The sequence below is a fragment of the Myotis myotis genome, unplaced genomic scaffold, assembly GCF_014108235.1.
Source record: "Myotis myotis isolate mMyoMyo1 unplaced genomic scaffold, mMyoMyo1.p scaffold_m19_p_3, whole genome shotgun sequence".
NCBI lineage: Eukaryota > Metazoa > Chordata > Mammalia > Chiroptera > Vespertilionidae > Myotis > Myotis myotis.
Window position 1 is genome coordinate 139,143,707 of NW_023416335.1, and position 72,089 is coordinate 139,215,795.

The 72,089-nt window shown below is 40.6% G+C and overlaps 2 protein-coding genes across 2 annotated transcripts; both read left to right on the forward strand.

The window, feature by feature from the left end:
- Positions 1-5,731: 5,731 nt before the first annotated feature.
- Positions 5,732-16,696, forward strand: LOC118650603 (F-box only protein 31-like). The gene is made up of 3 exons (XM_036298968.1): positions 5,732-6,405; positions 6,991-6,997; positions 15,728-16,696. The coding sequence occupies exons 1-3, from the start codon at positions 5,732-5,734 to the stop codon at positions 16,694-16,696; spliced, it is 1,650 nt and encodes a 549-aa protein (XP_036154861.1).
- LOC118651777 (syncytin-1-like) lies at positions 6,736-15,374 on the forward strand. The gene is made up of 2 exons (XM_036301314.1): positions 6,736-7,006; positions 13,002-15,374. The coding sequence occupies exon 2, from the start codon at positions 13,196-13,198 to the stop codon at positions 14,957-14,959; it is 1,764 nt and encodes a 587-aa protein (XP_036157207.1). The 5' UTR covers positions 6,736-7,006; positions 13,002-13,195; the 3' UTR covers positions 14,960-15,374.
- Positions 16,697-72,089: the final 55,393 nt, after the last annotated feature.

A 72,089-nucleotide genomic window follows, 5' to 3' on the forward strand; every position in this document is an offset into this window, starting at 1 on the left:
CTAGATCTCTGAAGTATGCCATTGGTAATTTAATGGGAAGTGCGTTGAATTTATAGATTGCTTTGGGTAGTATGGACATTTTAATGATGTTGATTCTACCAATCCATGAACACGGTATGTTCTTCCATCTGTTTATGTCTTCCTCTATCTCTTTTTTCAATGTCCTGTAGTTTTCTGAGTAGAGGTCTTTTACCTCTTTAGTTAAGTTTATTCCTAGGTAGCTTAATTTTTTTGGTGGGATGGTAAACGGGATTGTTTTTATAATCTCTCTTTCTGAAAGTTCACTATTGGTGTATAGAAATGCCTCAGATTTCTTGGGGTTAATTTTGTATCCTGCTACATTGCCAAATTCATGTATTTAGTCTAGTAGTTTTTTGATGGAATCTCTAGGGTTTTGTATGTATAATATCATGTCGTCTGCAAATAAGGACAGTTTTACTTCCTCTTTTCCAATTTGGATGCCTTTTATTTCTTCTTCTTGCCGAATTGCAATGGCTAACACTTCCAGTACTATGTTGAACAGAAGTGGTGAGAGTGGGCATCCCTGTCTTGTTTCTGTTCTTAGGGGAAATGGTGTTAGTTTTTGTCCATTGAGTATGATGTTGGCTGTGGGCCTGTCATATATGGCTTTTATTATGTTGAGGTATGATCCTTCTACTCCCACCTTGCTGAGAGCTTTTATCAAAAATGGGTGTTGAATTTTGTCAAATGCTTTTTCTGCATCAATTGATATGACCATGTGGTTTTTTTCTTTCAATTTGTTTATGTGATGTATCACATTTATTGATTTGCGGATATTGTACCATCCTTGCATCCCTGGGATAAATCCTATTTGGTCATGGTGTATGATCTTTCTGATGTACTGCTGGATCCGATTTGCTAAGATTTTGTTGAGGATTTTGGCATCTATGTTCATGAGGGATATTGGCCTGTAATTCTCTTTCATTGTGTTGTCTTTACCTGGTTTTGGTATTAGGGTGATGCTGGCTTCATAGAATGAGCTTGGAAGTGTTCCTTCCTCTTGAATTTTTTGTAGTAGTCTGAGGAGGATAGGTTTTAGTTCTTCCTTGAATGTTTGGTAAAACTCCCCTGTGAAGCCGTCTGGTCCTGGGCTTTTGTTTGCTGGAAGCTTTTTGATGACTGCTTCAATTTCTTCCATAGTTATTGGCCTGTTGAGATTTTTAGATTCTTCCTGATTGAGTTTTGGAATGTTGTATTTTTCTAGGAATTTGTCCATTTCCTCCAGGTTGTCTAGTTTGTTGGAGTAGAGCTGTCCATAGTATTTTTTAACAATCATTTGTATTTCTGTGGGGTCTGTTGTTATTTCGCCTCTATCGTTTCTGATTTTATTTATTTGGGTCCTCTCTCTTTGCTTCTTGGTGAGTCTGGCTAGAGGCTTGTCAATCTTGTTTATCCTTTCAAAGAACCAGCTCTTGGTTTCATTGATTTTCTGTATTGTTTTTTTTGGTCTCTATGTCATTTATTTCTGCTCTAATCTTTATTATCTCCTTCCTTCTGCTCACTCTGGGGTTTTCTTGTTGCTCTCTTTCTAATTCTTTGTGTTGTAGAGTTAGATGATTTCCTACCATTTCTTCTTGTTTTTTGAGATAGGCCTGTAGAGCTATAAACTTCCCTCTCAGGACTGCTTTCATTGTGTCCCGCAGGTTTTGGATTGTTGTGTTTTCATTGTCATTAGTTTCCAGGATGTTTCGAATTTCTTCTTTGATTTCATTGGTAACCCAATCAATATTTAATAGCATGCTATTCAGCTTCTAGGTGTTTGAGTATTTTGGGTTGTTTTTATTGTAGTTTATTTCTAATATTATGCCATCGTGGTCTGCGAAGACGCTTTTTATGATTTCAATCTTCTTGAATTTGGGGATACTTTGCTTGTGGCCCAATATATGGTCTATTTTTGAATATGTCTTATGAGCATTTGAGTAGAATGTATATTCCCTGGCTTTGGGGTGAAGTGTTCTGAAGATGTCTATTAAGTCCATCTGATCTAGTGAGTCATTTAGGATTGCTGTATCTTTGCTGATTGTTTGTCTAGAGGGCTTATCCAGTCTTGTCAGTGGTGTATTAAAGTCCCCTACTATGATTGTATTGTTGTCGATCTCTCCTTTGATATCTTCCAGGAGTTTTTTTATGAATTTGGGTGCTCCTGCATTGGGTGCACATATGTTTACCAGGGTTATATCTTCTTGTTGTATTGATCCCTTTAGTATTATGAAGTGGCCTTCCTTATCTCTTGTTATGGCCTTCACTTTGAGGTCTATTTTGTCCGATATAAGTATTGCTACCCCAGCTTTCTTTTCCTTTCCATTTGCCTGAAAGATATTTTTCCATCCTTTCACTTTCAATCTGTGTGAGTCCCTTCTAATGAGGTGGGTTTCTTGTAGACAGCAGATGTATGGGTCATGTTTTTTTATCCATTCAGCCACTCGATGTCTTTTGTTTGGAGCATTTAGTCCGCATACGTTTAACGTTATTATTGAAAGGTACTTGTTTGTAGCCATTTCTGGTTTTGTGTGGCTGTTTTCTTTCTGAGCTTTTTATTTCTTATTTTTATACCAGTCACTTTCGCATTCCTTGCATTGCTGGCTTGGTGGTGATAAACTCCCTTAGCCTTTTTTTTTGTCTGTGAAGCTTCTTATTTCCCCTTCAAGTTTGAATGATAGCCTTGCTGGATAGAGTATTCTTGGATTCAGTCCTTTGCTTTGCATCACTTTGTAAATTTCTGTCCATTCTTTTCTGGCCTGATGTGTTTCTGTTGAGAAATCATTTGACAATCTAATGGGAGATCCCTTGTATGTAACTTTCCGTCTCTCTCTTGCAGCCTGTAAGATTCTCTCTTTGTCCTGAACATTTGCCATGGTAATTATGATGTGTCTTGGTGTGGGTCTTTTCGGGTTCACCTTGTTTGGGACTCTCTGGGCTTGTGTGACTTTTTTCTTCCCCACCTCAGGGAAGTTTTCTGATATTATTTCTTCTAATAGGTTTTCTAATACTTGTTCATCCTTCTGTTGTTCTGGTACCCCTATTATTCGTATGTTGTTTCGTTTCATGTTGTCCCAAAGCTCCCTTAGGCTCTCCTCCTGTCTTTTAATTTTTTTCTCCAATTGCAGTACATTTTGGGTGTGTTTTGCTTCCTTGTCTTCTAATTCACTAATTCGGTCCTCCGCTTCTCCTAGTCTACTGTTGATACTTTCAATGGAGTTTTTCATTGCAGCTATATTACTCTTCATTTCTTCTTGGGTCTTACTTAAGTTGTTGATTTTTTCATCTGTTTCTTCTAGCTTCTTCCATATGTTATCGATTTTTTCATCTGTTTCTTCTTGCTTCTTGCAGACGTTGTTGATTTTTTCCTCCATCCGGTTTATGCACTCTAGGACCCTTATTCTGAATTCTTTTTCTGTCATGTTGCATGCCTCTGTATTACTTAGCTGCTTTTCTGGAGAGTCCTCCTTCTCTTTCCTTTGGGGGTTTCTTTGTCTACCCATGTTTGATCTCACTGACATATCTAGATGTTGAGTTGTTCAGTGGTTGCTCCCTTGGTGGCAGTGACTCCTTGGTCTGTGGTTGCTCTTCGGGCGGTTGCGGTAGCAGCTGCTCCTCAGTTGGCAGCAGCTCCTCTGGTGGGTGCTGTTCACAGCTGTGGTGGCTCTTCTGGCTGGTGGGGCGAGGTTTCACGTACAGCTGCTGTTCCTCAGCAGAGGGTGTGGTGCTCAGGAGGTTGCTGTTGCTTGGATCTGCTGCTTTGATTTAAAGGCACAAAATACAACACAACAAGGCACCACGTACCAGGTACTATACACAAATATATTCACGATATTAATAACCCCAAATAAAGGTGACCACCTGAATTAATAGAATTAGGGGATAAGGAAGAAGGAAGAGAAAAAGATAAAAGAGAAAAAAGAAAAGAAAAGTAGGGACCAAAAAAAGGAGTGCAAAAATGAAATTGGGAAAAAGGAGGGGGGAAAATAAAAGCGAGAAAAAAAAAGAAAAGAAAAAAAAAAGAGCGAAAAGAGAGAATGAAGTGGAAGAGGGGAAGAGACTTTTTTATATGAGGAGAATACTCCTATAGAACAGCCATTAATCCCAACAAATTCCAGCAACAGCTCCCTGGAGATGAATGCAAACTAGAAACAACCAATAATATAACGATGAAAATAGAATGGAGAACACTAATCCCAAAATAAAATAAAGAGAAAATAAAATGGGACTTAAAAAAAATGGTAAAATGGTAGCAGTAATAATACTGGTTAAAAATAAGAAGGTAGTAATTAAAAGGGTAAAATCAGATGATGGAAAAAAGAAGAAAAAAAAAGAAGAAAAGAAAAAAAAAGAAAAAAATTGGATTCTTAGTTAAAAGGTGAAAAAAAAAAAATTGCAGTAGTGAAGGTCCTTCGGTTCTTCTATTCTTCAGTGTGGCTCGCCTTAGACCTGCCAGGTATTCAGGAGAGTGTTGAGTTTCCCTGCGATACACTGTTCCTCTGTGTTGTAAACCACAGTCCTTATTTTAAAGCAAGCCGCATTTGTTTCCCAGACTGCCTTATTTTGTGTTTAGCAAAGAGTCAGTTTGTGGGTCAGCCTCTGGGTGGCAGTGTTCTGGGGTTGGCCTCTGAGGCTATAGGGCCTCTCTGTCCAGTGGAAGTTCACTGCCCAGAGCTGGCTGCATAATAGTTAGTTACCGGCGCTGTGTTGTTGCTGGGATTCCTATATTTTTTAGCAAAAGCAACCATATAGGTTGCTTGGCATAAAAAAAAAATATATATATATATATATTAAAAAGCATTAATGAGAATGTAGAGAAATTGGATCCCTGGTACATTGCTAATGGGAATGTAAAATAGTGGGGCCACATTGGAAAAAGTTTTGTTTTGTTTAACCCTTTTTAAAATATATTTTTATTGATGTTTTACAGACAGGAAGGGAGAGGGATAGAGAGTTAGAAACATCAATGAGAGAGAAACATTGATCATCTGCCTCCTGAACACCTCCTACTGGGGATGTGCCTGCAACCAAGGTACATGCCCTTGACTGGAATCAAACTTGGGACCTTTCATTCCTCAGGCCAATGCTCTATCCACTGAGCCAAACCAGCAAGGGCTGGAAAATGTTTTGGCAGTTCCGCAACATGTTAAATCATAGAGTTACCATATGACCCAAAAGTTCCACTTGTAGGTACATACCCAAGAGAAATGGAAACATGTTCACACAAAATGTTGTACATAATATTCATAAGTGCCCCAAACTGGAAACAACCCAAATATTTATCAGCTGATGGATGGGTAAACAAAATGTAGTATACCCATACACTAGACTATAATTCACCAATATAAAGAAACAAAATACCAGGACATGATATAACATACATAAAACTTTAAAATGTTAAGTGAAAGAAGCCAGTCACAAAAGACCAGATATTATGACTGCATTTATGTGAAATGTCCCCATAGGCATATCCCTGGAGGCATATCCATAAAGAAAGCAGATTCGTGACTGCCTGGGGCTAGGGCTAGGGTGGGAGGACAGGGAGGGAGCACTGGGAAAGGGAGGCGAATATTAATGGTATGGGTTTCTCCGGAGTGTTGCTCAAGTCCTATAATTGGCTCTTCTCTGAGGGGGCGTGGCTAGGCCCGGGGGGGGCGTGGCTGGGCTCTTGGGCAGGAAGTGCCAGCTTAAAGCCTGGCTGCGAAGCTCCCTGCTACTTACTCAGCCAGGCATGGAGCAGGAGTGCGCTTGCCTCTGCGGCCCAGGCCCTTCGCGAGGATGCCAGTGTCGCCAGCAGCGCCTGGGACCAGCTGAGATGACTGCGGCCAACAGCATGCCGGCCGGGGCCCCTGAAGAGCAGCACGTGGAGGCGGACATGGCGACTCGGTCCTCTGCTGGGAGCGGAGGGATCAGGAGCCCCATGCCATCCCGGCTGCCCCCGCGCTGCTCGCTGCAGGACCTGCCTCCTGAGCTGCTGGTAGAGATCTTCGCCTCGCCCCCTGGCACCGACCTGCTCAGCCTGGCCCAGGCCAGCGCCAAATTCCACCGCATCCTGCACACCGACAGCATCTGGAGACAGCGCTGCTGGGAAGAGTATGGCGCTTGTGAAAACTTGCAGAACCTGGAGATGATGGGTGTGTCTTGGCGAGAACTCTATGAGAAGTTGTTCCACCCATGCAGACACATTTTGGGATTGTGGCAGCCAGATAACTGGCCCTGTGGAGGACTGCTGTATGTAGTGGTGGACGGCTTATGCATTATTGGTCAGACGTACCTGTCTCTCCTTGACCCCCAGGTGGATAACTCAATGCTGTTCAAGCCCACGTTTAGAATTCGCCTGACAGAGAGGAAATCGGCCACAGTGGAGTGCACGTATGGCCGCCAAGGGCCCCACAGCTGCCACATGCTGTTGGGAGCCATTAAAGATATTGGCTTAAACAAAGCCATCTTAAGAACTATAAGTTTCTGGTTCCTCCAGAAACTCCTAATTACCAGAAACCACCTGTGTCTTGCAAATTGGCCAGCAGTTAAAGATAAACTATCCTCACACAGCCGCTAAATCACACATCTCCACTGATAAGCACACAGCCATCCAGAGCCTGCTAAATCACACATCTCCGCTAATAAGCACAGCCATCCTAAATCACTAGTAATAGGTTACTGCCCATAGACCCCTTTACCCACCCCCCTTCCCTAAAACAGTATATATTCTGCCGCTGTGAAAATAAAGTTTGAGGCTTGATCAGAACTTGTCTTGCCTCCATTCTTTCGTGTCCCTTGCTTGTTTCATTCTCCTAGGGTGTCTCTTCGTTCCCACGTTGTTGTCCCGCGGGTCGGGACAGTCTGGCGCCCAACGTGGGGCCCTGGGGACCCCCTGCGAGAACGTCTGCTTGAAGCGCCTGGCCAGGCACCCCATAGAGTCGCCGCGCAGTATTGACTCGTGAGTGAAGACTCGGCATCTTGATCGCCACGGTTTCACCCGCCCGTGAGACAGATCGTTGTGAAGGTAAGCAGACGAAGCTTTCCAAGCAAGAATTTCAAAATACCTCTTGAGAGCCTTCACCCTCTTTGGCACCCCCTTTGGCTGGCCTTTTTTAGTTTTCTTGATCTCCCTCCAGTCCACTAATAAGCACTTCACCTCGCCGTTCGGGGAAGAGTGAAGGGTACCCGACACCGGCAGTGAAAACTCTGAATCACTGGGAAAAGTAATTTTTCTCTGGCCCGACCTGTGTCGCCCTCTCTGGCAAACTCTGAGCTCGCTAAGTCTTAGTGGTTGCCATCCTGGTATGGGGCTTATACATCCCAACCTATGACACGCGAGCAGAGGCCGTAAGGTAAAAGGAGAGCGGCTACATAAGGATCACCAGGGATTTAAGAAATTCCCAGCTGACCTGGCACGGGGTTTATACGTCCCAGAGGCTTACGTGGAGGAGGAAATCTTGAGAACTATCCAGCCAAAATAATGGGCAACTCATTGAACTCTCATGAGGTATTTCTAGGTGGGCTCAAGGAGTCCCTCAGGACACGGGGAGTAAGGGTTAAGAGAAAGGATCTTAGACAATTCTTCTCCTTTATTCATGAGACCTGCCCATGGTTCCCCCTAGAGGGCACTATTGACCATAGACGATGGAAAAGAGTAGGCGATGCCCTTCAGGATTTCTATCAAACCTTTGGCCCTGAAAAGATCCCTGTCTCCGCCTTCTCATATTGGAATCTTATCCAGGACATCCTTAAGGTCCACCCTAAAGACCCTGACATCCAAGACATAATAAAAACAGCGGAAACGGCCCTTAGGGATAGCTCCCGACCACCCTCTGCCTGCCCTTCAGTATCTGTTGATATCCCTGAGGAGCCCACGGCACTCTCTAAAGAAATCACTAAATCTCAGCCTGACAAAAAATCTCCAGACATCTGTAATAAACCTGAAACCCCTCCCCCTAAAATCTCAAGTATCTATCCTTCCCTCACCTCCCGAAGACATCTGGAGGACCACCTGTCTCCAGAGGATGAGAAAACCTTAGAAAATCAGGCCGCCCATTATCACAATAATAAAGACCCCTGGCGTTTTACAGCGCCGGCTCTTCGTAGCACCTCTAATAAATCCTTTAGGCCCCCTCCTTACAACCCCGACCCCTCACTAAACATCCCTATTTTTCGAATTCCAGCCCTGGAACCATTCCACGGCCCCTCTCCCTCCCCCGATCCTATCCGGCAAGCTAAAATCTCCCTAACTCAGGAAATTTCCTCACTAAAGGAAATCCTACAGCAAAAACGGGAACACGTCCAACTTGTCAAAGAAATCCGAGCCCTCGAGGCTGAACTCACATCCCTAAGCCCCAATCAACCCACCCAGCCTCCTAAAAAACCCACAAAAAATCTAAAATCTAAAACCCCTGTCCTCGCATTTCCAGTTACCCGTAGTCACAACTCCGGACCTCCTCCGGAGGACGTACCTCTCCCCGAGGAGGACGGGGAGGGGGACTCTCCTGACTCGCAAAACCGAGACCAAAATTCTACAGATGAAGCCTCTGATACAGAGGACCCCGTTTCATACCAGGATCAAACAAAAAACCAAGCCAAAGGCCAAACATACCGCCGCTTAAACCTAAAACATTTAAAAGATTTAAAAGCGGCTGTAACCAATTATGGCCCTACTGCCCCTTTCACCCTAGCCTTAATCGAAAGCCTGAGCGATGGATGGCTGACCCCTAACGATTGGCTTTCCCTGGCGCGAGCCACGTTAGCAGGAGGGGAGTATGTCCTATGGCGTACGGATTTTGTGGAAAACTGCCGCGAAACCGCGCAGCGCAATAGTGAAAGTAAGACCTCTCGCTCATGGACTAGGGATAAGCTACTTGGGCGCAGCCCCTATGACACCAATGAAGCTCAAGCAGCCTTCCCCCCCGGCCTTTTAGCCCAAATCCAAAACGCCGCCCTTAAGGCTTGGCGGCGCCTTCCGCCTAAAGGTTCAGCTACCACCTCCTTAGCAAAAATTCGCCAGGGCCCTGATGAACCGTACAGTGATTTCGTCAGCCGCTTAACTGACGCGGCTGAACGACTAGTCGGGGAAGGAGAAACAGAAAGCGCCTTTATTAAACACCTGGCCTATGAAAATGCTAACCCGTCTTGCCAGGAGACTATACGACCCCATCGCTGTGGCAGTCTCTCTGATTATATCAAACTTTGCTCAGGTATAGGAACCTCCCATGCCATTGGACTAGCCATAGGGGCTGCGCTTAAGGACTTTACCAAGGATAAGCAACAAAAAACTTGTTTTAATTGTAAGCAGTCAGGGCATTTTGCTCGTGAGTGCCCAGCAGGGACACAGCCCCGCGCACTCCCTAAAACAATTTGCCCTCGATGCCGACGCGGCTTACATTGGGCCAGTGAGTGTCATTCCCAAACAGACATTGAAGGTAAACCACTTCTACCAAAACAGGGAAACTCCCAGAGGGGCCAGCCCCTGGCCCCACCATCAGAACAGAACCTAGGGGCAGCCAGGTTCGTTCCCCAAGCTCAAACACAGAAACGAGCCTTCCCCGAGCAGTCAACTCCCTCTGCCGCGCCACTCCGGGAAGCGCAGGATTGGACCTCTGTTCCGCCTCCAACACAATACTAACCCCGGAACAAGGGATTCAACTTATCCCTACAGAGGCTTATGGACCCCTACCCCCTAGAACATTTGGCCTAATCTTAGGACGAGGAAGCTCTACGTTGGCTGGCCTCCACATTACCCCAGGAGTTGTTGATAATGACTACACGGGACAAATTACTCTCCTAGCATCAGCCCCGACAGGCCCTATATCTATCCAGAAAGGAAAAAGAATAGCTCAGCTCATACTACTCCCCTTAGATTCTACAAATAAAAGCAACAATAAAAACCCCAGATTAAATGCTGCCTTTGGCTCCTCTAATACCTATTGGGTACAACAAATTACTCCTGAAAGACCTTTACTTACCCTTAAATTAGATGGAAAATCATTTAAAGGATTAATTGACACGGGGGCAGATGCCACTGTCATTGCTGCCCATCTCTGGCCAACTTCTTGGCCCACTACAACAACTATAACTCACCTCAAGGGTATTGGCCAATCTACCAATCCTAAACAAAGCTCAAAGGTCTTAACCTGGACCGACGATGAAGGCAACTCTGGGCAGGTACAACCCTATGTAGTCCCCAATCTTCCTGTTAATCTATGGGGTCGTGATATACTATCTCAGTTAAAACTCATTATGTGCAGTCCTAATGAAATTGTAACTCAATTAATGCTCAATCAGGGCTATCTCCCTGGGCAAGGACTTGGAAAAAACAATCAAGGCATCAAACACCCTATCTCAGTTGATTCCAACATTGATCGTTCAGGACTAGGAAGTAAAAATTTTTCATAACGGCCATTGACTTCCCTGTACCCCATGCAGACAAAATCAAATGGAAGTCCAATTCCCCTGTGTGGGTAGATCAATGGCCTTTAACAAATGAAAAACTTTCGGCTGCCACTAGGTTAGTGCAGGAACAACTGGCTGCCGGACATCTAGAGCCCACTACTTCTCCTTGGAACACCCCCATTTTCGTAATAAAAAAGAAAAGTGGGGCATGGAGGCTCCTCCAAGATCTCAGAGAAATCAATAAAACGATGTTTACCATGGGAGCCCTCCAACCTGGCCTCCCCTCTCCCATAGCTATCCCAGCTAATTATTTCAAAATCATTATCGATCTTAAAGATTGTTTTTTTACCATCCCCCTGCATCCCCAGGACAGGGAACGCTTTGCATTTAGCCTCCCAGTCACTAACTTCAAAGGTCCAATGCAACGATATCAATGGAAAGTCCTCCCCCAAGGCATGGCAAACAGCCCCACACTCTGTCAAAAATTTGTTGCCCAAGCCATAGACCCTCTCAGAACACGATGGCCCTATATCTATATTATCCATTATATGGATGATATCCTCTTAGCAGGAGCTTCCACCTCCGAGGTGCTCAAATGCAGCCAAGAATTAACCCGCCAACTTGCTTCCTTTGGGCTCCAAATCGCCCCTAATAAGGCCCAGCTTAAAGATCCCTACTATTACCTAGGCTTTGAGTTAAACTCCAATAAAATCACCACACAGAAAATTCAACTAAAAACCTCGCATTTACACACCCTTAATGACTTTCAAAAATTCTTAGGCGATATCAACTGGCTTAGACCTTATCTCAAACTCACCACTCATGACTTAAAACCCCTCTTTGATATTCTACAAGGAGACCCAGACCCGTTATCCCCCCGTACTCTCTCCCCAAAAGCAAGAGAAACTCTCCACATAATTAACAAAGCCATACAACAACAGCAAATAACATTCATTTCATACAATAAACCCTTCACCTTCATTATTTGTGCTACACCCCATACTCCCACTGGACTTTTATGGCAAGATAACCCCCTCTTGTGGGTTCACCTACCCTCTTCCCCATCTAAAGTACTTGTCTCATATCCCTCCCTAGTTGCTCTCCTCTTAAAAGTTGGCAGAGAAAAAAGCCGACACCATTTTGGCAAAGACCCTGATCAACTCATTCTTCCCTATACTAAGGAACAAATAAACTGGCTCTCACAAAATGAGGATGATTGGGCTATATCTCTCTCCTCATTCCAGGGAAAGATTGATAGCCACTATCCCCCTCATAAACTAATCCATTTTGCCCGTTTACATCCATTTATATTTCCTAAAATCACCTCAAAAATACCACTAAAACAAGCTTCCCTGGTATTTACAGATGGATCCTCTAGTGGTACAGCTGCTTATATCATTGACAACCAACCTTATACCACCCCATCCCCCTTCAAGTCTGCACAACTTGTTGAATTATATGCAATCCTCCAAGTATTCACAAAATTACCTAACACCCCCTTTAACCTCTACACCGACAGCGCTTATATAGCACTCTCAATACCCTCACTAGAAACAGTACCCTATATCAAGCCATCTACTAATGCAGTCCCACTCTTCCACCAGCTCCAGGCCCTTATCATAGCAAGAAATGTTCCCTTTTATATAGGGCACCTAAGGGCTCACACCGATCTCCCCGGCCCTCTCTCTCATGGCAACGCCCTCGCAGACAGACACACTCGCCTCACATGTTCCCTTTCTATAGACCTGATTTCTAAAGCCAAGCAATATCATAGCCTCCACCACGTAAATGCCCATACGTTACGCCTCCTGTTTAAAATCACCAGAGAACAAGCCAGACAAATAGTTAAAAATTGTCCAGGATGTGTTACTCTCCTCCCTCTTCCTCACCTAGGAGTCAACCCCAGGGGCCTACTTCCTAATGAAATTTGGCAGATGGATATCACCCATATATCTGAATTTGGCAATCTTAAGTACGTCCATGTGTCCATCGATACCTATAGTGGATTTATCTTTGCCTCCCTTCATAGTGGTGAGGCTTCAAAGAATGTTATAGCCCATGTCCTCCAATGCTTAACTACTCTCGGGAAACCACAAACAATAAAAACAGATAATGGACCCGGGTATACCTCCCAGGCTTTTAAAAACTTCTGCCTTCAATTTAACATTAAACATATCACTGGAATTCCTTACAATCCCCAAGGCCAGGGAATAATTGAACGGGCTCACCAAACTCTCAAAAATGCCATAAATAAACTCAGATCAACTAACACATATCCCACCAAAGGTTCTCCTCGCAATCTCCTATCTCATGCCTTATTTACCTTAAACTTCCTCCAACTTGACAAGGAAGGAAAATCTGCTGCAGACCGGCTATGGCACCAAGAAACAAAAAAACAATATGCTAAAGTCATGTGGAAAGATCCCATGACCGCCAAATGGCATGGCCCTGATCCAGTTCTCATTTGGGGACGCGGATCTGCATGTGTCTATGACACGCAAGAGGAAGGACCACGATGGTTACCTGAACGTCTAATTAAACCCATTAACCCCTCGAAATAATACACTCATCCAGGGGAATAGTCCCTGAGAACGATTTTTCCCTTTCTCTTTCAGGAAGCCGAAGCCATCTGGCATCGCCGGTCAAGGTAATTGCCCCTTAAAAATGCTCTGGTATTCTCTACCCTGGTACTTTTGGATAGGAATTCTCCTTGGCTTTTTACTTATATTCATTTCAGTCCTCTGTGAGTGTAGGCGCAACCCTGACCTGATACCTGGAGGAAGACACTTTTGTCCCTGTTGGGCCACTGATGTATAAACCTCCTACAATTATAATGTTCCCTCAGGCGGTTGTTATTCTCTCCGTCCTGCTCCTTACTGCCCTCGGTGCGCTGCAGTCCCCCCCAAACTTAGCTGAACTATCCAAAGTGCTTTTTGGGCCTCCCTGCGACTGCAGGGGAGGTCACACTGCGGTGACACCCCGGACACACCAATACACCCGAACAACTGATTGTGGCTCCGTTACTGCTTACCTTATCTCTGAGCCTCTAAAAACAGGAGGATACAAAACAAGCTGGAAATGTGTAGGAAAGCCCAAAATCATACCCCCGATTAATGATAGGCCAGGGCCTTGTCCCTCGGACTGCCAATCAGCCACTGAGATGCACTCTACCTGCTATACCACCGTTCAACAGTGCACTAATTCAGAGGGCAAAATACAACTCACCGCTATCCTACAGAGAACATACAGTGGCTCGTTTGGAGGCGAATATGATCACTCCTCCAGCAGGGGACATTCTAAATATGCCCAAGCCTCTTGCCGCGGCAAAATTGGCAAACCTGTTTGCTGGCCGCTGCAGGCACCTATCCATGTGTCTGATGGCGGCGGACCGACAGACAGGGTTAGGGAAGCCATAGTTCAAAAACAAATTGAAGAAATTTCCAGAAATATGTATCCCCCTGTAAATTATCACCCCTTGGCCTTAACCAAGTCTCGAAGCGTAGATCTCGACACCCAAACCTCTGACATATTAAAGGCCACATTTCAAGCTTTAAATACTACCAATCCCTCCCTCGCAGAAGATTGCTGGTTATGTATGACTCTTGGCACAGCTATGCCCCTTGTCATACCAGATAATAATGCTACTGCCATCACTTCCTATAACAATTGTACCCTTAGTTTACCCTTTAGAACTCAGCCTATTGCATTCAACTTGTCATCATGTTTACAAAAAGAACCCAAAAATAATAGCTATGATTTAGATGTAGGATTCGTCAGCTTTACAAAATGCTCTTCTATTAGTAATTATAGTTCACCCCTCTGTCCCGCTCCAGGACGAGTATTTGTATGTGGGGGAAATATGGCCTACACGGCCCTACCCACAAATTGGACAGGATTATGTGTACAGGCCAGTATTCTCCCGGATATTGACATCATCCCAGGAGGAGAACCTGTCCCCCTGCCCAGCCTTGATTACATCGCTGGACGCAGTAAGCGGGCTGTTCAATTTATCCCTTTACTTATTGGCCTAGGAATTTCTGGAGCTGTAGCTACCGGTACAGCTGGGCTAGGAACAGCATTGCATACCTATAACAAATTATCTAACCAGCTAATTGATGATGTCCAAGCTCTCTCAGGCACTATCAATGATCTCCAAGATCAGATAGATTCCTTAGCTGAAGTAGTACTACAAAATAGAAGAGGGTTAGATTTGCTCACAGCAGAACAGGGAGGAATATGCTTGGCCCTACAGGAACGCTGCTGCTTCTATGCCAACAAATCCGGGATCGTCCGAGACAAGATAAAGAAGTTACAAGAAGATCTAGTGAAGAGACGGAGAGAATTATTCGAGAACCCCCTTTGGAGCGGATTGAACGGACTCCTGCCCTACCTGCTTCCTGTTCTCGGCCCCCTTATAAGCCTTCTCCTAATCCTAGCTTTCGGCCCCTGGGCTTTTAGAAAATTAACAGACTTTGTAAAACAGCAGGTTGATAGCGTCCTGGCCAAACCCATTCAGGTACACTACCACCGTCTAGCCATGTTAGACCGTGAATGTGATTATAATGACTGCTAAAACTCCCTCCCTGCGGGGACAGCATGACGCCAGAGGGATGCTTGCCTACTCCCCATAGAAGGAGAAGGGCATGGGCACCGACCTGGGTGCACAGCAAAGCACTGCAAGGGAAGGTCACAAAAATTTCGACCGCCTCTGGATTTCCCTGTGAGCACACCTGGTTTGCATAGAGGTTGGTATCCATACATAACTATCGGCTCTGCCTCTCCTCCCCAAAAGATACCAAGAGCCACTGACGGTGGGATCCCACCATCCCACGGGAGGAACCAGGTCCCTACTCCCCCAGTCGGTTAAAGCCCACCCTTAATAAAGAAAAAGGGAGGAATTGTTGGGAGCCATTAAAGATATTGGCTTAAACAAAGCCATCTTAAGAACTATAAGTTTCTGGTTCCTCCAGAAACTCCTAATTACCAGAAACCACCTGTGTCTTGCAAATTGGCCAGCAGTTAAAGATAAACTATCCTCACACAGCCGCTAAATCACACATCTCCACTGATAAGCACACAGCCATCCAGAGCCTGCTAAATCACACATCTCCGCTAATAAGCACAGCCATCCTAAATCACTAGTAATAGGTTACTGCCCATAGACCCCTTTACCCACCCCCCTTCCCTAAAACAGTATATATTCTGCCGCTGTGAAAATAAAGTTTGAGGCTTGATCAGAACTTGTCTTGCCTCCATTCTTTCGTGTCCCTTGCTTGTTTCATTCTCCTAGGGTGTCTCTTCGTTCCCACGTTGTTGTCCCGCGGGTCGGGACAACATGCAGATTCGGAAGGACGGGTTCTCCACCAGGTGCAACATGAGGCAACACCACAGGATACCTGGTGGGAGCCGAGAGGATTTACGCGCGTGGCTGCAGGAAGAATGGGGACAGACGCTGGAGCACATTTTCCAGGAGCGCAGGCTGCGGTTCATGCTGATGAAGCTCATCTACCATCAGAATGACAACTGTCAGAACTACCGCCGCATCTACCTCTCCCCGAGCCACCCGGAGGACCTCATCAGGCCAGGCCTCTTCAAAGGCACCCACGATGCCTACAGCCTCGTAGAGGTTGTCATGCTCAGCTTCCATGGGAAGCATGCCAGGGTCACGAAGATCACGGGTGACCACCACGTCCCTGCTGGGCAGCAGATGATCGAGATCCACCTCAGGCACCGCATCCATTTGTCTGATGATATCCTCAGCAACTTCAACAAGTACTCCCGCCTGGTCCAGGAGGTTCATGAGCAGGTGATCCAGGAGCAGCAACAGCAGCAAGAAGACAGCACTGAGGAGGGCGAGGGCCACGGCTGGCTGAGCCCTGTGCAGCCCAGTGTTGGGGAGTCTGGGGCTGCAGCTTTGGAGGAGCAGCCTGTTCAGTTTGTCCTGCCTGCGGGTGTGAGCTCAAGTAACCAGAACTACCCCGGAGCCTGCAGGATGGGTTTCTATGGCGTGGGCATTGTTGCCCGCTCTGGCTCCGCCTACCCACAGCGCATCCCTGGAACCTTCATCCTGTTGGATGAAGACCACTTCGGGTTCATCTGGCTGGAACCGAATTGCCTCAGCCTGTACAGCAGAGTCCAGGTCAACTTCCAGAATGCGGAAGCACCATCCCCACAGGCTTTCCAGGAGATGCTCAAGAACATTCAGTCCCCACCCCCTGACGGCCCCTTCCTTGCCCAGGGGCAACAGCGGGGAGAAGAGGCTTCAGAGGAAGAGCAGCTTGCATGTACTTTTGGAGATTTGACCTTCTGACCAGATTACCCACCTTCTTGTTTGTTTGTTTGTTTGTTTTTAATCCTCACCCAAGGAGATTTTCCCATTGATTTTTGGAGAGTGGAAGAGAGAGGGAGAGGCAGAGAAATATCGATGTGAGAGAAACACATGGCTTGGTTGCCTCCTGCATGTGCCCTGACCAGGGTCAGGGCTGGGCAGGCCTGCAACTGAGGTAGAATCCAACCCTAGACCTCTCAATCCACAGGCCCAGATTCTATCCAGTGAGCCAAACCAGCTAGGGCTGAGCATGTCTTTTTAAAAGGAAAGGAAAAAATAAAGAAAAGATCCTAAACTTAGTGGTAATTGTTAGATTATTACAACTCTGAAAATAATAAAAACACTGAATTGTTTATTTTAAAAGAGTGGATTTTATAGTATGTTAATTATATCTCAATAAAGCTGTTATTAAAAATAAAATAAAGAAAAAGGATGCACAGCATTGTTTCAAATGATGTCAAGGGAACAAGTATGATCTATACTAATAATCACATCATCACAAGATGGCCATCTCAATATGGCTGTGTGTACAGCAGAGTCAGGCCAGTTGCCGCTCCACGCGGTGAGTTGTGGGGGTCCTGTGGCTCCGGGTGGCACGAAGATGGCCAGTCCCAGTGGAGGAGGCACGTCACGGCAAGGGAGGGCAGTTGGGGTGATCAGGCCAGCAGGGGAGGGCAGTTTGGGAAATCATGCTGGAGGGGCTGGGGGGGGGGGCATCTGTGGGAAATCAGGTTGGCAGGGGAGTAGTTAGGGGGCGATCAGACTGGCAGGTGAGTGGTTAGGAGCCAGTGGTCCAAGATTGTGAGAGGAATGTCTGACTGCCAGCAATCAGACATCCCCTGTGGGGTCCCAGTTTGGAGAGGGTGCAGGCTGTGCTGAGGGACACCCCACCCATGCACGAATTTTGTGCACCGGGCCTCTAGTCTATGATAAAGTAGAATTATGTCCAAGGGAAAGTAAATTATTAATAGATTTTGGAAGGGATTAGGACATTTACTCTATATGTGGGTATATTTTAATTTCCAGATAAAATTGACATTTATTTTGTCTAATGTAGAAAAAGTAATACACCGTAAAACTACATATAGAGTAGGAGAAGCCTCATATACTGAAAACTTAAATCACCTCCATAGGTTCCTAAGGCCAGATCTAAATATGAAGAACACTCCCAAAATGACACTTCAATTGTTGGGCCATAAAAAGTTAAAACATTTTTTTGTGTTCCGTAATTAATATTTTCACTATATTTCTGAACCATCAAGTTATTTCAACCAGACATCAACATAATGTTATGGTGAAATACATTATAAATAGCAATGAAACAGACAAGAGTTAAAAATCTGTTAAACATGTTAAGGAATAATGGAAAATTCTTGGCCATACGTATCAGTACATTTGAATTCAAGAGTAAAATATAAATATGAAGGTGATAAATTAAAAATCAGATCTAGACATGATATTGTGTAATGAATGAGATTTGATTAAAATATACAATTCAACAATGGGAAATGTCTCTAAAATCAGTGTACTTATTTTAAATTACGACAGATGAGATTTAGATAATGAGAGTTATAAAGTAATTTTTTCACCATTCCAATTTTAAATGTGAGTTAAAATTATCTCCTGAGAAGCATTTCTAGAGAGTAGATGTTTCTGACTTAGGAATAGAAAACATCTATTTTAAGCATCTCTAAAGTATTTTCTAATCAGACTTATCAGCTCTCTAATATCATAATTTAAAACAATTACATTTTTCCCCTTCCTAAATATTCCTATTTCCAGAACACACAAAAATAAATTTTAAAGAACTCTTAAAAAAGAGAAAATTCTGTGTTCATCCCCAAATAAATCCATAGTTCAGACTATATTTCCAATTTCTCTTAAATTTCTCCACTTGGATATCTTACTTATGCTTCAGATAGTGTATATCCAGCTCAATTCCCTTTTCCTAATCCTGTTGGTTTTCCTGGCTTCCTTAATCCTATTACTGATTCTGGGATTAAGTCATTTTAGACTCTTTCCTCTCTTTACCTTCAGTTTGTAATTGGTGAACAAGTCCTACTAGATCTGATTTTACTCCTTTTCTTCTCACATCTTGCACTTTTTCAGATTATCTTTACCTGTGTCCCAAATGTTACCCTAGTTTCCTGACTTGCCTCATTTGGACTCTTCCCATTCCAATCCACTTTAGTCCTTATTTCAGACTAATATAATGGAAGCTCAATTCTAACTAAATAAGTCCTTCCTTCAAAATCTATTAAACACTGAACGAATACAAATATCTTCACTTTGTATCCAATATTTCCCCAATTTACTTTTCTAATTTTATCCCCATACTCCCTTTTATGCACCTCATTTCCCAGTAAAAGTAAAATATTGCTTCCCATACATGCCCTTTATTACTTCTACTGATATGCCCATGTCTTTTGTCCGTAATGTTTCCAATACACTCATCACTGATCCAAATCCTATGTAACTAATTGACATAATATCTCCTCAAAATGATTCCTTCCACTCTCTATCACAGTCCACTGCTTTAGAAGTTTTTAATCTCTTCTATATGACATATGAATTGATGTGAAAATAAAATAACCTTTTTTTCTGGCTTCCTATTTAAATTGGAACTTTGTGTCACTTCAAGCAGCAAAAGAATAACAGCAAGTTAACACCAATATCAGCACATTTAGGATCTTAGTAGCATTGAAATTTGTAAAGAAGAAGAAGAAGAAGAAGAAGAAGAAGAAGAAGAAGAAGAAGAAGAAGAAGAAGAAGGAGGAGGAGGAGGAGGAGGAGGAGGAGGAGGAGGAGGAGGAGGAGGAGGAGGAGGAGGGGGAGGAGGAGGGGGAGGGGGAGGAGGGGGAGGAGAGGAAGAAGGAGATCAACACCTCCACTTTTGAGGGGAAAGATTCCTGAGCACTGAAAAAATACCTCAAAATCTCAGAGCATGAGACTTCCTAGAAAGCTCTGGGAGGCCAAGAATAATCTGCTGTTCCATCTTTTGAGTTGTTTGGCTTTGAATGCTTTTCACTCTACCTATGATGAAGCAATTAATTTCTTCTACTAGACTATTCATACCACGTGGCTTAAAACAGGAGTAATTAAAAACAAAAAGATCAGAAACTATCATAGTTTGAGAAAATTGAAATTTGTGAGTAGAAGCACCCTTCTTAATACTTGAGCAACGTTAATGGAACAAGGACCTCAAAGGTGGTGTCAAGAGCAGATATGACCAATCAGAAAGGATATATGCACCCCCTATGATCATAGCAGCACAATTACCATAGCTAATATTTGGAAACAGCCTAAGTGCCCATCAGCAGATGAGTGTATTAGAAAACTGTGGTACATCTACACAATGGAATACTATGCTGCGGTAAAAAAAGAAGGAATTCTTACCATTCGCAGCAGCATGGATGGACCTGGAGAGCATTATGCTAAGCAAAATAAGCCAGTCAGAGAAAGATATATATCACATGATCTCACTCATTTGTGGAATATAATGTACAACATAAACTGATGAGCAAACACAGGCCCAGAGACAGAGAAGCATCAATAAGACCGTCAAACCTAAGAGGAAAGTGAAAGGGTAAGGGGAGAGATCAACCAAAGGACTTGTATGCAAGCATATAAGAATAACCAATTGACACAGACACCAGGGGGGTGAGGATTTGAGTAGGGGGTGGGGAGGAGGTGGGAAGTCAAGGGTGATAAGAACACATATGTAATACCTTAATAAAAAAATAAAATTAATTAACTAATTAATTTTAAAAAGAACAGATATGAGGGAAGGAGCAAAAACAGGAGAGTGTAGCAATAGCTCCCAAGGGGTATTTAGTAGTTAAGGAATAAAATGGGAGGTGGGGAGAAAAATGCAGATTGTATTTAAAGAAACACTTTGGAAATCAAGAGTTATAGATTCAACTCATAGCTATAATCCTTATTGGTTGTGGCTATATGACCCCAAGTTTCTTTAGCTGTAAGGATCAAATAAGGTAATTACTTTGTATGCTAAAGCGAGAGCAATGATTACTACTCCAAAGGTTGTTCAAAAATTCAAATAAGATAATTATCAAATAAAGTAAACATTATATAATCAGTGCTTAATTAATGAGAAACTATCATTGTAAAAGTCATTTTAGCAGTAATACAGATATAGATGTCGGTTAAAACTCAGTTCTATCCTCATTAGCTTGCAGTTTCAAAAAACAAACACCTAAGCCCATCTTAAATTTCAGTTTCATCTGTACAAGGTCATTGTTAAGATTAAATGAAATGGTGCATATTTCATAAATTTATCAACCCTCCCCCTTGAATGTCAAATGAAATTGGTTAGAATTATTATATATGTCCTGTGAACAATCCAGTACATTTACCAATATGTGTACTAAATTTGGGGGAATGGGAGAAAGGAAAAGATATAATCTGAACATCATTAAAGAAGATATTTATTGAAGTTATGTTTTCTATTATATAATATTCCCCTACAAAGAGTGATACATGTTTAACCCTGAGTATTTAAATTTTCTTTTGTGGGTGACTTTTTTCCCTTTAGAATAAGTAGCTCCATTCTTTGGATCAAATGTTTTATGAATTTTTAAAAATCTATTTATAATCAAGCAGTCCAATTAGATATTTTACTTTAATAAATACTTCTTTACATAAAAAATAAAAATTTTGAACCATGAATGGCAAACATCCTCTCCTTTGTCAGGACTGAGGGGGACATAAACCAGTAGGAGACATTATTCTTTTGTTTTTAAAAGAAACAGCCTAGTCCAGCCAGTGAGGGTCAGTAGTTGAGCATCAACCCATAAACCTGGATGCCGGAAGCCAATTCCAGCATGTCAGCAGGGCTGAATCATCTGGAGATGTCTGAGGGCATTTCCCCAAATCTGAAAAGGATGCATTAAATGATTGCTTGCTGCCAGACAGCTGAGGGCATTTTAATCTACATGTTATTGCCTCCTACTGGCCAAACACCTGAATAGCCAGAGGCATTTCCTCTGATCTGACAAGGCTTCTGTATACAAACCCTGGCCTTTGATGTATATCTACCTTGCCTTAGGACAAATTGTGTTAATAAATAGCAAGGGGTCCAGAAACAAGGAGAACTTAGTTCCTTTAGCTAAGTCTTCTCTGACTCCCCAAATGCCTTTCAAAATTATGTTTCATCTCTGGACTCTTGATTAATCTATGCACAGCTCCTTCTGCAGATTCCTGAATCCTTCTAGATGCTGGATCAAGACCACCAGCATTACCTGGAGTTCACAATTCGAATCCCAGTCAGGGCACATGCCTGGGTTGTGGGTTCGATCCCCAGTGTGAGGCGTGCAGGAGGCAGCTGATCAATGATTCTCTCTCATCATTGATGTTTCTCTCTCTCTCTCCCTCTCCCTTCCTCTCTGAAATCAATAAAAATGTATAATTATAAATAAATAAATGAATAAATAAATAATAAATAAATAAATAAATAAATAAATAAATAAATAAATAAATAAAACAGCATAAGAGAAATGCATTATCTTCTGGTAGAAGAGAGAGGTGGTGTTATGTTGAAGAAGGGAAGTGGGGGGGGGGTGCTGAATGATTACAGTCAGGAACTGTTTGGGTTGACCATATATTCATCCCATAATTATGACTCACTGGGAGTCTGCTAAAGCAGAAAGATGGAGATTTCTAAGGCTGAGCCATGGTCTGGAACTTCATTGATCCCCAGGGGAAGCATGCCAGACTCAGGAGAGGCTTCTGCCCTGGGGCAAAGGACGGAGAAATGGAGATTCTATGGGTTTGATGCCACTGATATAATTTCCTTTTTTGAACTCTCATCCAATAAACTAAATTTTTAACAGTTTCTGATACTGATATCCTGAGATATTAGTGTCTAGTGCTAGAATTCACTATGAATACATTATAATTATGCCATAGACAATATCTACAGCATTTTTCTCTGGCTCCTATTTCTGACTCTATCATTTATGTTCCTTTATCTCTGCTATGGCATTGTCCTCAACTCCATTCTTTGACTCTCAAAACACAATTGCAACCATAAAATAAATATCAAAGACAAACATTAAAACAAAGAAAACAATATTTACTAAGACTTCATGTATCTGAAAGTTTGGAAGAGATGAATATGGTTTTCTATCAAAGGAACAAGAGAATCTTAAAATACATTATTATTATCATCATCATCATATCATCATCATTATTATTATTTATTGTCCTTGGGCCACTATGAGATTTTGTGATTCCATGTAATTTATTCTTTTTCTCTCATCTCTTTCCTGATAAAAGAAAAAAACATACAGATATAAACCCAATAATGACACCAACAATCCTTCCTATTTCTTCATGCAAAGCAATTTATCTCTCCATTGCCCCTGCTGTCAATTCAGGTCAGGGCTTCTCGTACATGCCCAAAACATCAGCAGGAGATTTGAAATGACTGCTTTGAAGAGCCTGGTTAACTTGGACTGTACAAAGTGTTTCATCTTTTTTATCTTTAAGCATATGAGATAATGGGGGATTGAAGCTTAAGAAGAGTTTGTACTTTGCACCAACACTGGCCTAAGAACCATAAAAAATGTATATTAAACAGTTTAATTCCACAATTCCCCTATATAATCAGCATTATTATGTGGACGAAAGGGGCCACATGCTGACCTGACAAGCTCAAGGGAGGCCTGAAAGGCAGTCATGCAAACTCAGAGACCTAAAGTAACCAAAAAGGATGGTTTGAAATTAAACTTTAACTAAAGCAATTATGGTGGGCAGTTACCTCTTAGGCCAGTATCTTCACTGACAAGGTCAACCTTTACCTTCACTGAGCCTGTCTTTTTGCATCTGTGATAACATACCCTTGAAATGTCTGGGTAACTTGTAACTTCCCTTTTTCTGGAGCCTCTGGGGTACAACCAAATGTGCTGGGTGCCAGGACAGATACCACAAATTTCTTCATTATCATGTTAATTGATCCTGCACCCACCTAAGTATGTGTCCATCATTTTACTTTATATCCAATCCCAGGGGTTTCCCTGCTTTGCTTTATCCCTCCTCCTTAATCTATCACCAATGAATTTCATGTTACCCACCTACGTCCCTCCTTTGACTGCAATGTATAAATACAAATGTAACCCGCAATTCTCCGGAGCATTATCTCAATTCGTTGAGGTTCTGCTTCCCGGTTTGGCTCAAATAAACTCACAAAAATTATTTACAGGTTTCAATGTTTGTTTGTTTTTTATGTTAACAATTATTACCCACATTGTGCATACAAGGACACTGAAATACAGAAAGATTATAGAATTTTCCAAAGTTACTTAACTAGAAAGTGGCATAGCTGGGAAGAAAGCAGGTTTGTTTTTGTGTTGTTGTTTGTTTGTTTGTTTGTTTGTTTTTTGGGGGGGGCATTTAGTCAGGATAGACTAGATTTTGCTAAAATAAATTAATAAATTTAGAATTTCAGCAACTTAATGGAATAGTCCTTGACACCAACTTATTTTAAATTCATAGATATTAAATAGAAATAATTTTCAAACAGCAAAATCATATTGAAATGTAAACCTTTCTAAGCTTGGTTTTAAGGAACCCCTATTATGTGTAGCACAAATTCCAAGTACCTTGTCTACTTATTCATTTTAAAATAACTCTCATAATTATGTAAAAGTGAAATGATTCTTTGCCCCCCTACCCACACAGTCACCAGAGTATGGCATAGGATTAACACATCAAAGTAATTCTAGTAGAAAAAAAGATTGTGCACAGAATTGAAAAAGACCAGGATTCAAACCCCAGCTCTACTATCGACTAGGTTACGGCCCTATGTTAGTTATTCTTCTGGTTTTTAATTTTTTCAGGTACAAAACATTGTCTCAACAGGATTGCCTTTAGGAGTAAATAAATAGTATGTTCCAAGTGGCTGGGAAATTGCCTTGTCTTTGGGTGCAACAGTCCTGGGTTTGAATTCTAGCTCTAATGTGTATGTGACATGGGGGCAGTTGCTAATTTCCTCACCTTTGAAATGGTAATAACAATAGCAAGCTGGATCTCCAAGGGTTATGAGAAGCTTAGAGATAAAACACAGAAAGCTCACAGTTGAACTGATATGCAGCAAGAGCTTGATATGTGGTTGATCTGAATATTTAATATTATCAATTTTCTACATCTATAAGAGACAGAGAACATGATATTTTTAAATTGTTTTTCGAGGCATTAATTACCCCAGCTTCAATCAGCTTAACCCTCAAATGAAATAATCACATATTATTCATCTCTTCTTTAAATCCTTTCACTGACTCACCAGTGCCTTATGTGTAACATTTTAATTTCTAACCCTAACATTTCATTTATCTGCACAGCAGGCTTCCCAAGCAGTTCTCTGTTCTTCCTATACAGGTTCCCTGGGCACAAGGAGGACTCATTCATTAAGGCATATGGTATGCTAGATGCTGTACAGAAACTTGAGAAAACCAGTTCCTGCAATTAGACTTCTCAAATTGACTTCGTTACATAACACAGGATTGATTGTTAAGTTTCTCCATCATATTTTTCTTGCTCAGACACTCAAATGCCCTACTTCTACCTTTCTCTCCCTTCATATCTTTCTATATCTGTCTTAACTGGGATAGCTCTAGAGCATAATTAAAACAATGAGTATCTAGTTTATACAATTTGTCTAGAGGAATAATATAACCTTGCATGGATTATGCAGTAATGTGGGCATTAAACTCATGCTCTCTCAACTGTAGTGGGCTAAACAACATTTTCCATTTTATTTACTTATTTTTTAAAAAATAAATTTTATTGATTTTTTACAGAGGGGAAGGGAGAGGGCTAGAGAGTTAGAAACATTGATGAGAGAGAAACATCAATCAGCTGCCTCTTGCACAACGCCTACTGGGGATGTGCCCGCAACCAAGGTACTTGCCCTTGACCAGAATTGAACCTGGGACCCTTCAGTCCACAGACCGACGCTCTAACCACTGAGCAAAACCAGTTGGGGCAACATTTTCCATTTTAAATACCACCTTCATATTATTGTTGAAAGATTTAATTTATATGAGACAAGAACAACACAACAAACCTCTGGGTCTTAAATACTATAGCCTAATGAGAACAAAGAGAAGTACTAAACCATGCACATAAATCTATGATGCATCTTCAGATTTTTTAAGACTTTTTAAAAAACAACAACACTTAGTTATTGAATATTTTGGAAAAGCACTACAGGTTTAACTAAAATATAATATGCTCACATTTTATTTGTGTTGGTCATTGTAGTCAACACAGTTATAGCTACGCAGTGATAGTTCTTTAATCTGTGCAATGAGTATTTTGAACTAGGAATTTACTCGTGACTAAGTTTATAGAAGACCCTCTGTGCTCTCAAAGAGGATTGAAAGATGAGAAGGAATTTTCAGGGAAAGTAGAAGAATTTTTCAACTAGATGAAACATTATGAACAAAGATCCTAAGTCTGAGATGAGGCTGGAATAGCAAATAGTGGTTTGATCTCCTAGTTCCTTGTGTTCCATATTTAAGAATCTAGGGCTTTATCTTAAATGATCCTCAAAATGCTATAGTAGAAAGGTATTTAAAAGGACCACAAAATCTCATAATTTACAACAAAATATAGCTATTAAATCAGGGTATGCTCAGTATGTAAAAACAATACTACAAATTCATCTAATGTCAACCTGGTGTATCAGAAAAGGATCTTCTGAGAAAGCAACCTCAATTTCAAGCCCCGAAGCCTGAAAATGCCAGGTAAAGAAATATGAAGGATATTTCTGATAGAAGGAAAAACATGCAATGGTCTGGCAAAGAGAGAGCTGGATGTAGTAAGTCTGCAGTTATGCAGTGGGCAGTAGTGTGTGGTAGAGCAAGCAGAATTCTTTAAGAGGCAAGGGATGAAGTGGGATGTGTGAGCATTGGAACCAAGTTTGGTATTAAACCACCAGTAGGTACTGTTAAGTTTATTCTAGCAACAATGAGAATTGCCTTTACTATTTTCTTCCTCTTATGGTCAACACAGACAAGTACAATTCATTGTAACGCCAGGCCGACATGGTTCAGTGGTTGGGTGTCGACCTATAAACCAGGAGGTTACATCTAATTCCGATTCCCGGTCAGGGCACATGCCCAGGTTTCAGGTTCAATCCCTAGTTGGGATGCATAGGGGAGGCAACTGATTGATGTTTCTCTCTCACATCCATGTTTCTTCCTCTCGCTCTCTCCCCCTCTCCCTTCCTCTCTCTCTAGAACAGTGGTTCTCAACCTTGGCTGCACATTAGAATCACCTGGGAATCTTTTTAAAGTCCTGATTTCTGGGCCTCATCCTCCGGAAATTCTGTTTCTTTGTTACTAATGTTGTGGCCCCACCCCATAACAAAGAAACAGAATTTCCAGAAGATGAGGCCCAGAAATCAGGATTTTAAAAAGATTCCCAGGTGATTCTAATGTGCAGCCAAGGTTGAGAACCACTGCTCTAGAATCAATGGAAAGCATATCCTCAGGTGAGGATTTAAAAAATCAAAAGAATCTTCTATGGGATCTGTGCTATGTATACAACATTGGGGGGAGGAGGGGCAAAGATATGGAATGTGCTCATATCAGGCCCTAATAAAAAATGTGTCACTATAGATAGAGGCTTATCATGCTTTGGAAACACAAAAGACTGTGTACTATCTAGGTAAGGGGATGGGTAAGGGAGAAAAGGTATTGTTAAGAAGGACTTCCCAAGGATGAATAGAAAAAAGAGGGAGAAGCTTCGCAAGGACAAAGACCAGGGGTGTTGAGGACCTGCTGGGAAGGGTGTCAGCTATACATCTGGCTCGAGGACAGAATCGGTGAACAGAGAAAACAGCCCTTGTTCAAAAAGGTTTCCTCTCTACTTCTCCGAAAGAACCAGATGTACTCCTTTGTTAAATATAAAAACCAGTTACATTAACTGACATTAGGGTAAACTTGACAGGAGCGAGGGACAGGAATAGGAGACATTACTATTTTCATCTTAAGTAACTTTATTTCTATACCTCTAACGGGGAGTAAATCAAAGCTCCTGATAGCTCCGCAGCTGGCGAAGGGAAGCATGATGCAGATAACTATTTTTATTTAAATCGATGTGTTGTATTCATAGAGAATAGGGCAGGATGCTGCAGCTGCAAGAGGGAATTTAAAATTAGAGCAGCTTCAATAGTGCTGCTCACAATTCCATCCAAATCCCCCAGCCTTGCCCTATAGTAAGCATTTTTTTTCTTTTTTGCACGTGGGATGCATATGAACACACATTTAATTTTTCATGGGAGATTGAGACTAAACTGCTCTGGAGTCTGAAAATAAAATTATTGTCTGTTGCCTGTTGGATAATAATCTCTCTCTCCCTCTCTCTCTCTTCCATAGATTCATAGCCATGTCAAAACTGCTACTTCATAGCTGCTGCTTCTACAAATAAACAGCATCATTCAATTTCCAGTACCTGAGCAGGTACTGTTTGTTCCACACGCGACAGAATTATAAAAACTTCCCTCCAGTGCTATCTGACCAAAAATAATTGCTGCATTTCAAAGAGTTGCTTATATAACCCAGATGTCCTAGATTCCTTTAGGTTTCAAGGGTCATCTTTTACTTTAAAGCCCGAATAAAGAGAGTCCAAATCCTCACCCTGCTTGTCCACGGGGGTCTATTTTTTCACAGGGTTTCCTTCTTCATACATTTCTGGGGCCCTTCACAGACCCTAGGTCAGATAAATTATAGTATATAACCCTGCTTACTTGAATGTTGTCCTCTTCAATGATAATATCATTGCTTTATATCTACAGAGCCTTTTACAAAGAACATGCCCATTCATCATTTCATTCATCCTCTCATTATCTTGTACACAATGCCACTCAGATGCTAATGACACAGACTTAATTGCAGCTTGGATCCACGTTTCAGACCACATATCCTACTGTCTCAAGTTTTGCGAGGTTGTTATAGTCAAATGAGAGAATCCATGCCAGAAAACACTGAACTGGATGATGTGTGTTCCGGATAGAGTGCTGTTGTTTTATTCTGTTGTTATGTTTGACATAGTTAAAGGTGTGCCAGGCCAGGCTCTCCCTTCTGTTCTATTGTTTGGATAATGATCAGATTAATCTCTCTGCATGTTGCATCCATTACACTGCCAAGCATACAAGGATGCTCTATTCTGAAAATTCCTTTGCGTACAGACCGAGGAATTGCATGATGATAGTGTTTGAAGTTTCTTAGCTCAAGGGAGAACTTGTGCAGCTTGACAATCCTGGCTGTGGTACCTATTTCTGCAGACTGCCCAGCCCCCTCAGCTAGGCTCTCACTATCTCTAGGGAGAGTAGACCTGCCATTGATAAAGTTAGCAAAACAACAATGCCACTGATTGATTTAGAAGTGACAAATGTGTCAGGATTCCCCTGTGGGAAGCTATGGAAATCTGGCTTGTCCAAACATCCTTGGCAACTGTTAAAAGTCTTTTCAATTCTGGTAAGTTGTAGTCTGGCTGACTAATTCAAAAGGAACTCATGCATGGCGCAATTTTCTGCCAGCCTTGCATAGAAACAGCCAGTAATAAACCCATAGAAGTAACATTTGCTTTCCAATCTCACAAAGGCCTCAGGATTTTTCTTTCCTACACACTCAGGTGGGTGGACTGAATGACCCAGAGAGTAAAGGGCTGACTCTACAGGGGATATTAGCAGCCCCTAAATAGCTTAGGTCTGAAAATTACATTGAAGGAAGAATTTGTCTCCAGTAAATGTGCACTCACTCCTTCCTTTAGTGTATTCACTTTATGCCAGAGGTTTCTTCTTTAATGATCTTCCTCTTCCAGTACAATTTACCTGCAGTCCTTCCACATATTCGAGCACACCACCCCTTCTCATTCGAACTCAGGATTGCCGCCTCACTTCCTGCCTTTCTTTAAGGATGACCTAAATAGTGAAAATTCTATTCAGAGATTTTTGGCTCAGCTCCATTTCACTTACATGAGGGAAAAAAAAACAAAACAAAAAAACACCATTATGAAACAACCCATTATTTATATGCACCTGACTTCTTTGTAAAGTATATGTAAAGCATTTAAATGCATTATGTATATATTTAAGACTTCTTGGTAAATACTTTATAGATGAAAGCTATTATTAAAATTACCTTCAATGAAGTTAAAGAAGGGAGGGAAAAAGCTAAGCAGAAAATATTACCATCATAAATAAAAATACCCAGTTCATAAATCATAACTAAAATGGCTACATTGATGTTCATAGTATGTAATTCTATAATTGTGATTTTTCACAAGGTTGCACATACTTTTAAAGACAATATTTCATGCAATCACCATCTAATCTTACCAGTTGTAAAGGAGAGAGAAATATATACTTTTAATCTGTTTCTAGGAAGGAATAACTATATTAAAAGAAAGATGGCTACATTATAGTATACTTCCTTCCCACAGCATATCAAAATCTAGAGTTTTGTGTTTAAAACAACTACTGGTTTATAACCTTTAAGAAAACTTCTCTCACTTTTTACTAGATATTGAAATAAAATCACCATAAAACCATTATCATTATCAATAATCAATTTTCTATCTTTATCATATGTGAAAAAAATCCATGTTGCTTAAAACACTAAATGTCCCCAAATCTTGCTATTGAAAAACACAGAGCTATACTCTTTTGAATCTGTTTGAGAAAAAAAAAATCAAGAATTAAGAGTAAGGTAAAACAAAAATAAGGTTCTAGGCCTCAGAAGCTAATCAATGATTCTTTGCTATCCTATATAACAAAGAGGTAATATGCCATTTGACCCTCACTCTGTCATACCGTCACAAGACGGCTGCGCCTATAGCAGAGGCAGGGTTCCCATAATGAGCCGTCATGAGCAATCAGCAGGTACCTGAGGCTGCATGGCATCGGGCCAGAGCACAGGACCTGAGGCTGCGCCCCCCACCTGACAGGGCTTGATGGGGGACCTGAGGCTGCGCCTCCTGGCCAGCGCCAGGCCAGGGGACCTGAGGTTGCAATCCTCCCCCCCCCCCCCCCCCCCCCCCCGCCGACCTGGCGGGGCTTGACTAGGGTGGGGCCGGCCGGGTCTGGGTCTTGCAAGATTTCAAGGTGCACATGGGTGGGCAGGGACCTGGCTCTGGGCTCCACGGCGTGCCCCAGACTCTGGCAGGAGGAATATTTTCATATACATTTTATTAATTTTCTTTCATCTCTGACACTTCTATTATAGAGAAAGGGCAAGTAGCAACATTAAAATATTTCCTCTAATTAATCCCCTTTTATGTGCACAAATTTCATGCACCAGACCACTAGTAGTGTATATATTTGTCATGTCTGGTTTGTCCTAAATCGTACCTTTTGGGTATTTGGGGAATTTCCCACACTGTCAGTCCTATCCTTCAAAAGTTAGTCCCAAGACTCAGTGTACCAGCTAGGGCAGTGATGGTGAACCTTTGGAGCTAGGTGTGTCAGCATTTTGAAAAACCCTAACTTAACTCTGGTGTGGTATCACATATAGAAGTTTTTTGATATTTGCAACCATAGTAAAACAAAGATTTATATATATATATATTTTAAATATATTTTAATGATTTTTTACAGAGAGTAAGGGAGAGGGATAGAGAGTTAGAAACATCGATGAGAGAGAAACATCGATCAGCTGCCTCCTGCACACTCCCTACTGGGGATGTGCCCACAACCAAGGTACATGCCCTTGACCAGAATCGAACCTGGGACCCTTTAGTCTGCAGGCTGACGCTCTATCCAGTGAGCCAAACCGGTTAGGGCAAAGATTTATATTTTTGATATTTATTTTATATATTTAAATGCCATTTAACAAAGAAAAATCAACCAAAAAAATGAGTTCGAGTGTCACTACTGACACGCGTATCATAGCTTTGCCATCACTGAGCTAGGGCATAGGCAGGTGATTTAGATTCTACCAATTGGGCACACCTGTGTGATGAAGCTAGCAAGAACAAGAGGAATCCTTGTGACAAGTTGGAAAACAAAAAGCGGGCATGGACAGAATCCATCTTGCAGTGAGTAATGTTGTAAGGAGTGTATACCCTTTGAGAGTGACAGTGGTGGGAACTTGTGTGTGTGGACTCAGAACTATACTATTTGTGGGATGACAGTCATCTCTTTTCTACAATACTTCACAAGGCATCGTGGCGGGGGGGGGGGGGCTGTGGGGGTGTGGGGGGGGGGTGGTTCCTGGCGAATCTTTGGCTCTCTGGAAGATACATTGAACTACCTAATAAATTTCCACCCTGTTTTCAGCTAAGAACATTGACTGAGACACTGAGCAACAACTTTCCTGTTGTATTTGAATAGTGTTCTCCTAGTTCTGATCTCATTTTCTGACCTAGTCCATTGTTTAGTTTATCTTAACATAATTATCCATGGGTCAAAACAACCCACCCTCTGTCACAATATTTGAGTTCCCTCTTTATTTAAATTAAATTAGGCCAATTTGATATACTTGAAATTACGTGGGAAGCTTTGTCAAATAAAAATTAATAACTATGTTCTATTTATATACATATTTTGTTAAAATGAATGTTATAGAGATTTCAGTCTGCTTCAGAAAGGAACTTGCAAAGATTCAGAGGGAAGTTCAAAGAGGAAACTGTCAGAAATAGCCTATGTCCAGTCAGGGACATCAGACAAGCGTGGTGATTCTCTGTGTCTGGCAGTGATACTCTGGGTATTTGCATTTCACATATTGGTAGTTTATGAATTATTTTCAATGCTCAATACACCAGTTGGAATAAGCTATGTGCCTCATTTTAAAATCTTACTTTATATGCTGAAATTATATGTTGGATCTAAAACTATATAAATTTTATATTATTCTCTATGTCATTTTACAGTAATTATTATTTACCAAGAAATTGTTGTCTTGGAATGTGATATCTTATAGAAAAGCAAGTGTGTGTGTGTGTGTGTGTGTGTGTGTGTGTTTATCAATTACATTATAGTCAAATCTATAACCAGGCCACTTTTAAGTTTTGTCATTCATGGATAGTCATTGCTTTACTTTGATGCATTTGCAGGTATATTATATCTCTAGGAAAATCCATGAAAAGGACTCTGACCTACTCTAAATTGCAGGCTTGAAGCAAGTCATATCTTTGAACTGGATGAAGATTTATAGAACTTCAAGGAATAACTGAATTAAAAAAAACTACAGGCAAATAATCAGGATGAACAAAAATAACTATGGAACTAAATAAATTGAGAATAATTATTCTTGTGAGTCTGTTTAAAATACTATTGATTTTTAAAATCTTTTGTTTCCCAAATATAAGGAAAACTAAAAAGCAGACACTCAACATTGTAGGAACTAAAAAATTAGTAACTTTTGTTTCACAGTACTTCCTACTTTTCTTTCTTTTTCAAAGCTTTCATCAACTTTAAAATGTGTATTTTATTTATTTACTATGTTTTATACTTAGTGATGTCTAACCAAATATTCCAGTAAAATGTAAGCTCCACGGGGCCAGAGGTTGTAGTCTGTTCAAGACATTGATATATCTTAAGTATTCCAAAAGTGTCAAGCACATAGTTGGGTTCATTAAATACATATGTATATTTTTTAATCCTTCCCTGAGAAAATGTTTTTCATTTATTTTAGAGAGAGAGGAAGGGAGAGGGAGAGAGAAAAACATCGATGTGAAAGACATCAATTGGTTGCCTCCTGTATGCGACAGGGTAGGGAATCAAACCTGAGACACTTTTGGTACAAGTGATGATGCTCCAACCAACTGAGCTACACCAGCAAGGGTACATTAATATTTTTAAGTGAATGAATTAACAAGGGTTATATAAATTCACCTGGTGCTCCTAGAGCAGCTGTGGGCAAACTACGGCCCGCGGGCCGGATCCGGCCCGTTTGAAATGAATAAAACTAAAAAAAAAAAAAGACCGTACCCTTTTATGTAATGCTTACTTTGAATTTATATTAGTTCACACAAACACTCCATCCATGCTTTTGTTTTGGCCCTCCGGTCCAGTTTAAGAACCCATTGTGGCCCTGGAGTCAAAAAGTTTGCCCACCCCTGTTAGAGGATCTATGGAGATAGGGGTTCTATTGGTGTTTGTTTGTTGTTGTTTTTAAAAATATATTTTTATTGATTTTGGAAAGTAAGGGAGAGGGGGAGATAGAAACATCAATGATGAAAGAGAATCATTGATCAGCTGCCTCCTGCATGCCCCCTACTGGAGCCCAGGCATGTTTCTGAGAATTAAACCATGAGCTCCTGGTTCATGGCTTGCTGCTATCAACTGAGCCACACCAGCCAGGCTTCTTTTTTTTTTTTAAATCCTCACGCAAAGAGTGAGGATATTTTTTTCCATTGATTTTTAGAAAGAGTGGAAGGAAAGGGGTGGGGAGACGGGGGGGGGGGGTGCGGGGGAAGAAGATGGTGTTTTAAATAGAAGTGCTCTAGAGCTAGTCTCCTCATTGTTTCCTCCCACCAAGATTCCTCTGTTTAGGTGAGCCCAGGAACTGAGATCAACTGAATCTTAAATGTGAATGAGATTCCTTTCCTCTCTCTGATTAGCTTTAATCAGAGGAAAATCCATAACATTAGCCTGCTTTACTCTAGTAAAATACTTTGCTATCATATAGATGTTCTCCTGAATGTTCTTATACTTACCTACTAATGGTCTATATCAGGGGTCCTCAAATTACGGCCCGCGGGCCACATGCAAATACAAATATTGTATTTGTTCCCATTTTGTTTTTTTACTTCTAAATAAGATATGTGCAGTGTGCATAGGAATTTGTTCATAGTTTTTTTTTAAACTATAGTTTGGCCCTCCAACGGTCTGAGGGACAGTGAACTGGCCCCCTGTTTAAAAAAGTTTGAGGACCCCTGGTCTATACAAAAAGGTCTTATCATTAAAAAGCACTATTGCCTGGCCGGCATAGCTCAGTGGTTGAGTGTGGGCCTGTGAACCAGGAGGTCATGGTTTGAGTCCCTATCAGGCCATGTGCCACGGTTGTGGGCTCGATCCTCAGTGTGAAACATGCAGGAGGCAGCTGATCAATGATTGTCTTTCATCATTGATGTTTCTATTTCTCTCTCCCTCTCCCTTCCTCTCTGAAGTCAATAAAAAATATATATTTTTTAAAAAGTACTATTGAGTAAGTATTCCAAATAAAGACATTATTGAAACAAGTCCACACTTAGATCAAAATAGTGGCAGGAAAAAATTGGAAGTGAGTCAACATCAAAACAACTAGGAAGCATTTACTCAATGAAATTGACTGAAACTGGAAAGCTAATACATATTTTAAAATTACATTCAGAAATAAAACAAATGCATTTTTTAAAAATATATTTTATTGATTTTTTACAGAGAGGAAGGGAGAGAGATAGAGAGTTAGAAACATCGATGAGAAAGAAACATCGATCAGCTGCCTTCTGCACATCTGTTACTGGGGATATGCCCGCAACCCAGGTACATGCCCCTGACCGGAATCGAACCTGGGATCTTTCAGTCCACAGACCGACACTCTATCCACTGCGCCAAACTGGTTTCGGCAAAACAAATGCATTTTAAGGAAGTTTATGAATTTCTCCTCACTCACATGAACATGAAATAATTTTAACATGGTTCCCAATTGGATTGGGTTTCTTTTCTCTTTCAATACAGAATAAAACATACATTTGAAGGAGCTGGAGAAGACATCAACAGAGTTTTCAGCCAAGTACAGCATATTGACAATTAATACAATTTATTTTAGTAAGGACTTCATAAGTTTGAGAGAGGGAAAGGAAATGGAAAAAGAGGAAGCATATAAGTACTTTTATTGACTATCACTATGAAATTGTGCTAGGTACTTTGTATATGTCCTTTTACATCTGTCATTTTATATCATCTTCATTATAGTCCTGAGAGATAGGTATTATTATTGCTGACTGAAAAAACTGAGTCTTTGAGAATTGTCTAAGTCCATGCAGCTGGTAAATGGGCCACTTACGAAAACCTGCTGTTAGAGCTGGTGTAGTTTGAAGTGCACTGCCCCGACACACTAAAGAAAAGCCTAATGGAAAATTGCCATTACGGCCTGTCTCACCCCTTATTGATGACGAGAGAAATAATCTCTTACAGACTTGAAAACTCTCAGAAATATTGGAGAAACTGCAAGCATGTTTTAGACATGTCAGCTGTTCTGTCACAGGAGAACTGTGATAAAACAAGGAATGTTGATTATTCAAATACCAAGAGTATAAAATGGACCAAATGTATACATTTAATCAAAAAACATATTTTTGTCCCTGGCAATCGAATTTGCATGGTTGGACTTGATTTTTTTTTTATAAACATAAATAGAAAATAAGATAACACAACAAAGAAATAAAGAGTGAAAAAATGAGGAAAAGTACATCTTTGTTTACTCATAAGCATCTTAAACTAGCCCCTAAAATTTCATTTCTTGGTAAATAATACTCCCCCTGGATTTATGAAGTTCTGCTTCTAAACAAAATCTTCATTTGAAAAAGAAGTTCTTCTCTATACAATTTTCTATTTAAGCAGGACTAGTTTTCTCCCCAGAGAGAGTTCCTGTCCCAGCATGACCTAAGCTCAATAATATACCTGCCTTGATCCCAAAGAGAATAATGAAACTATCAATTTGTGACATTCAAAATTTGACTTTCATGAGAAAAACTTATATTTGCAGATGTAATTAATATCAATAAAACCATACATTATGGTACATTTTCACTGACACTTAGAGAGGTTATTGAAGATAATTTTAAAAATATATATTTTATTGATTTTTTACATAGAGGAAGTGAGAGGGATAGAGAGTTAGAAACATCAATGAGAGGGAAACATTGATCAGCTGCCTCCTGCTCACTCCTTACTGGGGATGTGCCCGCAACCAAGGTACATGCCCTTGACTGGAATCGAACCTGGGACCCTTCAGTCTGCAGGCCAATGCTCTATCCATTGAACCAAACCAGTTAGGGTGAAGATAATTATTTAAAAAATATTCTGCCTGCCCATCTGGCATCACTCAGTGGTTGAGCATCAACCTATGAACCAAAAAGTCACAGGTTCGATTCCTGATCAGGGCACATGCCCGGGTTGTGGGCTCGATCCCCATTGTGGGGTATGCAGGAGGCAGCCGATCAATGAGTCTCATCATTGATGCTTCTATCTCTCTCCCTCTCACTTTCTTTCTGAAATTAATAAAACAATATATAGAAAAAAAATTCTGCCTGGCTGGAGTGGCTCAATTGGTTGAGCATCACCCTGCACACCACAAGGTTGCTAATTCCCAGTCAGGGTACATTACCTGGGTTGCAGGTGTAATCCCTGTTTGAGGCAAATATGGAAGGCAACCAATCAATGTTTCTCTATTTCTCTCGCTCCTTCCCTTCCTCTCTCCCTTCCCTCTCTCTAAGCTTGTTCTTAGGTAAGGATATATATATATATATATATATATATATATATATATATATATATATTTCTTATTAGAGGCCCAGTGCACAAAATTTGTGCATGGGGGGCGGGGTCCCTCAGCCCCACCTGCACCCTCTCCAATCAGGGACCCCTCAGGGGATGTCTGGCTGTTGGGCCTAAACCGGCAGTTGGACATCCCTCTCACAATCTGGGATGCTGGCTCCTAATCATTCACCTGCCTGCCTGCCTGATCGCCCCTAACCCCTCGCCTGCCTTCCTGATCACCCCTAACTCCTCTCCCCTGCCAGCCTGATCACCCCTAACTGCCTCTGCCTTGGCCCCCGCAACCGTGGCTTTGTCTGGAAGGACAACCGGAAGATGTCCAGTCTACCCAGTCTAATTAGCATATTATCCTTTTATTAGTATAGATATCATAGGACATTTTCCATAAAAACTATATATTCCAAAAAATATATAATCAAAAAGAGTAATATACTCCATTATACAATTTTATGGGTTTTAAAAATGTTTTGTGCATCAGTTCAAGATGCTCTGGTCTAAAAAACAAACAAACAAAAAGATATTCAAAGAGTATTCTGGTGTGACAGAACTTCTCTACAGTTGAATGAATGAAAGATCAAAATGTGTCATCCATTATTTCATAACCAGAAGCATGACACAGAGATTGAACTCATTACCAAAACCTCGTGGACTCCCTCTAACTTTTGACTAATCAAAAGAATTAGAAGCTGTTATACCACAAATTATCAATATATTGACTTTGTTATTAAAAACCAGCCATCATGGCCAGGTGGACCCCAATTGCACTTGTGAAAAGTGGAAATAGCAGGTCCTCCCATCATGGGAGGGATGCTAGACCCTCCCATAGCATCATCTGGATTCTGCACAGGTGGGTTCCAGGTGCTTGGAAATAAAGTGCAACTGCAGGTGTGTTTAAACACAGGGATAGTGCTGGAACTTGCATCAATAATGGATGTGATATAGCTGGGAAAGCCCCAGGGGTCTGATAAAAGGTGGAAACAGACAAGTCTCATAACATGCCTTTATTCTCCATGGTGGTGGCTGTTGCAGGTGTAGGAGGTTTTCTCTGTCCAGGTGGGCCATGGATACACTGATGGCAAATGTGAACAGTAGAGCCTCCATTCATGGGAGAGGTTACACTCTCCCATCACCACACCACCTGTGTTATGCACAGGTAGGCTCCAAGTGATCAGATTTAAGGTGGAACCAGCAGTGTATCCAAGCACTGGGATGGTGCATGCTCCTCCTGCAGCAGCCAAGCTGTGGTCAGATAGATGGTTGCTTATATGGCCAAAATGAGATACAGAAGCAGTGCTGTGTGCCTTCCTAAGTCCATCTCTAAAGTCGATGTTCTGGATGCCTGTGAATGAGGGGGGCCTGGGGTGGTCGTTCTGACCTTATAGCTCCCATCATCCATGGGAGTTGCAGGACCCATAACAACAAGTGGGCCTGCAGATGTGCTGGCAAACAGTGACTTACTGTCTCCAGTATTAGGTGTCTTGATGGCAATTCCACCACCAACAGCAGTAGATATGCCACGTGGGCTGTCGCCAATGGCCAGCTAGTTTTGCCAATGGTGTCAAATGTGGTATCTGGCAACTGCAAACCTGTACTACCTGAGCATTATGCTGCCCTTGCTGGCTGATCTTCAGGAGAAGTTAAGCCCACACCTTGTGCTAGGGAATCACCTTTCCCAACAATTAAGGTTTTTAAGGCTGCTGCCCATCACTGGCCCCAGATGTGGGCTAAGAGGTGGTTCCTGGGTATAAGGGGGGGTGGGGGTGGGAAACTTGGTCCCTCTGCTTATAATGTTCTAGGTAAATGGGTGGAGACATCAGTTGAGGGAATGCTGCCACTGGGTGGTATGTTGTCAGAATTAGGCGGTGCCATGGAAAATTGGGAGTTATTTCCCTGGAGGCAGGGGCAGAATAGAAAAGGTCAGCCTGGGAAGAAGGAGTGGTGTCCGTGGCCTTGGTGTCAATGGCAGGGTTGAAGATTGCAGAGGTGCTGTTTACTGAAGCAGAGGTGACTGCAGAACCCATAGGGGCAGTCTGATGCTAGCAGGAGCACTGGGGAGAGATCATCAGGGGTCCCTAAGTTGGGCTGACGTGTGTTTGGGGGCCAGTGGGACGGTTTAAGGTGGAGCAGCAGTCCTTTAATGCAGGTGGGTCAGTGGAGGGACTGCAGGAGCCTGTGTTCCCCATTGTACTGGGTTTGTAAACTGGCAGGAATCTTATACTGGAGTCGAGAGATGATATGATTATGGAAGCATAGCAAAAGGGAGTAGTGTTCATTTCCATGTCATCAGCATCTAAAGTTGGCTGTGAGGTCAAATATGCAGATACATGGGCTGTGAGGGTAGCAGGGACCTGCCAGTTTGCGCAGCCAAGGGCAGGGTGTCTGCAGCTGGGGAGCCAGGTGGAGAGAAAGAAGGGGCACTGCTGTCAGCCACGGCCTCTATTTTGCCCTCCTAGACCTTTTTACTCTGACACTCTGTGTTCTCCAAGGTGCCCAGGTTTTTGTCAACAGCAAGGCAAGGCCGCTCAGGAGGTGGGGTGGGGGCAGCTCACCTTGGTCCTAAAGCAGCGGTGGCAGAGGTGGCGTGGAAATTTGGTGTTTGCAGGGCTTCCTGCCGGTAGAGGCCAGTGGAGAATTGCTCCTTGGGTGGGAGGAACACCTCCTTACCCAAAGTTAGTGATGCTGGCAGCTGGGCGGCTGGTCTTCACCAGCATTTCCTCTGTGGATCTCTCTGCAGCAGGGGACAGTGTGGTGTTGGGTCAGAGAGCGCGGGCTGTGCCTGAGTCAGGCCTCAGAGGAGGTAGCCATCTCCCTGAGGCTGCAGGAGCTGGTGACCACCTGGCCTTCGGAGGAGGAGCACCTGGGAGACAGCTGGCGTTCCCACTCAGGCTGCCTGTGGGTGGTTGGGATGGAGGTCCGAGGCCCAGGACGACACTTGCGGGAAGTGAAGACTCCTTGGGTCTTCAGGGGCCTAGATGTCAGTGGTGGAGCCCCAGTGCTATGGGGGCTGCCCCCATCCTTCCATCCGTTGTTCTCTACCTGATCCTCTTTGTCCTTTGTCATCCCTTTCGGGGGCTCTCCTTGGACCTTCACCTCCATCTCCTGTGGGCAAGGAAGTGGGATGGTACCGGCTTCACAGCCTTGATTACCTGCTCAGGTGGTGAACGAGGGAGAGAAAATTTGTGCCCTGGGAGACGGATAGAGACGATTCTTGAGGGTCCAAAACTTCTGGAATTATAAGCAGACAGCACGGGCTTCTTTGGAGAGTACTTCCAGTTCACCAAGGGGAGGACCCCTGGGGAGAGGCATGCGGTCCTGAAGTCCAGAGGAGAGGACAGTGCCTTCTGGGCACGAGGTAAAAGCCAGATTTTTTTTTCTCCAAATATATTTTATTGATTTTTTACAGAGAGGAAGGGAGAGGGATAGAGAGTTAGAAACATCGATGAGATGCAACCAAGGTACATGCCCTTGACCGGAATCGAACCTGGGACCCTTGAGTCTGCAGACCGACACTCTATCCACTGAGCCAAACCGGCCAGGACATCCCAGAGAAGAGCTAGCAGGTAATAGGGACTGAAAGCAAATAGCTGAGGCATTAATAAATACCAAGTGAGTCTTTTCCCCAGTTGCCTTCTTTGGGGGAAATAACTCTGTCCTTGTCAGGCAGTGGAGAGGACGCGGGGAGGCATCTCTGCGGAGCCTTCTGTGGCTTTTGAAGCCGACAGGCAGTCAGCAGCCTTTGAAATGCCCAGAGGACACAATCAGATGCATCTACTGACTTCTCCTTTTCATTTTACCCTTTGAATGGGCTGGTTCATGAAAGAAATAGTAGAAGTGGCCTTTGCTTTGGGGACCTAAAACCTTTCCAAGTACATGGTCTTTTTTGATCGCAGCCCTACAATGAATTTGGAGCCAAGTATAATATTAATTTAACAATCGTCTGCTTTTGAAGATTAGGCATTAAAATGCCATGTTGTAGTGTGGTATTTGTGAGCATTGTTTACCCTGCAGCCACACACACACACACACACACACAAAATAGAGCTTAAGACAACAGTGATGAATAGCTGCATTTGTTACATTATGTTTCCAATTAAGTTGCCCCAAAGTGAAGAAATTTAATTATATTTCTACCAGAAACACTAAATACTATAACATCCTGTCTGGTAAATAATAAGACAATTGATTAGAAAAAAAAATAAACTGGATTTAACCATCTTTTTTTCTAAAATATAAATGACTAAATAATAAATTAAATATATATGATTGTTTTTTGTAAAAAAAAAACACAAAACAGCTATGAAACAGATGAACAATTACCGTTTGGGTTTTCTTTTTTTAAACATAAATGAAAAAAATAAAATGAAACTCTTAGGAGAAGAGTTAATTAGTTGTATTAAGGTTAATTGTATTATTCATATGATCTTAAATCCTACTCATCTTAGTGAACAATAAATAGGTATTTTACCACCTCCAACTTCATTCTACTGAAACTTGGATTTTGTACAGAATAGGTGAATTTCAAAAATCAATTTGAACAAATAATTTCAGTATTTGGGAGCTGCTCATAGGTGAATATATTGGTATCCCTGAGAGCACTGACTGGACCTAGAGAGGTTGAAGCACTTTCCCAAGGCCTCACACCTGGTGAGGAGCGGAACGGAGATTCAAATTCCAGCACCGGAGCCCCAGAACTTGTGTGCTTAACTATTATGTTACATGCAAAGGTCTTTATATATTATGTATATTAATACTTCGTTATGTGTCTCACAAATATTTTCTCCCAGGATATTGGTCTGTGAATATCATTTTATTTTATTTAATCACTAGGGGCCCAGTGCACGAAATTCGTGCACTGGGTGTGGGGGCGGGGGGGGGGAGTGTCCCTCAGCCCAGCCTGCCCCCTCTCACATACTGGGAGCCCTCAGGCGTTGACCCCCATCACCCTCCAATTGCAGGATCGGCCCCTTGCCCAGACCTGACGCCTCTGACAGAGGTGTCAGGCCTGGGCAGGGGACCCTCATTTCCCCCCATCACTGGTTCTGCCCCCAGCCCAGGCCTGATGCCTCTGGCAGGGGACCCCCAGACCCCTCCGATTGCTGGCTCTGCCCCTTGCCCAGGCCTGATGCCTCTGGCCCAGGCGTCAGGCCTGGGCAGGGGACCCCCAGACCCCTCCGATTGCTGGCTCTGCCCCTTGCCCAGGCCTGATGCCTCGGCCAGAGGCGTAGACCCCCATCACCCTCCGATCGCCTGATCGGCCCCTTGCCCAGGCCTGACGCTTCCGCCAGAGGTGTCAGGCTTGGACAGGGGACCCCCATCTCCCCCCGATCACTGGCTCTGACCCCTGCCCAGGCCTGAGGCCTCTGGCCCAGGAATCATGCCTGGGCAGGGGACCCCCATCTCCCTCTGATCGCTTCCTCCACCCCCCGCCCAAGCCTGACGCCTCTGACCCAGGCTTCAGGCCTGGGCAAGGGGACCATCATAACCCCCCAATCCCCGGCTCCGCCCCCCCAGCTCCCCGCAGTTGCAGGCTCCTCTCCTGCCCAGGCCTAATGCCTATGGCCTAGGCTTCCAGCCCGGGCAGCGGGACCTGCAGTGGCAGTGGGGGGGCGCCGCGATCGCGGGCTCCTCCCCTGCCCCTGCAGGATGCATCTGGCTGAGGCGTCCGGCCCGGGCAGCGGGGACCTGCAGCTGCAGCGGCCCCGCGATAGTGGGCTCCACTTTAGGCCCAGGCAAGGGACCCCTAGCTCCTGGGAATGCCAGCTTCGACCGTGCCCAGCTCCCATCGCTGGCTCCACCCCTACTTCCTGCTATCACTGGCCAGGGCGGCAAAGGCGCCTAATTCTCCGATCATGGCTGGGGGGCAGGGCAAAGGCGGCCCCAGGGCTGCCTTTGCCCTGCCCCTCAGCTCTTAGCTCCCCCCTGGGTTTCTGATCACTGTCAGTGGACCCCGGCAGGGGGCTTCTTCCTGCTTTCCCTTTCGCCTCCCTGCATTGTGCCTACATATGCAAATTAACCGCCATCTTGTTGGCAGTTAACTGCCAATCTTAGTTGGCAGTTAATTTGCATATAGCCCTGATTAGCCAATGAAAACGGTAGCGCCGTATGCCAATTACCATTTTTCTCTTTTATTAGTGTAGATACATTTTAATCGTGTATCAATCCACTAATTAGGTATGTCCACTATAATTTAATCATATTTTACTTTAAAATGGGCATATATCATTATATTGATATATATATATAATTAAAACTACATATATCAAATGAAAACATAATATATGTTCAAAGACATATATAGTTTTATTTCAGGAATTCTCTACTAAAAGTCTTAAAGATTTTCTCCAACAATTTTATCTAATATTTTTTAGCTTTGTTATTTATGTTTAGGCCTTTAACTATGTTCTTTTGAATATTGACTTTTATATGTATACCTTGTAACCAGCCAGTTTAGGGAATGCCTTACTATTTCTAATAGCTTTTCTGTTGATCAGTTTTAGTTTCTTTCTTTTTTTTTTAATATATATATTTTATTGATTTTTTTCACAGAGAGGAAGGGAGAGGGATAGAGAGTTAGAAACATCGATGAGAGAGAAACATCGATCTGCTGCCTCCTGCACACCTCCTACTGGGGATGTGCCCGCAACTAAGGTACATGCCCTTGACCAGAATCGAACCTGGGACCCTTCAGTCCGCAGGCCGACGCTTTATCCACTGAGCCAAACTGGTGAGGGTCAGTTTTGGTTTCTTATGAAGACAATCACTGGATCTGCAATACTATGGTGGCCTCATTTCTATATCATCTTTTATAGCATTACACAGAAGTCCCAGAACAATAATGAATACTTATAGTGATAGCAAATATCCATGTCTTATTACTAAATGTATTGAAAAATATTTTTAGTGTTTTGCCATTAAGTATGGTGCCGCTTGATACCTTTTATTAATTTTAATATAGTGATTCAATTAGTTGAGCTAAATATAACTCTTGAATCCTTGTAAATGTAACTCCTCTATTTATAAATTACTATGGATATTTTAATTGTTCTAACTAAAGGCAATTCAGTCATTATGGAGTACAGTATTCATGAAATATGCCAATCTATCATTAAATCACTTTTAAAGAAATATAAAGTCATCATACTTGTCTTATACATGACTCCATTCCTTAGGCAGTGGTTCTCAACCTTCTGGCCCTTTAAATACAATTCCTCATGTTGTGACCCAACCATGAAATTATCTTTGTTGCTACTTCATAACTGTAATGTTGCTACTGTTATGAATCATAATGTAAATATCTGATATGCAGGATGGTCTTATGCGACCCCTGTGAAAGGGTCGTTTGACCGCCAAAGGGGTTGCGACCTGCCGGGAGCCGGTCCATCCTTGCTGTTTCAAGGGACCTGGCATATATGGCATACTGTTCTTAATATGTTTGCTCACCTTCTTGGCACTATGTGTTTTAAGCAAGGTCACCTCTCTGAGAAAGGTTGTTTCCCCAGGTAGGGATTTTCCCCTGAAGTTAGGGAGGGAATAAAACCCCTCAACTAAGTGCCAGGCCGGTAATTAATCACTTTAACTACGAACAATCATGCTTAAGCTACATAATCTTTACTCCCTGGAATGGAGATAAGAAACACCCTAACCTTTGGAATAGAGATTGATAGGATTGGAATCAACTGGTATAAATACAGATGTAACAAGACAACAGGAGACAGAACTTAGAAGACAGAACCTAGACCCAGAACCTAGAGACGGAACATGGCAAAAGATCCTGGACAGAAACTGGCAACAGAACCTAGAGACAGAACCTAGCGAGAGAACCTGGCTGAAGAACCTAGAGACAGAATCTGGCTACAGAACCTGGATAGAATATGGCAAGAGAACCTGGTGACCGAACCTGGCTGGAGAACCTGGACAGAACCTGGCTGGAGAACCTAGTGAGGGAACATGGCTACAGAACCTGGCTGGAGAACCTGGAGAACCTGGCTGGAGAACCTAGCAAGAGAACATGGACACAGAAACTGGCTGGAGATCCTAACCAGAACTTCGCTGGAGATCCTGACCAGAACTTGGCTGGAGATCCTGGCTAGGCTGCTGATCAACTGAACGCTGTCTCCATGTCATTCCTTATTTGCCGACTCCGTCCACACCTTTGGGGACCCCTGGACCTGCTGGGGTTGGACCCCAGCAGCGACCTACAGGTTGAGAACCGCTGCCTTAGAGTAATAGGAATGTATAAATAATTCAGATAATCCATCGTGCCTAGACTGTCTGATTTTCCAATCCTTCCATAATCCTGGCTTCATTTTGATGATGATTCCTCGTGTCCACTAACCAACAATATGTACTTTTTACTTAAATACCCTCATCATAGTTCTACAAATGTACTAGGTTCTTCCCAGATTCAGTTCCTTTGAACATTTTATTCCCTGACCTGAAATGTCTTTTGATCCTTCCTTTGTTTACCAAAATCCAATTTGCTTGAGAAATCCAGCTCATTGTATCTATAAAGTCATATTGAATTACTTCAACACCAGTTTCTCAAATGTTGATCTATGATACATTTTTCACTAACATAAGGACAAATGAGAAAACTTTTTTTATGTTGGTTCATGAATATAAAGCCTGAGTAGGAGAGTTCCAGTTTTCATTATTCTTTGTTATATTTGAATGTCAAGAGTATATTTATAGCTCAGGTTTTTGGGACAAATCTAATTTCAAATATCTGTTTGCTGTCCCATTAAACTACTAAAGTATCTTGAAAGTCCATTATTGAAGCATTTAAATTACCTTTCTCAGTTTCCCATACCCAATAATGAAACAAAAATAATTCACTGAAATATGGATTCTGATTTTGCTTTTGTAATATATGGTCATACATTTATATCACACAACACAACACTTAAAAATAGATAAAACTTGCATAATTTGCATAGACTATCTGACCTGTTTGCCAATTTCTTTAGAATCTTTTATATTGTCTCCTTTATATATTAAAATTTTGCTGTTTAGGAATCCCACCTAGAGTTAATCTGGTATAGACACCCAACAATTATTTGCTGATTATTTTGGATAAATCCTCATCTGATTGAATAGAAAAGCAAAATGAGATTTCTGTTAAAGGAAACCTTCATGAGGAACATCATTTTAAAGAGAGTTAATAACATGAACCATTATGAAAATATTCAGCCAGTGTAACAAAATAGAAAATGATAAAACATCCATTCTTGATTCAAATGGCTCCTGGAGATTTATGAATTATTGATCATCTCTATAAATACTGAAAACAGCAATTATTTGTGCAGACTTAGGAGAACTTGCTTCCATCTGCACTAAGAAGTGACCACACTTCAGTTTCTCCAAGTCTCACACCAAATTGATAATATGCTGTGCTTATAGCAAAAAATAACCCTTCTGCCTTCAAAAATACACCAGAAACCTTTCTTTTCTATTTCAAAAACAGTAAAAGCATAGCCTAGGAAGTTGCTATAAAGGTGAAACAGCAAGACCTTTGTTTCTAAGGAAAAAGACCAGGTATATCATTCCCTTGCCTTGCCCTGGGCCACATACTTATGTGTTAAAAATGAAGGAATCGCCTCCCTCTCTTACATTAGATGTAAACCTTTATACATGTGCCCTATTTTGTTTCCCCTTGGGTTAGAGCTGCTTCCACACAGTCAATTTGACCATTTTTATTCAACTAACTCCCGTTAATAAAAGCCAATTTATTTGTGCATAATGTTAAAATCCAATGTAGCATTCATTCTTTATATAATTGCATAGTCACTTATAGTTTCATCTAGATCAACACTATATTTATCTTAATAATCCCCCCACTTTCTAAGATATCCTTTCCTTTATTCCAAAAGGAAATTATATTGGTTTTGACCTGAAATAGGATATGAAAGAAAGATCCTTCCTTCAGTGGAAAATATTTTAGGGAAGCAGCTTGGAAAATTTCATATCAGGGATTATTTTGTAGTGACTTTTTCTCTTTAAGATCTATAGACCTGCTTGTCATTTATTTACATTAAGAAAATGATTTCTTGAATGCAGAAAAGCAGAATTATTTTTTATTAAGGTCATATTTCATATAAATATTAAAATTTATATTGTTCCCTTGCAGAGTTTAATAAGAGCTTTATGATTAATACAACAAGGATAGAAATTAAGTGGTAAACAATATTAATCAATTAAATTGAACCAATTTATTATGAAAATTTTAATGACCTCTTTTCTTCCTGTTGGAGAAACAAAAACTTTATGAAGTTCTATACTAAGAAGAGCAAGCTGTTCCATGTCTTGTCTGAAGTACACAGATGATTCATATGAAATAATTATTCCCAGCAGATCCAAGTTTTTAAACTTGGAAACAAGTCTTGGAATAGATCCTCCATGGAATTCAATGTTTAACTTAAACCCAAATTTTACCTTATTGAGGTGTGTGTGTTTTTAAAATTATGATATCAGTGGATTGGGAAGAGAGCTTCCTCTATTGAAACTATAAAGAAACCATGACGTTATAAAGAAACCATGAATAGTCATTTTCTTAATGTAAATGAATAGTCCCAAAATTTCACCAAGGAGCAAGCACTGATGAAATGTAAGGTTTTGCCTAAACTGGACACAAATGGTAAGAAAGCAAAAGTGAACTTCAAGAGGTTATCCCAAGGCTTACAGATAAGAAGAAAAACTGCTTCAGGAAGCAAAAGAAGGAAACCTCTAAGCCTTTTCTCATATAATATTAAATGGAGGATATAATAAATAAGTTTGAGTCTCTTAAAATCAAACCCACATTGATTTGCTTAGTATTTGCATTGTGCACATCTATCTAAAACAAAGCAAAGCAATTAGTTGGAAGATGGATAAACCTAATGGCATCCAGGGACGTTTTTTTCCTCACCCGAAAACTGAGGAAGTTCAGGCTTGATTAGCCATTTCCCGAAAGAGATAATAGTCACAGGTAGGTGTTCAAAAGTATTAGAAGAGAAAAAAAATAAATGGAAGCCAGGAATTATATGGTTTTGGTTTGTTGGTTGTTTTTTCCTTTACCTCTATCTTCAATAGCTTATGGGGCTACAGGACTTGCCCAAATGTTAGCATTGGCCCACCTGACAAATAGCCAAGGTTAACAGTGGAATAAGGACATTACCAGGATATTTCCCCATAGTGTGGACTGACAACCATTAATAAATTTTCAGTTATGTGGATAAAATATTTATGTGATCAAACTGGATTTGAGGAAATCTGCAATAAAAAAAATAATGTTACAAAGTACAAAAATGTATTTTATGTCACTTGTATTGGAATTAATTTTCTTATAAAGCTTTAATTGTATGAAAATAGGCTTAGAAAGAAATCCCCAACAAACTGAACATAAGTATAATGAAAACCAACAAAAAAAGTTAAATTAAAACACATCTATAAAGGAAGAGAAACTACATTTGGTGAGCAAAATATTATTGCTCCCTGTAGTATACAGGGAACAGCATTTCATTTTATCATCATACACACACAAAAGAATAACGTATTTCTCTGTGTTCCTCTGGGATGCAACGGAAATCTCTTAAAGACTTTATTAAAAACAAGTCGAGGCAATAACTTATTCCAATACATATTTTATGCCACTGGCCCAAGAGGTTATTAACTATTTCTTAGAACACTTTAGAAACAGGAATTTGAAGAAAGCCTTCTGGATGCCAAGAAAAATCATGAGTTGTTCATATATTTTGACAACTAGAGTTATTGCATTAAAAATATTAAATGATTTAGTAATACATGAATTCTTAATCATTAGCCTTATTTTATAATATCATAGGGTCAATCTTAACCATTAGCCTTATTTTATACTATCACTAGAGGCCCGGTGCACAAAAATTTGTGCACTCGGCGGGGAGGGGGGGTCCCTCAGCCCGGCCTGTGCCCACTCCCAGTCTGGGACCTCCCGGGAGATAACGACCTGCTGGCTTAGGCCTGCTCCCGGGTGGCAGAGGGCAGGCCCAATCCCTAGGTGCAGCCCCTGTTCGGGTTCAGAGCAGGGCCAATTGGGGAGTTGGGGCACCACCCCCTGTCATGCACAGAGCAGGGAGATTGGGAGGTTGCGATGCCACCCTCAGTCACGCTCAGGGTAGGGCCAATTGGGGGGTTGGGGCACCGCCCCCTGTCACGCTCAAGGCAGGGTCAATGGGAGGTTGCGGCGCCACCCCCTGTCACGCACAGAGCAGGGCCCATCAGGGGGGTTGGGGCTCTGTACCCTGTCATGCACAGAGCAGGGCCAATCAGGGGGTTGGGGGGCTGCCCCCAGCACACACAGAGCAGGGCCAATCAGGGGGTTGGGGCACTGCCCCCTGTCACTCACAGAGCAGGGCCCATCAGGGGGGTTGGGGCTCTGTACCCTGTCATGCACAGAGCAGGGCCAATCAGGGAGTGGGACACCGCCCTCTATCACCCACAGAGCAGGGCAGATCAGGGGGTTGGGGCGCCGCCCTCTATCACCCACAGAGCAGGGCCATCAGAGGGTTGGGGCGCTGCCACTCTCACACTCAGGGCAGGGCCGATGGGGAGGTTATGGCTCTATCCCATAACACACAGAGCAGGGCCCATGGGGGGGGGGGGTTTGGGGAGCTCTCCCCTATCAGGCACAGAGCAGGGCTGATCAGGGGGTTGTGGCCCCGGCCCCTGTCACACACAGAGCCGCAGGGCGATCAGGGGGCTTGGGCGCTGCTCCCTGTCACGCTGATCCCGGTGCCGGGAGGCCTCGCGGCTCCACTGATCCCGGTGCTGGGAGGCATATTACCCTTTTACTATATAGAGTAGAGGCCTGGTGCATGTGTGGGGGCCAGCTGGTTTGCCCTGAAGGGTGTCCTGGATCAGGGTGGGGGTCCCCACTGGGGTGCCTGGCCAGCCTGGGTGAGGGGATGATGGCTGTTTGCAGCTGGTCACACACCCTTCAGGGTGGGGGTCCCCATTGGGGTGCCTGGCCAGTCTGGGTGAGGGGCTGAGGGCTGTTTTCAGGCTGGGGGTGACTGAAGCTCCCAACCGCTCCTTTTTTTTCTTTTTTTTTTTTATTCTGGGCCAGCTTTAGCTCTGAGGCTTGGCTCCAGCTCTTAGGCCTCCGCGCGGCTGAAAGTAGGTTTCTGGCCTTTGCATACAATGTTGCCATCCTGCTGGCTGAAGTCCGGCGGTATCTGTTACAATGTTTCTTAAACTGCCCGCTCAGAGGCCTGCAGCAGCCGGTGGGGAACGTTAGCTTCCTCCGTCACTGAGGCAAGCAAGCCTCATGTTAGTTTCAAGCTGCCTGGCTGCCGGCCGCCATCTTGGCTGACAGTTAATTTGCATATCTCGCTGATTAGCCAATGAAAAGGGTAGCGGTCGTACGCCAATTACCATGTTTCTCTTTTATTAGTGTAGATAGGGTCAAAGGTAGCCAAGATTCATAAAATCTAATTTTTTATGAGTTTGATTCTTAAAACCCTTATGTGCCCATAGGAAATTACATGAACTAGTATGTGTGAGATATGGAGGAAAATGAACTAACACAATTTATTTTTTCCTATGAACATATTCTTGTGTATGTATAAAATCTTTCATAACAAAAAAGTTAAGAATGAATAAATCCATTCCACTTTCACATAGAAGAATATTATGGATACTTCATAGTCTGAGGAAGAGACCTCAAACCAAATACTAGAGTAAGATAAAATGAAATAGAATTTTGTGTATTTTAAATTATACAAAACTCAAGCCTTCCAGCCCATGGACCCTAGAACCCACCGACTCATGGACTTAGCCAGTCAGCCCACTCAGAATCTCTGGCTGTGCTGACTAGTGAAGGGCTTTCCCTGCCAAAGCCAGTATGTAAAGACTAGGAGAGATGACTGCTTCCCCAAATGTACAAACACCAATGCAAAGCTGAAAGGATCACAGAAAATCAGGGAAGCAAGATACCATCAAAGGAACAAAAACAAAGCTCTAGAAAAATCACACTTTAGAAATGGAAATCAAACTACTTGAAGAATTCAAAATAATCATCTTAAAGAAGCTCGGTGAACACAGAAAACACAAATAAACACTAAATAGAGTCAGAAAATAAATAAATTAGGAAAATGAGAAGTTTAACAAAGATAACAGCCATAAAAAAGAAAAAAACAGAATTTCTAGAGCTAAAGAATAAAATGACTGAACTGAAATATTCAATAGAGAGGTTCAAAAATAGACTTGATCAATTAGAATCATCAAACTCAAAAACAAGTAATTTGAAATTATCCAATCAGAGAGACAAAAAAATAACTAAAAATAAAGAAAAACTGTAAGACTTATGGGAGATCATCAAAAGAGCCACTATGCCCTGGCTCAGTTGGTTGGAGTGTCATCCCAAACACCAAATGGTTTTGGGTTTGATTCCCCATCAAGGTACATACCGAGGTTGTGGGTTCAATCTCTGATCAGGGCACATGTGGGAATGTGGGAGGTAACCAACTGATGTTTCTCTCTTATATGAATGTTTCTCTCTCTCAAATCAATAAAAACATATCCTAGGTTAAGGATTAAAAAAAGAAAAGAAGGAAAAGAAAGCCATTATAAACATCATAGGATGTCCAGAAGGAGAAGAAAAGATAAAGGAACAGAAAGCTTAAAGAGATTACTGAAAACTTCCCAAATGTAGAGATGGAAATGGACATCCACATTCATGAAGTCCAAAGGACTCCAAAAATCTTAAATCTAAAGAAGTCTACACAAATACACAATATAATTAACTTATCAAAATCAAAGAATAAGAGAGATTTTTTTTTAAAGTAGCAAGAGAAAAGTGACTCATCCCATATGAGTACAATATGAATGAGTGTGAATGGATTTTTCAGCAGAAACCTTATAGGCCAGAAAAGAGTGGAATGATATATTCAAAGAGCAGAAAGAAAAAAAAAATGATGCTAGCAAAAAATACTAGATCCAGAAAAACTGACCTTTAAAAATAAAGGAGAGATAGACTTTGCGAGGCAAACCAGGGGAGTTCTTCACCACTAAACCTTCCTTATAACACATGCTAAAGGTAGTTTTTAAATTTGAAATGAAAGAATACTAAACAGCATCACAAAATATATAAAAGATAAATTTCATTAGTAAAGATCAAAGTATAAAAAATAGTGAACATGTGATATTGTAATTGTATCACATAAATCAGTTTTAAGCACAGTATAAAAGTTAAAAAACAAAGGTAGTAAGAATAACTAGACCTACAAACATTTATAAACTAGTGGTCCGGTGCACGAATTCTTGTACATTGAAAGGAAATTAATTAGAAGAAACATTTTAATATTGCTATTTGCCCTTTCTCTATAATAGAAGTGTGAACCAAATTCATGATTGACAATGACAGATGGAAACATGCATGCAATTGGCGTGAGAGCTTTATATGTATCATGCATGTGTGAGTCAATTTAGCCTTTTTAGATATAGAATAAACTTGCTTCATTAGACCTGCTTTCTGATTTAGCTAAACTTTTTTCAACCCAGTGAAGCACCCCAACTTCTCTTTCAGGTAATTGTCGGCAACACAGCAAAATATCAACACGAAGCAGATTATTATTGTAGATCACACAATGAGAACAAAGGGTAAAATATTTAACTGCAGCAGTGTTTGACTATATTCTGCACAGTGAGAAAACCTGAAGTCATTTTCAAGGTCCACCATTTCTTACTTCTTTTCATTCAGGTCAAGTTTCTAAGCTTTTTAAATCTCCATTTTCCGGCTAATGAAAAGATAATAGGATTCCACCAAGTGCCCTATCTACCTACCCCTGGACTTCTGTGAGGATCAAATGAGATGAGGCACAGGAAAATGCTTCCCCAGACATTTGGTTACAGTGTGAAATGTTTCCACCTGGCTTTAAAGCAAGTCACATTCCTGGGCTGAAGAAATTCCAAGGAGGATAGTCGCAAGGGAGAGGAAGCCAGGAGTTGCTATGTGACATTATTGCCCAGATGAACACTTAGCATATTATTCTTTTATATATGTATATATATAGACTAGAGACCCAGTGCAAGAAATTTGTGCACTGGGAGGGAAGGGTCCCTCATCCCAGCCTGCACCCTCTCACAGTCCTAGAGATCCACTGTGCAGCAAAGGACCCATAGTTAACAATACCATATTGTATACTTAAAAATTTTCTAAGAGGGTAGGTCCTATTCTATGTTCTAATAATGATAATAATAATAATAAAAGAGGGTAGGAGGGAACTTTTGGAATTGATGGATATGCTTATGACATAGATTGTGGTGATGGTTTCACAGGCATGTACTTATTTCCAAATTAATTAAATTGTATTTATGAAATATGTACAGCTTTTCATATATCAATCATCACACCTCAAAAAAGTGGTTTAAACAATAACAAACTACACAAACCTCTATTTAGGGTCACAACATTGTATGGACTCTCTCATATAATACTGTATTTATTTTAATTGAGAAACTATTAGGAATGTATGTTTTAACAGTGACATGTACATAATTTTTAAATAATATGTATATTATAAGATATTTTGGATACAATTACCTTTATATTAATGGACATCTGAACCCCTGGAATAATGACCGTAATAATTTTGAAGCCACAGATTGTGGACTGTAAATTTGGAAACTTGGTTTCTATTTCCACTGAGTGGGAATCCATGATATTCTTATAAAATTGAGATGCATCTTATGTATGTCCTAAGCATTGAAAATTTATGATAGTTCTTAGTCGCCTGGTAAAACAGTTAAGAAAAGTAGAAGTTGGATTGTAAGGGCTCAATTAAAATGTTGGTAATGAGGAAGGGGGGGTAGTAAGTGTAGATATTTATGTTAATATGCTTGATGGAGAAGGGAGGGAAAAGGGCAGGGTGGTAACTTAAGGGGTCAGAGGGGAATTCTTTTAAAGTAGAGGGTTTACTTTGTGACAGCATGGATGGACCTAGAGAGAATTATGCTGAGCAAAATAAGCCAGTCAGAGAAAAACAAATACCATATCATCTCACAAATGAATCTAATGAACAAATTAAACTGACAAACAAAATGGAACCAGAAACATGGATACATGGAAGGGAGGCAGATGAGGGTCACTGGATAAAGAAGGTGGAGGGATTAGCTAAAGAACATACATGTGCAACCTATGGACAATAGTTTGGTGAAGGCCATGTGAGGGAGAGGGAAGGTGGGTGGAGGTGAGAAAAGGTGGTGGTGGTGGGGGGGAGAACATCTACAATAATGCCCACATTAAAAATTTTTAATAAAAAAGATGAAATAGAATATTTTGTTTATGTTATTAGGCAAAAGGAAAAAGACTGAAGGACAGATTATTAAATGGAGCCTTGTCTTAGCATATGCAGGAAATGATAAAAATAAGAACACAGATTAAAGATGATGCAATCCGTGTTAGATGAGCTTAATCTTCTCAGGAAGCTGGAAGTAAAATCATTTGCTAAGAGTGAGACAAGTGGGTAGGGGGTTGAATGTTTGGGATATTGAGGAAGTGGAGATTAGCAACAGATGTTCTTTAGAGTCCTCTTGGGAGTCTCACTAGCACAAGCTGTGCAACGACTGCCAGCTCCTGTTAAATAGGCAGCTGATTGAAGTAGACAGTAGGAACCTTTTCATAGTCTAGGAAAATAATGTGCCAAGCAAATTAATAGAAGTCTAGGAATGAGACCTCAAACTTGTAAAACTGTGCTCAAATAGACATTGCAACACGGAGTCTCACGTATTTTCAAACCTATGCAGGATCCTCAAGATCCTAAGAGCTGTGGGCACTGGTTCTATTTTTCCCTATTTCTGTCAGAAGTATAAATATATATTTGGAAAAAAAAACACATACTTTTTCCGTGTTTGACAGCTTCCACAAACCACTATGCCACATTAATTTCACACAAAACACACACACACACACACACACACACACACACACACACATTATATCTTGGCTTTTGTTTAATAAGTTTAAAAGATACCTCCTGGTGAATTATAGCTGCATATATTTATTTCTAATCAGGACAACATATTGAGTAATATTCTAAAAGCTAAGCTAGAGATGCTATTAATAAATGTTATAGATATTAGAATGAATAATATCTTATTAAAATTATGGCTAGCTGCACATTCAGGTATAAATACATTACAATAGAATGCAGAAGTATGATGCAAAGTAATCCCAGTTAATTCTGGAAAGGTCCCCATTTTTTAAAAGTCAACAGATTTTTCAGCAGGAATAACTATGACAAAAGGTTAAGCCACAAATATGATGAAGAAAACTTGGGGGAGGGATTCAAAGTGGATGTGAAATATATTTTTCACCTCAGACACAGAGATCATCTTTAAACATTAGGATGTAAAGGGAGAGGAGTAGATTTCCTCTATGGTATCATCCTAGCTCATTATGACCCTTTAATGTAACTCCTCCAAATATCTGAAAGGAAGCAACTAGGGAATCATTAAAATACCTATTACCAATGTCCCAACTTTATTCAACTGGTATGCTTGACCCAATCTTCTCTCTCTGGAGTTTCTCTCCCCTGCAACTACAAAATTAAAGAATAAAGAGTTCTAATTCAAATTAAGCCAATTTTTAAAATTCTCTAACAATGGATAAGCAGATGTAAGCCAGCCATCTTCCAGAAACCATATAGGTCAAGAAATAGAAGTTGTCAACATCTAAAGGTAAAGTAGTAATACAGAAGATCCATGAAGGTAAGCTACAAGATTTCTAAAGGTTAGCCAATTTCTTATAGCATTTTTTCTTTTAGAGACTTGAGTACTTTCCTACCTTTGAGTTTATTATATTTTATTATAATAAATTTCCTCTTTTCTTGGTCTTGTTGAAGTTTGTTTATCATACTTGTAATTGAGGGTCCTGACCAATTAGGGAGAATTGCAAAGCTAGAATGGTGGAACTTTATGTCCAATTAAAGATACTCCCTTCAGCCCTGGCAGGTTTCTCAGTGGTTAGAGCATTGGCCCTCAGGCCAAAGGGTCTCAGGTTTAATTCTGAGTCAGTTGCAGGTTTGATCTCCAACCCCAGTCAGGGCTCTCAGGAGGCAGCCAGTCAATGTGTCTCTCTCACATCGATGGTTCTCTCTCTCTCTCTTTCTCTTTTCTGCCTCCCTTCTATTTTCTCTCTAAAGATCAATGGGAAAAATATCCTCAAGTGAGGGTTAAAAAAGAAAAAGAAAAAAAAAAGATATGCCCTTCAGATAAGTCTCTCCATATTCATATGTAATCAAACAAGGAAAAGTGCTAGATTTGTTTGATGTGGTAGCACATACGTAAAATGCATTATGTTGTTTGACTAAATGCTAAGGTTAATACAATTATACAAACATGTGGCTACTCCATGAGAAGATTCTTCTTCAGAACACTAAAAGATTCTGATTTGGCATTTTGAATGCATATCACACACACACACACACACACACTCTGAGTATAAATCTCTTCACATAGGAATATGAAAGGAATGGTTCACTGAAATGTTAGGAGGGGTGGATCTGATTTCTTGATGACATGACCTCCATTTATTGCTTCCATTGAGTGTCACATTGTAGAGACAGGCTCAGCAGGCTTACACACCAAAATAGGCTTCAAATGAATTTCTTGACATCTCTCCTTGGAGGACATTAGGAGAACTGACAAATACGTTCAGAAGTGTCCAAAGCTTATCAATGATCAGGGGAGTGGATAAAACATTGTTGAGATAATAGAAAAATGTTTAAGAAATAATTTCCCCACAGTTCCTTGAAGTTTATGTTAACATCCATCTACGAAGTTACTACTAACAGTATTAATTTACTACAAAAATTTGGAAAAATTTAGAATCAGGATTTGGCTATTTCTTGTATTACAACATTTTTTGTCTCATAATAATGATAAATGAAAACAAAAAGTAGCATTTAATGAGAACTTAATATATGTATGCCAGGCATTGTGCTGAGTTCTTTCATTTTACTTAATTTTGATGGTAATGTATTTACATCTCACTCTTCATATAATAAACAATTACTCTGTGACATAGACAGATGTGGGAAATAAGTCTTAGATTAAGTAACTTGCCTGCACTGAACTAGTAAATGACATAATTGAGATTTGAAGGCAGTTCAGCCTGACCACAAAGCTCTGACTCTTCTAACCACTCTGCTATCCTGCCATTATTCACCTTCATATGTCTGAACAATTATAATTCATTTTGATAAAAACACATGCCATTTGACCTCTACATGCAGCAGAGTCCTACAAATGTCTCCAACTTCAGTATAACTTAGTAGAACAGATCAGTTTGTCCATGTTGTGTTCTATTCAGAATTCATGGCATTCACTTTTGGCATCATACTTCGTTTATGCTCTGCTTTTCTTACTGAAACTGTTTCTCATCTTCAGATAGTTTTCAGTAGCAATAGCAGCAAAAGTAATCTGTCTGAGCCCATTCTTAAAGAAACAATTGGAAGTTAAGATAGTGAAAGTTGTATTTAAGTCACATAATATTTCCCATCCCTTCTTTTCTGCCTTCCAAGATAGAATCTAGCCATATAAGGATTTTCCCCCTTTGAAAAACAAATCCATTCTAACATAGTATATGTCAAAAGAAATATTCTTCTAAAATATCCACTTTTCTCTTCTCAAATGTTACTGTGAAATGCCAGCCCATAAGCTACTGTAAAAATCGAAGGGTAGTTAGTATTCTTTAGCTGAACAACACATTTAATATGCAATTTTTGTGCTTCAGTTTTGGGTGTAGGGAGTTGGGTATTCTGCATATTTCTTCCCTGTAATTCAATATGGCATGTCTAACAGCACAGATATTCTCTTTTTTGGATGGAGAAACAAGATGTGGGGGTGGGTGACAATTGTTCCAGAGGAAGAGACTATGTGCCATTAAGAACATTGTACATAATTCATGGAATTCCATTTTTACTTTGCAAATGTTCCACAAAATTCCAATTGGGTGCTCATTAGCCAGAGAGAAAAAATATTTCAAGATGAATTTTTCATTCTCAAAGCATTCCATTTCACATCTCTTAAGTCTGTATCAATATCTACTTTATTTATTCATACAGGTCCTATAAAATGACTCCATTTAGTTGATTGTTTTGGTTGACTCTGACCCTGATTTGACTTTAAGTCTAAATTCCATTTCTCTTTTTTGATGTCTGGAATAAAACTCTCATGCATTTGCCCTACTCAGAGAACAGACAGGTCATTTTTCAGTATCATTTCCTGTAGCTTAGTGTTAAAAAAAACTCTTTCACTCAGAGAATGGTGCTGTTTATGCAAGCTGTTTAAAAAACTTAAAGACTCATGTGTTTCAGGCAACAATAATACAAATGGTAAACATCATGGATAACTAACAAAAAAACTGATTATAGAAATTATTGAACCATTACTTATAAACAAAGGCAAACTATTTTTAAAAACGGGATGAGGAAGTTGGAAAGGCCTGACTGGAGAGGTAAAAATACAGATGCTCTGAGATGAAGAAGAAACCTGTGAAGAAATGATGAAATCTGATCCAGATAATGGGAACAAATTGGTTGCTTAGTTAAAACAAAGATTCAAACTCAAGAGAAGCAACACTTATAGGAACCCAAGAGACAAGTGAAGGCCCCAACCAGAAAGATAAAGCAGGTGGTTTTTGTGCCAATGAGGAGAGTAGAAAAGACAGGTAAGAGACTGTGGTTGGCCGGGAATGGGAGATGCTGAGGAAAGGCCTTAGAATGGCATGGCTGATGGGCAGTAAGTTGGACCAGAACAACCCCTTCCAGTGGGAGAGATAGATGAGGTTAATGGCAGCAATAGGAAACAGACTAGATTGTTTCTGACAAAATTTGCAGTGTGTTGAGGTTCACTCTGGTATCTAGAGCCCCTTCCAAGGAAAACTGCTCTATGGGATAGAGTTAGCCTGGACCTAAGAATAGTTGAAGAGGTAAAAATGACACCTACATATTTCAGGAAGTGAAATTCTGGAATTCAAAAACTGAATTTCTTGGAAACCACGTGGATTCCATGAATGGCATAACAGTTCATGAAAAAATACAAGAAATGTCAGTTTAGCCACTTGAGAGCCAGAGATCATAAAAGACAGACAGAAAGAAGATGCAAGTTGTGAGATACTCCAAATCATCTCTATGCACCCCACCCCACATCCCCCGCCACTTTATATAGATTGTTGTGGAAACAAAAGGAAGAATGTTAAGGAATCCCAGTTTCAAGCAAATCTTGTTATTAATTTAGGTATGAACTCTTTCCCCAGATCAGCAGTCATGAGAAATGGCAGCATTGTTGGGTTTTCCACCTATGAATCTAACATACCCTAATGATTCAGAGAAGCACACAGGGCTTCTATTCAGGGCACAAAGAGAAGCCCAGTCAATTCCTTCCTATGGTTCCCAAACCTATCGGTTGCTTTTCTAGCTCTTCTAAATAGTTTAAGGGTCATTTTCATATAGGTTGGCCCTCTTTTAATGTAGTTGATGAATCATGTCCTACATTTAAAAAGAGGTTATTTTCCAGGCTTCATTAGTAGCCAAAGAGCCAAGGCATTTTGTGGCCTGATTGTCATGTTTTCAGAGGACACTCACTCCCAGTCTAATGTCCAATGGAGAGACTACACCTGAACTGCTCTGAGTTTTCTGAGCTAAAGTTCCTCCAGTTCTCTCATTGTTAATAAAGGGGGTGTTATGGGAGGCAAGAGATGGGTCCGAGGTACCAAGGGATACTAATTACATTTTTCAGTACTATGGGGGTTAAATCACTTTTAAATACCCGGGGTTTCAGGGGGATGAGTTAGCATTAACTTGTCTTTAATGGACAGAGAATTGGGCATTGAGTTGCAGCTTCTTGGATTAGAGATGACTGAGAAACCCGACAGTTAATTTTCTGTCACTAGACACATCATAAAAAAAAGCAGACTAAAGAAAACTTTTCAACAGTGAGAATAGAAGTCATAAGAGAGGGGGGTAGTACTACAAGATTCTGCATGAGAATAACTGTTAATATAGAATTACATATTAGGGTACATTTTTACCTGGAAGAAGATGAAATAAGGATATTTCAGAAAAGAACAAAAACTGAGTATTTATGTCCTATCAATAGATCTTTAATAAAGAAACTTCTGAAAGGAAACTGAACCAAAAAGGAAGAAACAGTGACCAAGAAAATAAAAAATGTGTGAATGAATGTATGCAAATGGTAACTGTATAATGTAATAGCTTTAGTAATAATTTGGGAGGTAAAAACCAAGATTGTTCTGGAAAACAATACTATGTAAATTGGAAATTTGAAGAAAGCAATGGGAATCAAAGCATATTGAATTGTTCAGAAGGAATATAGATATATTGATTAACTTTAGAATTTGTTAAATATACATGTTAAATAAGGATAACTATTTAGAATAGAATAAGGTCTAACTTCCAAATCAGTATAGGAAATATATACTGTAAAAATATCTCAAACATTCCAAAAGAAGTCCCTCTAATATAAAAGATAAAGAAGAAAAAGCAGAATAAATTGAAAGCTAGAATTAACTATTAGAAAAAAGTACAATTATATTCAAAATGTAAAGTAATTTAACTTATAAATTAATAATATATATTTTCAAATTGTGTTAAAATATTGTAGCTATATTATTTAAAGAGACATGCCTGAAATATAAGGACCCAGAAATATGTTAAAATATCAAAGTTTGTTAAACTTAGGTATAGCTATATTACTATCAAACAAAATATACTTTAAGAGAGAAAGACATCGATAAAGATAAAGTGGAACATGTATAATAATTTAATAGTTCAATTCAACATAATGATTCTAAATTACTTGTACCTAATAACAAACCAAAATGTATACAAAGCAAAAAGTGTAAGAATAACAAAAAGGAATTGATGAAGTTAAATTAAATTAAGAAAATTCCCGGGAGCTGGTCCATCCTTGCTGTTTCAAGGGACCTGGCATATATGGCATACTGTTCTTAATATGTTTGCTCACCTTCTTGGCACTATGTGTTTTAAGCAAGGTCACCTCTCTGAGAAAGGTTGTTTCCCCAGGTAGGGATTTTCCCCTGAAGTTAGGGAGGGAATAAAACCCTTTAACTAAGTGCCAGGCAGGTAATTAATCACTTTAACTACGAACAATCATGCTTAAGCTACATAATCTTTACTCCCTGGAATGGAGATAAGAAACACCCTAACCTTTGGAATAGAGATTGATAGGATTGGAATCAACTGGTATAAATACAGATGTAACAAGACAACAGGAGACAGAACTTAGAAGACAGAACCTAGACCCAGAACCTAGAGACGGAACATGGCAAAAGATCCTGGACAGAAACTGGAGACAGAACCTAGAGACAGAACCTAGCGAGAGAACATGGCAAAAAATCCTGGACAGAAACTGGCCACAGAACCTGGACACAGAACCTAGCAAGAGAACCTGGCTGAAGAACCTAGAGACAGAACCTGGCTACAGAACCTGGATAGAACATGGCAAGAGAACCTGACTAGAATCTGGTGACCGAACCTGGCTGGAGAACCTAGACAGAACCTGGCTGGAGAACCTAGCGAGGGAACATGGCTACAGAACCTGGCTGGAGAACCTGGAGAACCTAGCAAGAGAACATGGACACAGAACCTGGCTGGAGATCCTAACCAGAACTTCGTTGGAGATCCTGACCAGAACTTGGCTAGAGATCCTGGCTAGGCTGCTGATCAACTGAACGCTCTCTCCGTGTCATTCCTTCTTCGCTGACTCCGTCCACACCTTTGGGGACCCCTGGACCTGCTGGGGTTGGACCCCAGCAGAAAATTATAGTACTTGGATACAGAAAATTTTAAAACATCATTTTAGGAGTTAATAGATCAGTAGACAAAACAAATGTGTGAATTTACAAAAGATAAAATCAATAGGATAAGAATATATTCCCATATATTCTCACATACAGAGAACAGCATTCAAAAATTGGAGAATAAACATATTTCAGGCACAAATGGGACATTTATGATAATTAACCATGTATTAGGTCATAAATTAGGCCTTAATAATATAAAAACTTCCACATCAGGAAATTGTGTTTGCTATTCACCCCAAGTTTTGTTTTTTAAAATCATGGTTTCCTTGAAAGCATTACCATAAAACTCACAAGCACAATATTGAGGGGGGAAATAAGAATACAGTATCATACCACTCACATAAAAAGGCTCATACAGTGAAAATATAGACTTGCACTTGAAATTTTGAAATGCAAGAGATAGTACCTCTTAGATCCAGTGGATGAAGAATAGGAGGGGACCAGGGAAACTCAGTTATACTATTTTATTTCTTAAAGCTGGTACTTCCATAGGTATTCATTATGTTATTCTTTATGCCTTCTTGGATGACTGGAATTTTTTTAAAATCCTCATCTGAGGATATGTTTTTATTGATATGAGAGAGAGAGAGAGAGAGAGAGAGAGAGAGAGAAGAGAAACACATTGATGTGAGAGAAACATCCATCTGTTACCTCCTGCACCCACCCCCCTCCAGGGATCCAACCCACAACCATGGTATGTACTCTGACCAGGAATCAAACCTGAGACCTTTTGGTATACAGGATGACTCTGTAACCAACTGAGCTACCTAACCAAGGCTGGAAATTGTATAATAAAAAGCAAACTAACAAAAAAAATAAATGCTCTGTATATTTCTTATTGAGAAAGAACATAATTCACAACAACTTATCTTTCTTATAAAAATATATTGATTGGACCCCTCAAAAATAAAAAGAAAACAATGGAAGGTGATTTTATGTTTGAGGATATAAATTTTAAAAGGTAAACTAAGACAATGTAAAAGTAAATCAGCAATAACCAACTACTGCAGAGTATTGTGTCCTTGGATGTAGTAGCAGAAATCTTCCATTGTATTTTTCCCCAAACTCTATAATGCTATGTGTTAATGGGAATTCTTGGTGAAAGTTTAGAAAACTAAACTTTAGAAGAGGGTGCTTTAAATGTAGACTAGGACTTTAGTAACTATTTACCAAATAGCAGATATTTTTTTATTCAAAGTATTTTTTATTCAATTTTACTTTTCACTGATTGCAAAAGCAAACCATAGGAAATTAATTAAATCTCAAACCCAAAGAACTATCTGAAATCCAGCTATACCCTCTATTATGCTCATATAGATGTGATGGACCTAGTGAGATATACTTTTTCTTTCTTTTCTTTTATATTGATTGATTTTAGAGAGAGAGGAAGGAAGAGAGAAACTTCAATTTGTTGTTCCATTTATTTGTGCATTCTTTGGTTACTTCCTACACTTGATCTTAGCCAAAAGGCCGAGAAGCGATTTTTGGTTACTTCTTGTATGTGCCCTGACCAGAGATCAAACCCACAACCTTGGTTTATTGGGATGATGTTCTAACCAACTTAGTTCCTCGGCCAGGGCAGATATACTTGTTCTTAATATACTTTTTCCAAAGGCCTTTGCACAGCTGAAACACACTCTCTTTCTCCTCCCCTCTTTCTAATAACCTGATTTCTATTCTAAAAAAATAATTTATCTCCCCTGAAAGCAAACTTTCATGGTTTAACACATACCATCTTAGATGTAATCTACTGAAGTTCATCATGTGGCCAAGTGGGCTTGATATCAAAGGCAAATTCCAAATGAAACATCTTCAGTCAGGCTTTCAGCAATAAGAGCACAGTGCTTCCTTACCAAAGGAGCAATTCAAAAGCTCCTGGGTTAGTACTGCAGCCCTTTCATTGACTGTCATAAAATGATATCCAGCAATATGTCCATCATTGTTGTGCAACCTCCATCTCATTCATGCATTTATGCACTAGTTTATTCATCCACTCAACATGCCATCCATGTAACTAAAAGTGAAGATATATGCTCACTCTTCAAACTAAAAAGGCTTATACAGGCTTGGGTGTAGCATAGTACATGTGTAAAGAAAAGAGAGGACAGGAGAGCAGAAGGAAGAGAGAATTCATGATCTTATTTTGGTATAGGGTCTCAAGTCAAACTCATAGCAAACAGAGCCAAATACTATTTCATTAATGCCATGTTTATTCCAGGGACATGTTATTTTGTGGAAACAGAAAATATGGTTGAAAGTTATACTAAACATCCACAGTCCACAAGCAGTCCTGTTGGCACAGGTACCTAGCAGAAGTCATTCTGTTCTGGGCCCCTAGAGATCCTGAAAGGCCCTGCACTCTGCTCCAGTCTCTCCAGGTCCCAGTTCATGCTGACCCAGGGTCTCACTGGGAAGCATGCAGGCCAGTCAACCTCAGTACAACAGCAGATCCTAAATGAAACTGTGTCAACTTCAACTTCTCCTCTCACCTATGGTTCACAGGCAGTTCAGCCTACCCAGAGGCCCCCACTAGAAGATATGCCCACCTGTGCCCTCGAGGTAAGTCTGCCAACCTCAGCTTGATCACAGTTTCTGGAATGGCCCTCTAACTTGGCTTCAACCCCTCCCAGCCTTGATCAGGGAACAGTCCTGCCCACCCAAGGACCTGGCAGGAGACAAGTGCATCTCTGACTTGAGAGCAATGTCTGGAGACCTCAACCCTGACTATGTACTTGAAGTAGCCCTGGGACAAGTTCCTGCCCCTCTCAACCATGATAAGGATCCAGTCCTGCCCACCCAGGACACATCCTGACCTGGCAGGAGTCACACATGTCTGTGCACCTGGTAAAGGCCAGCTGTCTGAGAACCCAACTGAGGATCCTGAAGTGGATCCTTGTCCCTGCACCACGCTACTGTATGATGTCCTGGAGGCAGTGCCTTGTACCCAGGACCAGACATGATACATGGATGCCTGAGCCCTGGGTAACAAGCCTGCCAACTGCTGACCCCACAGCAGACCCAACAACAGCTTTATTTAAAGAAAATATTAACTAAAGGGAGAGCTGAGGGGAGAAATAAATAGCAATACAATAATTACAGGAGAATGCATTACCCCACTTTTAACATTGGATAGATTATCCAGACAGAAAATCAATAAGGAAACAGTAAACCGGAATAACACTACAGATCAAATCAACCTAACAGACACATACAGAACATTCCACTCAACAGCACCAGAATACACATTCTTCTCACAAGCACATTGGGATAGATCATATGTTGGGCCACAAAGAAAGTCTAACAAATTTAAAACTGACTTCATCAAGCATCTTTTCTGAGCACAATGATATGAAACTGGAAATCAAGAACAGGAGGAAAATTCACAAATACATGGAAATTAAACAACACACTCCTGAACAATCAATGAGTTAAAAAAGAAATCAGAAAGTATAGTAAGACATGCAAAAATGGAAACATAATATACTGAAATTTATGGGATGCAGCAAAAGTAGTTTTTTTTTAAAAATATATTTTATTGATTTTTTACAGCGAGGAAGGGAGAGGGATAGCGAGTTAGAAACATCGATGAGAGAGAAGCATTGATCAGCTGCCTCCTGTACACCCCCTACTGGGGATGTGCCCGCAACCAAGGTACATGCCCTTGACCAGAATCGAACCTGGGACCCTTCAGTCGGCAGGCTGACTCTCTATCCACTGAGCCAAACTGGCTAGGGCAAAAAGTAGTTTTTTAAAGGTAGTTTATACTGATAAATGCCTACATTAAGAAAAAAAAGAAATATCTCAAATAAACAACTTAATTTTATTCCTCAAGGAACTAGAAAAAGAACAAACTAAGCCCAAAGATAGCAGAAGGGAAACAAAATAATGAACATCAGAGCAAACTAAACAGAATAGAGACTAGACAGGCTATAGGAAAAAATACACAATGCAACCAAGAGTTGGTTTTCTTGGAAAGCTAAACAAAACTGACAAAACATTAGCTAGAATACCAACACTAACAAAAAACAACAACAACAACAAAAAGACCTATGGTTCAGATAAATAGAATTATAAATGAAAAAGGGGATATTTCAATGCTAACATTAAAATATTTGCAAATCATATTTAATATAAGGGGTTAATATTCAAAATATATAAAGAGCCCAACTGGTGTGGCTTGGTGGTTGAGCATCAACCTATGAACCAGGAGATCATGGTTAGATTCCTGGTCAGGGCATATGCCCTGGTTGTAGGCTTGATTCCCAGTAGTAGGCATGCAGGAGGCAGCTGATTGATGATTCTCACATCGATGTTTTTTTTTCTCTCTCAAAAAAAATCAATACAAAATTTTTGGGAAAAACAACTGGCTTACTCTGCAGTTTAGAGGCTTTCTTACTATGAAATACATATCATAATTCAATCATTCTAGCTTCAGAAAGTATCATACAGCAACCTTGTTAGATAGTTTTCAATTATTGTAATACTTTTATAACAAAATATTGATTTAAAATTATTTAGATGAGCATAACTGTAAGTATAAATGGAAAAAGCTTGTGTATGGCATCTATATCTGTGAATAGCCTATAGTTCCTCAGTGTAAGCTTATTTAACATGATCCTTTTTCTCAACTGTGAAGTTATAATACACATAGTCTATTAACATTAATAATTAACAGTACAAATTGATTGCTTAGAATTGTGTCTTTTAATTTGTCTAAACTCTTAGTCATGGAAAAGCTTTATAAATTTGGAAAGTATAGTTATTTTTCCCCCAAAAGGTAACAAAGTCAACCATGCATACTATTTTAATAAATATTACTATCAAAGGAAAGAAACTACAGATGTGAGGGCTCATATTTGCTTTTGCCAATATTTCTATATCAGAGCTGTGTTCAGGCAATTTCAGAAATCTTTTTAAGGGGAAAAAACAGATAAACATAAATGAAAATCGAAGGAAGAAAAATTCTAAGTGCAGATGTACGGCCATTTGAAGACTTTAGAAAAGAGAATTGATCTATTTTTAGCAGCTGGGCATTATTTCTTAGCCATCTGCAGAACTAATGAGCTTAAAAGTTAATCCTCCAATTTCTTCCAAATGTTAGCACATTTAACCTAATTCACAAAATGTTCTCAGGTTTGAAGCTATCAACAGATAATTAGAGATTCAGTGACTTTTCCTCTTGCTACACAGATAGCATTGTTGAAACCACCAGCATCTTTTATAGCAGAGATTCCAGGTTATAAATGCAGTAAAGGACAAAAACAAAAATCCTCAAGTCTCCGTCTATGGATCAAATACTTGACCAGCTTAGTTTTACAATATATAGGAAACATAGGTAAGCTAGTTAAGTAAAATCATAAGGAAATTACTTTTCTAAACCCACACACAGAGTGATGATGTCAGAATTTGCAAATTTATGAAATAATATTTTTCTTGGCAACATCAAAAGCAATTTCAGGGGAAAATGAGACATAAAGGTCTGTCTTTGACACCTGTTCCATTTTGCTCTCCTCTTGTTCCTCATGGCTCCTTTCCCTCCAAGTGCCAAATGCTGATTTCTGCAAACCTCCCCTCCTCCAAATCAATTTGTCTCATGATTTTCCCCATCCTCTCTACTCAATCATCCAAACTTCCCAGTTTAAGGTGCCACTTTCTCAATGTGCTAGAGTGGCATTTCCCCCAACATGTCTGAGAATCAGAATCAGAATAATCTAGGCATCTTTTAAAATATACACATATCTGGGACCCACCCTATATGTATGGAATCCAAATGGCTGAGAATAAAGCCCAGTGTTTGAATTCTTTTCCCCAGTTATTCTGATCATCAAATTTGGGAAAGATCCAGGATCTAGTCAACCAGTTGAGATAGCTGACAAATTTTAAAAATAAATACAAGAACTTGTATGCATATATGCATAACCCATGGACACAGACAATAGGCCTTGGGCAGGAGTTCGGGGCAGGCTAAAAGAGGTCAATGGGGGAGAAAGGGGACATATGTAATCCTTTCAACAATGAAGATTTTAAATAAATAAATAAATAAATACCCAAAGGACTACTAATTGCTAAATGATCCTCTTCAGGATCTCATTTACATTTTAACAGGGCATTCGATGACAAAACTCCAAAAGTAAGATAGCAGTTTGGGATATTTTGGACACTTTATTTACTTATTCACCAGACACTTCTGGAGTACCACATGGAGCTTTTCCAGTTTCTATACGAGGCAGTGGAGATATGAAAATGAATAAGGTGCTGCATTTGCAATAATGGAGCTGTAAATAGGAAAAAAATAACAAGAAACAGATGAATTTTATGCACAATAAAAATATCATGAGCAAAGACCTCTGGAACCCAAAAGAAAAGAGTAGATAATTCCTCCTTGGGAAGTTAGGGAAAACGTTATTGGAAAAGGAGACACTTGATCTGTTCAAAGGATGAATAGTTTACCAAGTACACAAAGACAAATAGACACAACTAAAGGATGGAAAATAGTTAAAAATGCATCCTGCCTAGGCAGTGGATGGTACAGCTAGAGAACAGAGAGAGATGATTCTAACAGATAAGGAGGAAAGCCTTGTTGTTAAGGGACTTGAATGCCTTGCTAAATAGTTTATACCTTAAGTGTAAAGATGAATCAGTTAGGATTTGTTTGGTTGTAAGGGACAGAAATCTCAAATCAAACTCTCATGGTGGGGGGGGGGGGGGGGGGGGGGGCGGCAGTTATGGAGGGGGTGGTAGAGTAGTAGCTTTAGCAACTGGTGCAACCAGAAGTTCAAACTGTTCCTGCAGGACTCATTTCCGGGCATCTCTGCTTTCTTCTTTGCTGCTTTTATTTCAGGCTCCACCTGGTGGCAAGAAACTTGCCAGAGCCTTAGAGCTACATTTCTTTCCAAGAACTAACCCAAAAGAAAACAATGTCAATTTCCCATAGCTCTCTTCTCAAACTCAAGGTCCTTTCAAGTGGCAGACAGCTACCAACCACTTCAGGAATGCCTGCTCCCTGGCTCTTCTCTAAATGAGAGTGTTCCTTCTCCGTGGCTATACTGCACATGCCAAGATTCAATCTGACTTTACCAAATTCGTTTATTGTCCCATCTCTGGACTAATTACTGAGCCGGCGATTGGAGGGGAATGGCATGGGGCAGCTGACTGGCCAGAGCTGAAAGAACACCAATCTAAAACAATCCTGTTGTTAGAGGAATTTTGTACCTTTACTGAAAAGGCCAGAGAATCAAATGCCGAGTGTCAGGAACAAACACATGTATTAATACAACAGAAGTAATCCTGGCAGCAGGCTGAGTTGGGCTGAGGGGACACTGGTAGCAGAGTCAAAATGCAAGATGTTAGCCTGAATTAAACTGAGAGCGTTCAAGAGGAGAAATAAGATATAAAATTGTTTATGTAGTGGAATCTATTGGGTCTCTATATGATGGGGTGTGGAAGGGAAGAGAGACAGAAGAGTTAATAATAACTCTGGTTTTTTTCTTTCACTGTCAATAAAATCATCGTCTGTATGCAAAACTGGGCCTGTTGTTAGAGAGATTTTCAGGACATAACTCACACTTTCTCCAGACAGTCTTTTTGGTCATATGATGCAAATGAGTAAATGCTAAATCTCTCTGACGTAACTAAAACTACAAAAACACTGTTGATCTTGCACTAATACAATCTCACATAGACACATAGGCATACATTTTTTTTTATTTTAATCTATGTGCTGTTAAATAATTCAATGTTAATTAAAATTTTTAGTTTGTGATAATGTTATTTCCTTACAGCTAATTTTTCAGCAGAATCTTTTTAGAAAGTTATTCTTATGAGCCCCTTAAAAGAAAAAAATAACTCTAAATCCAAGGTGTTTCTGTTGATTTTTAACTGTTAAAAGTACCCTTAATTACAGTTGTAAAGAAGTTTCAGTAAAGATATTTTAAGCAAATTGAAACTGTTAGAAAAAAACTAATTCAAAAACTCTATCTGCTTATGTGCTCTTAAGAATACTAAATATAAAATGTAAATTATAGATGCAGTTTATCAAAGGATTCATCAGAAATGGAATTTTTTTCAGCCTTGCCTACTCCATTAGTCTTTCAACTGGTTGCTCATTATTAAAGAAGATAAAATGTTTTATACACAATATGCAAGCAATTTAAATTACCTCAATGTATCCCTTTAAGTAGCTGTCATTTGTGTCTGAACGTTCCCTGTCAGAGTGATTCCAGATCCCATTTAACTGTGCAATTCAATATTTTACGGAGACACTGCTCCCATGATTGTCTACACACTTAAAACTTATTACTGCTAGACTTCATTGAAAGAGCATAGAGAACAAGTAAGCTTTGTATTATTTGTTACATAAATTATACTCCTTTTGTGAGGAAACTGTGTTTAAAATGTGTTTTATGTTGGATTAAGGGCAACTGTAAGGAAGCAAAACAAGCTGGAAAAAAGGAGATGGGTTTTAGTCACACTCTTTAGATTCACTGACTTAAAAGCTAAAGGAAGCAGGCAGATCAGCAGGATGCAGAAAGACCACAAATCTGCACAGAAATAGGCAATATCCCTGATATTTTCATAGGAGATGGGAGTCCAGCTACAACCACTGGCCTATTAGGTAAACATTCTTTCAGGAGGTGAGCAAGCTGAAGGCCACAGTCGGCACACGCCAAGAGTCCCTGGCCCTCAGTCCGCACGTTGCTTCTCTCTGCCATTGGGGATGAAAGAAACAGAGAGGCGGAAGCTCCAGCAGAGAAGCTGAGGGAAGCTTCTGGGTTTTGACGGCATAACTGTCTAGAAGATTCACATCTTGGCTAACCTTGAACCTTCTGTCTCTGAGCCTCGTTTTCCTTGCTTGTTAAATATGGCCAATACAGTCACATGCCATATAACCGATTCAGGTCATCAAAGAACCCCATGTACAAAGGTGGTCAGATAAGATTATAATGGAACTGAAAAATTCCTGTCACCTAGTGACTTCGTAGCCATCATTGCATCATAGGACAAAGCATTACTCATGTGTTTGTGGTGATGCTGGTATAAGCAAACCTATTATGCTGACAGTCATATAGAAGTATAGCACATACAATTATGCACAGTACTTAATACTTGGTAATGACAATAAACAAATGTCACTGCTTTCTGTATTTACATACTGTACTTTTTATTGCTATCCTAGAGTGTAGTATTGTTTTTACTTATAAAATAATGAAGTTTTCTGTAAAGCAGTATGTTGTGTTATGCAGGCAGCAGCCCCATACATCGCGTGTTTTCCACGTTTGTATTGCAGCATTTCTCTTGTGCGTGGTTTAAATATCGGGTTGGTTTAGACAGTAACATGCTATACAGACTTGTTTGTAGCCTAGGAGCCATAGGCTATACCATACAGCCCAGGTGTGTAGTAGGTTACACCATGTAGGTTTGTGTAAGTGCACTCTATGATGCCCAACAATAAAGTCACCTAACAATGCGTTTCTCAGAGCATATGCCCTTTGTTAAATGGGGCATGACTATAATGTCTACCTTCAAGGATGATACTCCATATAGCAATTATTAAGAAAGGCACAAGTTCCAAACACTCAGTAATAAAGGGTGGCCAGTTCGATCAGACATACTTGGTGAATGCCAGCTTAATACTTGACCTCCACCCTCCCTCCCCCCCCCCCCCCGCCCCAAAGTTGACATGGCCATTAAATGAGATATCTGTGAAAACTACAACAGCACAGTATCAATAGGAGCTCAAGATATTTATCTTGTTCTGCTTCTTCCATTCCTGAGCCTTCACTCAATGCACAAGACCGTCTCCACCCACATTCTCTTGATCTCAATGGCACCATTTCCAGGAAGTCCTACAGTTGAATGAGGGCCAACCCTAGGCCAGATAAATTACAGATATGTTTATAGATACATAATTTATTACAGATAAATAATGGTAGCCTGTCAGAAAACACAGGTTAGTGAACAAATAGTCATTTATTCTTACAACTTTCTCTACGTGCCTTCTTTTTAAATTC

Bases quoted from the DNA above. Each gene is read 5' to 3' on its own strand.
- LOC118651777 (XM_036301314.1), top strand. From the start codon at position 13,196: ATGTATAAACCTCCTACAATTATAATGTTCCCTCAGGCGGTTGTTATT.
- LOC118650603 (XM_036298968.1), top strand. From the start codon at position 5,732: ATGGAGCAGGAGTGCGCTTGCCTCTGCGGCCCAGGCCCTTCGCGAGGA.